Source organism: Boleophthalmus pectinirostris, unplaced genomic scaffold (genome assembly GCF_026225935.1).
Source record: "Boleophthalmus pectinirostris isolate CB_2022bp ecotype Guang Dong unplaced genomic scaffold, ASM2622593v1 HiC_scaffold_12, whole genome shotgun sequence".
NCBI lineage: Eukaryota > Metazoa > Chordata > Actinopteri > Gobiiformes > Gobiidae > Boleophthalmus > Boleophthalmus pectinirostris.
The window spans coordinates 3,517,879-3,587,028 of NW_026571018.1; the positions used below are offsets into that span (position 1 = coordinate 3,517,879).

Sequence of the window (69,150 nt, forward strand, 5' to 3'; positions counted from 1 at the left end):
GTTTAATAAATGTATATGAATAAAATTGAGAACCAAGTTAAATCACAGAAATGGCGCCATCTTGAGGCGACTTTCCACAATCACAAATCTACACGTCATCTTAACATTTTTATCATTTAATTTAACGATGCATTATTGTTGTGGATACTTGAAAATAAACCCACTAACAAACCTTTTAATTTCTAATATGTATTTTTGTTTCGTTCATTGAGAAGCGTTTCAAATGTGGAGATAAAGTTGGCCACGTTAGCCCAATGCTAAGTGTCAGCTACTTCTACGCCTCCGTTTCCGTTCAAAACAATGCTTAAATTATTGTAACGTTACGAACACATCGGATAGATCAGTGCCAATTAAAGTGGAGCAAAAAAAGCACTTACTACGCGTCGATAAAGAGACATTTCAGAAAAGAAACTCCAACAGCTAACGCCGTGAACCAGCCGTCCGCCGCCGCCATGACTGTGACGTAATGACGCACAACCCGGAATCACAACAAACGCTTAAAAGAAGGCGCGATCGCTCGGAGCAAAATGTGTCAACCTCCGGCGGATGAAAACTACGGATTTAAACTGTTTCTGCTGATAAATCGAGCTTTAACCGAGGCTGAGCATATAAGATTAACGATACGATATGTTAATCCGACCTTTTAAACGAAACAAGCAAGTTAAATAGATAGTTTGCGCTCCCGACGCTACTTTTTTGAGTGAATGCGGTGTTCAAACGGACCCAACTTTCTGCAAAATGCGACGGAGTTTGGCCCCGAGTCAAGTGGCCAAACGAATAAAGCGAGAGGAGGAAGATCCGGACTGGAGAGAGTCGAAACATACCGAGAAAGAAGTGACTTTGACGCATTTGAGCCCGTACAGAAAACCGCTGACACCTCTGAGCGCGCAGCCCAATGGGAGCTGTACGAGCGGGGAAAAACATGAGAGGTTCATCCAGAGCATCTTGTCCAGGCCGTTTAAGGTCAGTGTTGGGAAGGTTACTTTTAAAATGTATTCCATTACAGATTACATACTCCAAAATGTAGTTTGTAACGTAATCCATTAAATTACTTCAAGTGAGTTACGTAATCTGAATACTTTGGATTACTTGATTTGCTGTAGAGAAGCAAAAATGAGGAAATCTTCACATAAGATGTTTTATCTGCTAACAGACAATGAAAAGCCCAGACTTTACTTAACCGTATTAAAAATATTATTGACAGGTCCACGCAGCATGATTTAGTCCTGTTAAATCCTGGTTTAGTCCTGGTTTAGTCCTGGTTTAGACCAGGTTTAGATCTGGTTTTAGACCTGGTTTTTGTCCTTGTTTAGACCTGGATTTAGTCCTGGTTTATTCCTGGTTTAATCCCGGTTTAGTCCTGGTTTAGACCTAGTTTAGACCTGGTTTAACACCTGGATTTAGTCCTGGTTTAGTCCTGGTTTAGACCTAGTTTAGACCTGTTTTGGACCTGGGTTTAGACCTGGTTTGGACCTGGGATTAGACCTGGTTTTAGTCCTGGTTTAAACCTGGTTTAGTGTCCGGCAATGAGTGGAATTACCAAACAAAACAAAACAAAAAAAACGGAATAGCCGAAAATGTGAAAACAGGAAAATACCTCCATGTAATCCATTTATTTCAACCAAGTAACAGTAATCCAATTACCACTCATTGAAACAGTAACTGTAACCGAATACAGTTACTCGTAATTTGTACTCTGATTACGTAACTCCAGTACATGTAATCTGTTACTCCCCAACTCTGTTTAAGGTTCCCATCGCGAATTACACCGGTCCGCTGGGGCTCCGGGCGCTGGGTGTGAAGCGTGCGGGCGGGAGGAGGGCGCTGCACGACCCGTTTGGAGAGGGCGCGCTGGTGCTGTACGAGCCGCCCATCCTCTCCGCGCACGACCTGATCCGAGCCGACAAGGACAAGCTGGAGGTGCACGTGGTGGTGGACCCGCTGCTGTCCCGAGTCCTGCGCCCGCACCAGAGGGAGGGCGTCCGGTTCCTATGGGAGTGTGTCACGGGAAGGCGCATCCCCGGGTCCTTCGGGTGTATCATGGCGGACGAGATGGGACTGGGCAAGACGCTCCAGTGCATCGCGCTCGTGTGGACGCTGCTGAGACAAAGCCCCGACGCCAAGCCGGAGATCGAGAAGGCGATCGTGGTGTCGCCCTCGAGTCTGGTGCGTAACTGGTACAACGAGGTGGGCAAATGGCTGGGCACCAGGGTCACGCCGCTCGCCATAGACGGAGGCTCCAAGGACGAGATCGACAGGCAGCTGACGAACTTCATCTCCCAGCGCGGTCTGCGAGTGCCCACGCCCATCCTTATCATCTCCTACGAGACGTTCCGACTGCACGCGCACGTCCTGCACAAAGGCAAAGTCGGTCTGATCATCTGCGACGAGGGACATCGGCTGAAAAACTCAGAGAACCAGACGTACCACGCATTAAACTCTATGAGCGCGCAGAGACGAGTGCTCATCTCAGGTACGCCGATCCAGAACGACCTCCTGGAATACTTCAGTCTCGTGCATTTCGTTAACGCGGGGATTCTGGGTACGGCGCAAGAGTTCAAGAAGCGATTTGAGATGCCCATTCTCAAAGGAAGGGACGCGGATGCGAGCGAGAAGGACCGTCAGGCGGGTGAGGAGAAGCTAAAGGAGCTGATCGGGATCGTCAATAGATGTTTGATCAGGAGGACCTCAGATATTCTATCCAAGTATCTCCCAGAGAAGATAGAGCAGGTGGTGTGCTGTAGACTGACCCCTCTGCAAAGTAAACTGTATCAGCACTTCTTAAAGCAGGCCAACCCTATTGAGAAACTTCAGGACGGAAAGATGAACGTCTCCTCTCTTTCCTCCATCACTTCTCTCAAAAAACTGTGCAACCACCCTGCGCTGGTCTACGACAAGTGTGTGGAGGGAGAGAGCGGGTTTGAAGGAGCTCTAGATCTTTTTCCTCAAAACTACAACCCCAAAACTCTGGAACCGCATCTCTCCGGCAAAATGCTCGTCCTCGATTACATACTGGCCATCACGAAGAGCACCACCAACGACAAAGTGGTGCTCGTGTCCAACTACACGCAGACGCTGGACCTGTTTGAGAAGCTTTTCCGCAGCAGGAAGTATCTGTACGTGAGACTAGACGGAACCATGTCCATCAAAAAGAGGGCCAAGATCGTCGAGAGGTTCAACGATCCCACCAACCCGGAGTTCATCTTCATGCTGAGCAGCAAAGCCGGAGGGTGCGGACTCAACCTCATCGGGGCCAATCGTCTGGTAATGTTCGACCCCGACTGGAACCCCGCCAACGACGAGCAGGCGATGGCGCGAGTGTGGAGGGACGGGCAGAAGAAAAGCTGCTACATCTACCGTCTCCTCTCCACCGGGACAATCGAAGAGAAGATTCTGCAGCGACAGGCGCACAAGAAGGCCCTGAGCAGCTGCGTGGTGGACGAGGAGACGGACGTGGAGAGGCACTTTTCGCTCGGAGAACTTCGGGAGCTGTTCACGCTGAACGAGGACACGCTGAGCGACACCCACGATCGGTTCAAGTGCAGACGCTGTGTGAACGACAGAGAGGTGCGCCCCCCGGTGGACGCGGACTGTAACAGCGACCTCTCCCAGTGGCATCACACTTCACACAAAAAGGAGCTCCGAGACCAAGTGCTCAAACTGTCCTGGGATACGGCGGTCAGTTTTGTGTTTCACCAGTGCTCCCACATCAACCAGAAGACCGGAGAGGAGTAGACCAGGACTGGAACTGGACTAAATAAGGTCAAACCAGAACTAAACCTGTGTTCCCACGTCAACCAGAAAAAAAGAAGAGGACTAGACCAGGACTTAACTGGATTAGACTGAGGACTAAACTATTTGCTCTCAACCATAACACAGGAAAGGAATAGACTCAATTTTTTTTCTAAATTAGGACAGGACTTGGACAGGACTTGGATAAACAAGAACTCTAAACTGAAACTGGACTAAACTAGGATTCAGAAGGTGCTTTGTCTGCCAGATCCAAAGGGCAGAAATTTTTAAGTTCAAAGCAAACTGGAATAAAATGGACTAAATCAGGATTTATCAGGTCTAAAGTGAGACTAAGACTGGTTTAAGAGGGATAAAATCGGACTAAATGTTGGCAGTGAGGTTCAGATTTGACATATATTTTAATATTTGGTTTGACAACGTCTATTGTGAGCAATAAAGTTTATTTGTAACTGTTCTTACATTTTTATTTTTGGTCACTTAACATTTTTATTTAGTAAAGTTTTGGGATTTAATAGTTGATTTTCTAGTTCTTTTTAACCTGTGATAAATAAATAAATATCCTCTCAAGAATGAAAATAACTTTACACTGCATTCTGTTGATTCTCTGTGAATGTTTATCGTTAATAATCAAGTTTGTAGAACGTTTCTAGTCTCTAGTTTAACCAGAGCTGGAGGAAAGCTTATAATTCTCAGGTGGAATGTGTTAGCCAGGCTGGTGCCACCTAGTGTGTCCACTCAATTTAATTTCTCTCCAGCGACTAGGTCAGGAATCGGAATACACTAGATGGTTTGCAAAAACCTCAGAAGTGTGAGTTCAGGCACCAGCCAATCAGAGAAGATCCAAACATTCTGTGTTGTCTATGATTCCCAAGATCAAGGATTTAAAGCTGGAACAAAGAGAATGTTTGGTGAATTTCATCAAGAGGAAAGACATTATTGTTCTTCCTACGGAATTTGGGAAAAGCTTAATATACCAGTTAGCCCTGTTAACGGCGCATTACATACGTCATGACCAAATAGCAGCGATTGGTTAAATAAAAAAGCACCCGCCTACTGTCGAGCAAACAAATCCTAATGCTGCGAGGTCAGACAGTTTCCATGAAGTGAAACCGGCTGATGAATCAGGCTCGGAATTTGCTGTTTAACTGTCAGATTGAAGATGTGTTGACTTGGTTTATGTTTCACATCTCTGCAATTATTGGGCCTTTCCACATGAAACAAAAACTGGCACAAAGTTAAACGTCAGTATAAATTTTAAAAAGTGAAATAATGTTTTCACAATAGCCTTAGGAAGTGGTGCCGTTATTTAACCCCAAAGATGTGATGGTTGTCATTTGAAAAGACTTAAAGCCATAAGATTAATAATATGAAAAGTCTGAAAAGATTATTAAACAAATAATAAGGTACTACATTTATGGAACTGTGGAAATTTCTTTCAAAAACAGTGATTGTCCCACAGAGATATACAGCTACATCAGCGATTACAACATTAAAGTTACAGTTGAGTAGTATAGAGTGACTAGACGTCCCTATTTCCTCAGGACAGTCCCAGTTTTGAGCCCTGTGTCCTCTGTCCCCAGTGGATTTATCCAAAACAAATTATTTGTCCCCAGTTGTTTTATACAAGAAATGTCCCTGGTGTCCCTATTTTTAACCAATTTGATCCCTGCTAATAGTAAAGAGAGGCATACATTGTCATTTGTTCAGGTTTGTTTGTTTGTTTTTATTTAGATCCCTTTTAGCTACTGAAAAACAACTATTCTACCAGGGGTCGGTCTATAAAGGTCTAAAGCTCAATAAATGTTTTGGGGGGTTTTATCTACAGAAAACAGACAGGCTGTACATTCACCGCACTCACACCAACAATGAAAAATAACACAAATTACAAATAATCATGGTAATCAAAATAAAATAATGAATGAATGAATAATAATAATAATAATAATAATAATAATATGATGTGAATGGGCCGAGTGCAAAACAATATTCCTTAATTATGCACTTGATTAAGGTAATTAAGGTTGGTTATTTTATTATTAATTTATTATTACCAACCACCACAAACCGGGGGGTGTCCCAGTTTGTTTTTTTGTTTTTTTTTTGTAAATCTGGTCATCCGTAGTTTATTAATATTACCAAGTTTAGGCACATTTATTTTACTCCCCACAGATAGGGGGCGGTAGCAATGCCCATGTGCTGTGTTTAAAGCGGCGCAGAAGCTCGGTGGAGTTGTCGGTTTGAAAGTTTTGTAGTTTTTTTGTAGTTTTGTAGTTTCTGTAGTTTCATTTGACGTCTTCTTCACGCCTTTGTCCGTGTCCGTTCTGACCTCGCACTTGTCGGTGAGTCGTGATCAGATCCAGGACAAATCCAGGGCAGATCCGGAGACATGAACGCCCTTCTGAGGCGCTGGAGACTCGGCTGCTGTCTGCGCTCTGTGGCCGCCTCCGGAGGTGAGTGTCCCGGCTGTGAGACTGTCCCAGCCCCGGAGACAGACCGGTTCTGTCTCTGGTGCAACAGGGCAGCTCAAGTATTGGGTTAGTTTTATGCAGCACTGAGGTTTGTTAATGTGAATGAAATGGTTAAATCAGGGCGAAAACAAGACTAAACCGGGTCCAAAACTGGACTGAGGTGACCAGACGTTTCTATTTACCCTCACATTATTCTAACTTCAACAAAAAAGTGAGCATAAATTATATTTTTCCATTTATCCATTCAATCAATCAATCAAACTTTATTTCTAAAGCGCTTTTCATACAAAACTGTAACACAAAGTGCTTTACAGTGATTAAAAACAATCCCACATTTCCATCCACCCACCCAACCCAATACCCACACTTGCCTGACCCCACACAACCAGACAACCCAGACACGCACACACGCATTCACACACACACACACACACACACACACAAACACACACGAACACGGTAAAATACATAAAACAACACATTGTAAGATATGAGGCTGAATACAGGCGAACCAGTTGAGAAAACACCATCAGAGGAGCCGTCTACACTAGGAGCAGAGAGACGTCCACCACCACCAGGAGCCGCCACAGGAGCCAGGGGAGAGATGAGGCCCAAACACCAACTCTCCACCAGGAGCCCACGGGACAGACCCAGCGGTCACAGCCGACCTCCGCTCCTGATGCAGAGGCTCCTACAGAGGAAACACTGGAAATCCTAAAAATATGCCTAAAATAAATAAATATAATAAAATATATACACTAGAAACAAGTAAAAGTATAAGATTTCAATCAAAAGCTAAACTAAAAAGGTGGGTCATTTTTACTTGTCAATAATTAGTTTGGTCTACTTTTTTACCAAATCACTAAAGTCCTTTAAAAACTTGCCAAGTCATTGTAAATAGTGTCAAATATTACGCGTTACCAGAACTTGAGAATTAATTTGTGTTAAATATCATAAGGTCAGGGTTCTGACGGTCTTGGAATACCTGGAGGAGTCATGGAAATCAAACAATGTCATTTTCCAGGCCTAGAAAAGTCATGGAATTTTGTAAATTAAATGAAAGTTATGGAAAATGTTTGTATCTCTTTCACACAACTACAGCGTTCTTTTAAGTTCTCATTAGACTATTATGTCTGCGCCAAAGTCAGTGCCTTTTGTTTAAAAGAGATGACAATAAATGCACTGACAGTATTTTGAAGGTTAAAAAACTATAATCCCAAACCCTAAGGTGAGTGGAAAGAGTGAACATTTCAGATTTAGCCTTGAAAGTCTGATCAATTCCACACAAGTAGGTGCTGTAAAATCATGGAAAATTCACTTTAGGTCATGAAAAAGTCATGGAAAAGTTTTGAAATTTTGTGTGAAAAAAGTGGGAACCCTGTCAGGTTAAATGACAAATGACAAAGTAAAACCCATTTTGTGTAAATTGGCTAAAGCAAGTACACTATAGTTGTAGTTTAGCTGAGTACTTTAGTAAAGTACTCACTGGATTTACTTGAGTGTTGTGGATGTGCATTTTGTTTGCCTTACTTGTTAACTTGTTTACAGTGCAGGACAGTCCCAGTTTTGAGCCCTGTGTCCCCTGTCCCAGCAGATTTATCCAAAAACCAGTGATTTGTCCCAGTTTTATACAAGAAATGTCCCAGGTGTCACTATTTTTGACCAATCTGATCCCTGTCAACAGTAAAGAGACCCGTACATTGTCATTTGTTTAGATAAAATGCAGAAAAGTTGCTTAAAAATGACCAAAACACAAAGAAAATGTGACTATACTGACTCACATTAGTGACAAGTGCATAATAATTTTCCTTACTTACTCATTTGTTTCACATTTTTATTATTACCAACCACACAAACCGGGGATGTCACAGTTCTGTGTTTTGTTTTTTGTTTTTTTCTGGTCACTCTAAACTGGAGCCAGGACCAGGTTTAACCAGGTTTAAACCAGTAACTAGACTTAAACATAACTCAAATAATCACTTTCAAGTACTGTGGGTTTGTGGTTTACACAGTGACGGAAAAAACAAATCAATATCTATGACCAGAGCTCAGTTTACAGGATTTGTTTCCAGTTTTTAGACAAACAACAAGGATACATGTTTAAGGCCTACTCTAGGAACAAGACCATAGAACAAAAACAAAAGGTGGTAACGTTAATAATGCCAAATTAGACTAAGAAATGAGCAAACATAATATCAGCATAGTAACATGGCAAACTAATTGACAAACAAAAACATTAAACTCATTTTTAGAATAAACAAAATAAGCAAATAGCTCCTACAGCTGTTTATGATGAAGAAACCGGTTGTCTAAAATGTTAAAATTACACCGAAATCGACTATATTTAAAGCACCACTGTGTAACTTTTTTTTTAGACTAAATAAAAGCATGTTTTGTCATTATCAAACACTGAAAAACATAGAAGAATATGCCTCCTTACCTTACTGTGTGTCCTTTGAATTTGTCTGCCCTTTTCTGGAGCACTAAAGCAGCTAAACCAAACAAAGAATTTAAAAAGAAAGCAGCAATGATCAGTCTGGAGAGTCTGGAGAAGGAGAGTGAACTTTAAAAACTTAGAGGAGCTTCTGGATGGCGTCAGAAGGTTAAACAAAGTCTTGTGAGCTATGCAGAGGGAGACAGACTAATGTGCAGCTTTACTGAAACGGATGAATGAAACAAAATAAGGAATTTTCTGAGGAGGACACTGCATTAGGACGGGGTTAAAGCTCCACTACGAAGCATTTCATCACATTAGAACATGAGTAAAAGCTTCAGAGAGAGTTTCAGTTCCCCTCTCTTCCTGCAGGTGGCGCCGTGAGAGCTCGCTGCACGACCTTTGATGTGCGTCGGGTGGAGCTGGTGCCGCTGGAGCAGAGGAAGCTCACGTTTGACTCCCACGCTGTCGCCATGGAGCTGGAGAAACACGGTGACTAGACCCGGACCAACGGGGACTAGACCCGGACCAACAGGGACTAGACCTGGACCAACGGGGACAGGAGGTCTGAATGAGGCATGAGGTCCCAGGTTAGAGTCTAAATCAGGACTACGTCAGGTCCAACCATGGACTCGACCAAGATGAGATCAGGTCTAAACCAGGATGACACCCACCCTAAAAGTACATCAGGACTAAACCGGATCTAAACCAAGCCTAAACCAGGACTAAACCAGGCCTAAAGCTGGAATAAACCAGGACTAAATCAGACCTAAACCGGGCCTAAACCGGGTCTAAACCGGTTCTAAACCAGGACTAAATCAGACCTAAACCTGGACTAAACATGGGCTATATCAGGTCTAAACCAGGACTAAACTGGATCTAAACCAGGCATAAACCGGGCATAAACCAGAGCTAAACCAGAGCTAAACCAGGGCTAAACCAGGCTTAAACTGGGCCTAAACCAGGACCAAACCTGACCTAAACCAGGACTAAACCTGACCTAATCCAGACCTAGACCAGGCCGAAACTGGGCCTAAACCTGGACTAAACCGGACCCACACCAGGCTTAAACTGGGCCTAAACCAGGACCAAACCTGACCTAAACCAGGACTAAACCTGACCTAAACCGGACCCACACCAGGTTTAAACTGGGCCTAAACCAGAGCTAATCCAGGACTAAACCAGGCTTAAACCAGGACTAAACCAGGCTTAAACCAGGCTTAAACCAGGCTTAAACCAGGCTTAAACCAGGACTAAACCAGGACTAAACCAGGACTTAAACCAGGTCTAATGTGTTTCAGGTTTTGAGAAGTCTCAGGCGGAGCTGATCGTGGCGGCGTTGGTGACTCTGACCGTCACCAACATGGACATGGTTTACAAAGACATGGTCACCAAGTCCCACCAGGTCTGTGACAAGAGAGGAGCGTCCTGCTCAAAGGCACAAACGCAGAATCAAACCCTCAGCTGACCGTATTCATCATTTGAGCACGCCGCCATTGTGTCCCTGGGCAAGACACTTCTCTCTCTCTCTCTGACCCCGTGTGTGTGATGTTTGTGTTTCAGGAGATCGCGCTCCAGCAGATCATGGCGCATCTGGACTCGATCCGCAAAGACATGGTGATCCTCGAGAAGAGCGACTTCGCCAACCTGCGCTCCGAGAACACAGTGAGAACTCAAACACGCCCCCGCAGTTAGGTACTCCCGACCAGACGTGGTAGAGTAACTATAAATTATGTAAGAGTAACGTTACTTCAAAGTAATATTACTCAAGTAGAAGTACAACGCAGTGGTCCAAACAAATTACTATTAATAAGTACCGTATTTTTCTGACTATAAGGCACACTTAAAATCCTTTCATTTTCTCAAAAATGTTCATAATCCAGTGTGTTTTATGTAATCTGTTTGTGCTTAATGATCTCGAACTGATTTTTTGTGGTACACAGCGCTTAAAAATCTGTCAAGTTTTAGTACGACTTTGGTAAGATACAAACTAGAGGTCTGCGCGGGACAGAATTTTCATTCCCGCTCCCGCCCGCATCTGTGATATTTTGTCCCGCTCCCGAGGCAACACCGGGCGAGTTATACCACGATCTGCCAATGGATCGTGGACGCCTGGGCTAAAGATCAATCTCAAGTGTCGTCTTATGTATGAAAATAGACGAGAGAATTCAACTGTGACAAAGTGGGCATTTGTCATTTGTCATCCACATTAGTTTATGTTAAACATTTCGATTTTGAAAGGAGACATCCTTTGCTTTGAAAAGAGACATGGAACCAATACTCACCCGGGGGAGGTACTTCCTGCTGGATGGAGTATAAATGGCAAGCACGTGTCATTAAGTAAAGGAGAGACTTCTGTGCAGGTTGTGTGGTGTATTTTTGATTTGAGTTACTTATTTTCTGTTTATTTGTACTTTCATTGGGGTTAAATCCAGAAGTCTGTTTTAAAACAAATTTTGTCTGGGTTAAAGACACTTTTTTTTGTTGCGTCTGCCTTCTACTTTGACCACGTTGGCCAGCTTCCCCACATTAACATTACTGATATTGCGCCTTATAGTCTGAAAAATACAGCAATAGTAAAAAAAAGTATTTGTGAAAACTACTACTCAAGAGTAACTTGAAGATGTGACATTCAAGGGTGTGCAAGAATGATGAAATATCGTATCGTTTAATTTGATGATACAGTATCAACATCGTGGGCTGCTGTATCGATTTTTAGATATATTTTACAAAATTATTTTGTGTAAGAGCTACAATTGTTTTGACATTTTCACTGTTTTGATGAGTAAAATGGGTGTTTTTCATATTAACGTAGTCGACTTTTAGTATCACAACCATGATTTAGCCTTTGTTTTTCACTGAAACGTATCGAATCGATTTAAAATATATCGTATCGAATTGTATTGAATCAAAAGTGCACTGTATCGAAAAACATATCGTATCGTGGCCTGTGTATCAAGGTATGTATCGTATCGGCAGCTTTCCAATGATACCCAGCTCTAGTGATGTCTGATTTATAATTTGAAGTTAATGTAATTAGAAAGACAAAACTTAAAATAATGCACACAAAAAAATCTGGTATTTTCAACGGACAGACAGAAAAATGAGACAAACATGTCTGATGAAGCGGTGCAAGACGACCCACCTCTGCTCCTCACCTGTTTGTGGCTCAGTAATGACAGAACTTTTGCGTTTTGTTTTGGGGTTTTTTCAGAAAATGAAGCGAGAACTTGAGCAGCTCCAGCGCAGACTCACTGTGAGAGAAAAACACATTTATTCTTTTTTTATAGCGAGAAAATGTTTTAATACTGAGATAAACATTTGTGTGTTTAGGAAGAGAGTCAGAAAGTGCGCGCTGAGGCAAAACTCGACTTCAACCTGGAGAGCAGCCGCATGTCGGACATGGTGAGACACACGCAGGACACACACAGAGGACACACACGCAGGACACACACGCAGGACACACACACGCAGGACACACACACGCAGGACACACACACGCAGGACACACACGCAGGACACACACACGCAGGACACACGCAGGACACACACGCAGGACACACACACGCAGGACACACACACACACACGCAGGACACACACGCAGGACACACACGCAGGACACACACGCAGGACACACACGCAGGACACAGAGATGAGGACATGTCATTTTATATAAACATTTTTAATCCCATCAAACCAGGTCTCCATCTGGATTAAACTGGCCTCAAATCAGGACCATACCAGGACAAGACTAAACCGGAACTAAACCGGGACTAAACCGGGACTTAACTGGGACTAAACCATGACTAAATCAGGCATAAACCAAGAGTTAACTGGGAGTAAACCATAGAGACAGAAACCAGGACTAAACTAGGTCTAAACCAGGAATAAAACAAGGCCTAAACCTGGACTAAATCAGGACTAAACTAGGTGTAAACTAGGTCTAAATCAGGACTAAACCAAGACAAAACCAGGACAAACCGGGACTAAACCGGGACTTAACCACGACTAAATCAGGCATAAACCAGGACTTAACTGGGATTAAACCACAGAGACAGAAACCAGGACTAAACCAAGACAAAACCAGGACAAACCAGGTCTAAACCAGGACTAAATCAGGTCTAAACTAGGTCTAAACTTTAAACCAGGACTAAATCAGGTCTAAACTAGGTCTAAAGTTTAGACCTAGTTTAGACCTGATTTAGTCCTGGTTTAGACCTGGTTTGTCCTGGTTTGTCCTGGTTTTGTCTTGGTTTAGAGTCTAAACTAAGGACAAACCAGGATAAACCAGGACTAAATAAGGACTAAACCAGAATTAAATTAGGACTGAAACAGGACTAAACCAGAGGACTAAACCAGAACTAAATCAGGACTTACCTTGGACTAAATAAACCAGGTCTAAATCACAGCTTCTGAAAGGTGCCGTATGAACATGTTTGTTTGTTTCAGTTCACAGATCAGGAGAAGAAGCTGATGGAGGCCAGCACAGAGTTTCACACAAAGGTAAACAAACCCAGGCCTGAGTCTCCCCCTGCTGGCGCTCTCTGTCTCTGGGACAAAAACCAGACTGTTACCTTAATGTTAACGTTCAGCAAAGAGACTTGGAATGTGATATATTGTGATGGTCCACGATATTATTGTGAGCACTTTGACGATACGATGTCACGATATTTCGGTTATTGTTACATCCCTATAATTTAGGTGTTTATTTAAAGCAGGAGTCTCCAACCTGTAGCTCGGGAGTTACTGGGGCTCTCCACCCTCTTCCAAGTAGCTCACCAAGAGATTTCTGAATTGCACGTATTGTGCTGAATAAGTCTAATTTGATTAATTAAATGTCTATCACCATTATGCATATATCATTTTGATGCATAACTTTGTGCTCTGCTGTGCACAATGGTTTATATTTTATAGGCATCTATCTGTGCCTCATCTAAGGCCATGGCTCTTATATTTACTCAGTTTCTTGTGATCACTAAAACTAGTGTGTACAATCCTTCAGTCGTCCAGGTAGAATCCCTGACAAAAGAAGAAATTCAATTTGGCAACTAGACAAAAGTTTATTTTGGTTGAATACGTTTCACAGCTCATCCACCTGCTTCTTCAGAAGTTCTGAATGTAGTTCTCTGGCATGTTCATTATGTAAAAGTAGCTCATCAGAGTAAAAAGGCTGGAGACCCCTGATTTATAGTGGGTATTTTACTTCTATGGGGTATTAACTGCTAACACAAAATGTATTTACATCAACACGTTACCTTTTACTGTTTTAAAAATACTTTATTTCCCCAAAACACCCTTGTCCCGTCCTTTTCTGCCCGTGTTAAGTCACTTAAGGACCTTAAGGGTCAATATGTAAAATGAACAGAGGTTTCAACTTAGACAAACTGATCCAGAAAGGAACTTATTTGGACACAGGAGCTCACACATCACAATATAATATAATAACAAAGAGTAAAAAATTTAAATGGTAATAATAAATTCTAAATAAGTAGCAAAAAACTGTAAGGAGGGTTTGATCCCTAGATTACTCAAACATGCATGAACGGCATCTAAAACCTCTTTAAACATACTTTCAGTGAAAGAACATTACAACGTCAATCAACAAAAGTTGATTTTGTGTACTATCGCATCTTTGATGATGGCTCTGTGTCTCTGGTTCTGTAGAAGTCCGACCTGGACCACGATTACATGGAGATAAACAAGAAAATCGACCTGGAGGTGGCGTCGTTGAAAACTCTGCTGGAGTCGCTCAAACTGGAGACGGTGCGATACCTGGCAGGTAAACGCTCTAACCCGCAGAGGGCGCTAAACATTTTTTGGCAATTTTCATGCAAACTTGGTAGATTTGTAGCTTTGTTGTCAACCTTCCCCCTCCTCACTCTCCACTTTAGATCTCCAGGTTCTGCCTCATTTAGCAGCTTTTGAGTTTAGATGTTTACCCAGTTCAATCCACTTTATTTATTCAGCACATTTTATAAATATGACAGTTTCCAAAGAGCTGCACAGACAAATGAATGCAAAAAAAGACAGTACATCATAAATAAAAACAACAAATAAAGTATTACAATGCATAAAGCTAAAAATTATTGTAAAAATGTAGTGCCACTTTAAGTTTTCCGGGGAGACTTGCTCCTGAAATACATGGGAAAACACACTATTCTACAATATTTAGTGTATAAATCCTAATTATTGTCTAAACACATGGTCCAAAGACGTCTCATTCTCTGTTTTTTTTGTTTCCCACAGCCACACTCTTCTGCTGCCTCGCCGTCGTTTTGGGAGTTTACCGACTTTGGAAGTAACAAGCCCAAAGAAAATATTTTTATAATTAATTTACATGTAAATTATAAATGTCTTTTTATAAACTGCATGAGTTTTAATGACCTAATGAAATATATTTAAATATTTTTAAGACTGTGTTGTATTTATTGTTGAGGTTAAATACTGAACATACAAGTGCAAAAACTGCCTTAAAGAGTGAAGCAGTGTAAATGAGGTGAAAAACAATAGCTATTCATAGTTTTAAAGTTAGTTTCATGGGCAGCTGGTGTCACTATCTATTTCAATATTAAAAAATAAACTTGACACTGAACACTGATTCTTATTCCGATTACACAATGATCATAAATGACACAATAGAGAAGTGTTATTTATTATCGTCTCCGAACGTCAAATGTTGATCGTTTCTATTAATTAGAGCTCAGATTAGTTCTGTTACAAGAAAAATCTCATATAGAACCTTATGATGTAATGTGAAACCCGGGAATTTATGACAATTTGTTTAATTAATATTTAAATTGCTAGAATATAGTGTTCCATGTGTGCAAATTTTTACTAGAACATGCATTTTCCTTCTGTTAATGATTTTATTTACCACGGGTTTTATCAAATCAACTGTAATGATAAGAAAAAAAAAAGAAAACCTGCCAGATGAGTTAAATTATGAAAAAGGCAGATACAGTAGAGATTTCCAAAGTAGAATAGCAGAGGTAGAGATATGAGGCGCTGACAGTTTGGCCTGTTGTCGCTCATAAATATAGAACAGTAGATCTCGTTTAGTCTCTTGGCATGTGTTAATACCGTTGCCATTTTGGTACGGGGTTTCTATGGTCTAAACCAGGCATGTCCAAACTATGGCCTGGTTTCCAAATGTGGCCCTCAGACAAATTTTCTTGGCCCTCAGGCTTCCAGGTGAATTGGCCCGAATTAACTTGCATCAATTAAAAAATATTTCTTTACTGCAAGTTTTTTGAAAATCTACCTTGATGAAGCAAATGTTTAATATTTAGTGTGTGGTTTTAAGGATCTTATCATGAATAAAGTCTGATGGCTCATTCTAACGTGTTAAACATGCACATATTTCAATTATTCACTGTACTGAGCACCAGTCTATGGCCCTCGATCGGCCTCTGCTTCATCTGTGTTTAGATTTGTGGCCCTTGATGAAAAAAGTTTGGACACCCCTGTTCTAAAGTGTCACTGAACGTTAAGTCATTTGACCACACTTTTTCACAGTACCAACGAGCGAAGATGCTCCAAATAAGCAGTTAAAAAGATGTTATCCTTTACATTAATAATACATTTAATCATAATAATAATACATTTTATTTATATTACTTTACATAAAATAATCTTAAAGTGCTACAGGTAAAAACAGTGAATAAAAGTGCATCAGCAAACAGTGCATCAAGCTAAAACTATTGCAGGAACCAATAAGATAAAATAGAAATAAAATACAATTAACAAAAGGCTTTAGTAAAAAGATACATTTTAAGATTTCGTTTAAAAACAGAAGTAGACTGTGGGGCTCTCAAGTGGTTGGGGAGAGTATTCCAAAGCCTTGGAGCTGCAGCTGAAAAGGCCCGATCACCCATGGTGCAGAGTTTGGTTCTGGGGGGTTGGAGAGTGTTGATGGATGCAGAGCGGAGGGAAGGTGAGGGGGTCTGGGGAGTGAGGAGTTCCTTAAGGTACTGGGGGAATTGTCCGTGGATGCACTGGTGAGTGAGGAGGGAGACTTTGTACTCAATCCTGATTGTGATCGGGAGCCAGTGAAGGGATTTCAGGATGGGGGTGATATGGTCAAATTTTCGCACCCTCATCAGGATCCTGGCAGCGATGTTCTGGATGTATTGCAGTCTCTGGATGCTCCTACCAGGTATCCCAATGAGGAGTGCGTTACAGGAGTCCAGCCTGTGAAGATATATAGTGTTCCTTCCATGGAAAATGAATTGTGTAAACTGTAAATTGTCTGTAGTTATTACAAATACAAATGCCTGTGTGTATAGACCAGCTGTCTAGTCTAGTATGTTGTCCCTGAGATTAAGTGACTGGTGGTTGCAGGGGGTGCGTGCCTGTTCCCTGGTACTGCTGTTCTCTGGTGCCGTTGTTCCCCAGTTTTTATGGGTGGGGGAACAGCAGCACTGGTAAAACAGAGGTACGGGATACATCGGTACCTTACATAATTGGAGGAGGTTCCGGGGAACATTGGGCTCACCCCTTTGCAGTGTAAACTGATGTTCAGTGATCGCCATGTCAGCCAGGATCAGAGGCTTCCACTTTCTCTGGAACAGACTAATGTAGGAAATTAGTGGAAAAGGTTGTTTGCAACATTTTTTTAAAGCCTGACCAAGCTGACCTGAAATTTTAGGGCTTTGCGTGGTAACGCTGCGGGGGTTTATCATGACCAGTAGATTGTCAGGGTCTTTAAATTAACGTTGGCCTATATTGTGGTTTCTGTATTGTGTTATTGTTATTGCATTTACATTGTTCTGCATGTAGTAGGAGTAGTTTGTGTTTATTTCGATTGGAAGAATGTGAAAAATGTCATTATTATGTTGGAGTCAGCCCTATGTTCCCTCAGTCCCATGCTCCCGTATTTCTAAGATTTTTAAAAATCTAAATTAAACTCTAAGTCAAGTAATTTTTATACCACATTTAAAGGGAGGATTCAGAGTCATTTTAACCTAGGGTCCTTTACACTACGACCTCTACATTACATCTGTAGTCAACTGCTGCTGGAGAATAGGTGGGGTGTAATTGATGACCAAATTGGGAGAAATGGGGATAAATTCTGATCCAAATTGATGATAAAGGAAATGTGGGAACATAGTGCCTAATTTTGGAAAGAAAAAAAACTTAAAAATGAGGGAACATAGGCAAACTCCCATTATGTCCTTTACATTTTGAACGTAAAAGAAAGCTAAGTTGACAAAAATCTCTTCCCTATCACTTTATTTGCGGCTCAGTTATAAATACACTTCTGACATTTGTAACGAACCAAGCAAATAAAACTTGTCGATTTAAGGTAGGCTACTTTAATTCTGTAAATCGCCATGTCCCCGATTGATGTTCATTCATTTAAAGGTTGTATAGAGGATTTTTTAAGGGAAGAAATACAACCACAGTCCGTTTTCAAATGTTGTGCATCTGTGACACCACCTTCCTCCTCCACAGCTCCCTCAGTAGAAACATCTCCTCTCGCCTCTTTACTCTAGAAACCACGCTTGTTTACAGCCAGTGCATGTTCAAAATTACTGTTGAAGTGACCTGTCTAGAAATAATTTAGTGACCAACACGTCAGTTTTTAGACCCTTCGTGTGCTCCATTCGTGCAATCGCTGGACGAGATCTCCAAGAATCACCTCAGTTTGGCTTTGCTTCTTTTCCTGTTCTCTTCTTCTTTCAGCGACCTCAAAAACCGACTTTCTTTTGCGGCGAATCGGTCGTGGATTCTCGTCCGCCATTGCAACAAACTTTGATGCGAACTGCGAGGAAGCTGCAGTTTAAAAAAACCCTCCAAGAACTGCTGCACCACGTAATCCCCGCATGCCGGGGAGTCAGTTACACTAGGAACGTAGGGAGTTTGATTGACAACCTAACAGCCAATGGAAAATGAGGTGGCCTTGTTATCTATTGGCTGAGGTATATCTGGCCTCACTACATCCACAGTTGATCGATTTTCATTCTTTTTTTTTTTTGTGGTCAGTACTATGGCCCCCTTCTATGGAACTGCCTGCCGGAGGAGCTCAAGGCTGCAGAGAGCAAGAGCAGGCTCAAGACCCACCTTTTTAGCTTAGCTTTTGATTAAATTCTTATACTTTTACCTGTTTCTATTGTACACATTTTATTATATTTATTTATTTTAGGCATTTTTTTTTAGGATTTCCAGTGTTTCCTCTGTAGGAGCCTCTGCATCAGGAGCAGAGGTCCGCTGTGGCTGCCGGGTTCTGTTCCGTGGGCTCCTGGTGGAGGGTTGGTGTTTGGGCTTCATCTCTCCCCTGGCTCCTGTGGTGGTTCTTGGTGGTGGTGGACGTCTCTCTGCTCCTGATGTAGACGGCTCCTCTGATGGTGTTTTCTCATCTGGTTCGCCTGTATTCAGCCCCACATTTTACTATAGGTCATTTTATGTATTTTACCATCTTAGGGCATGTGTGTGTGCGTGTGTGTGTGTGTGCGTGTGGGTGTGCGTGTCTGGGTTGTTTGGTTGTGTGGGGTCGGGCAGGTGTGGGGGTTGGGTTGGGTTGGTGGGTGGGTGGAAATGTGGGATTGTTTTTAATCACTGTAAACAGTGTTGGGAAGGTTACTTTTAAAATGTATTCCCCTACAGATTACAGATTACACACCCCAAAATGTAGTTTGTAACAGAATCCATTAAATTACTTAAAATGAGTAACGTAATCTGATTACTTTGGATTACTTGATATTGTCATGTTTTTTTTAAACGACATGAATGTAGCAACCACATCCTGAAAATTCTTGTTTGTTGTCTTCAAATTGTCTGAGCCCAAGTCTCCATGAATAAGCAACTGTTTACTGTAGAGAAACAAAGACCAGGAGATCTTAATATAAGAGGTTTTCTGTTAAAAGACAATAACAAGATAAGACTTTCCTTCACCAGATTAAAAAATATTACTGATAGAGAAACTATTTTTTATATGACATCACCTTTAATTATTTCAACCTACTGTTAGGTGTCATGTTGTTTAGACCTGGTTTTAGTCCTGGTTTAGTCCTGATTTTAGACCTGGTTTAGACCTGGTTTAGACCAGGTCTAGACCAGGTCTTTAGTTCTGGTTTAGTTCTGGTTTAGTCGTGGTTTAGTCCTGGTTTTAGACCTGGTTCAGTCCTGCTTTAGTCCTGGTTTAGTCCTGGTTTAGTTCTGGTTTAGAGGCGCACAGGAGGAAGTGCGGTTTACGCGAGAAAACACAGTCCACACGCGGCGCACGAGACGGCAGTGTCCGCGCTGTAACTACGGAAGGAGACGTGGTCCGCGGGTTCTCAGGTTGATGACGACGATGAATGTGTGTGTTTGTGTGTGTGTGTGTGTGTGTTTGTGTGTGTTTGCAGTGTTGTGCATGAACGAGTTCAAAAGAACGCGTTCATTGAACACGTTCATTTTTCAGTGAACTTTGAACTGAACGCAACACTTTTGTAAATCAAGAACTTGAACGTGAATTTGTTCAAATTATATGTGATGAACGACGTACGTCACTGTTGGGGTTCAGTTAAACGTCGGAATTTGACGAGTGACGATCTGCTCGCACTTCACCTCCCGAAACCACAGCTGCGTGTCAACGTGAAGGCGACTCCCACCGGCAGCTTTTACCGGAACGTACGGGCTCTTGTGTCTCTCAATGGGAAGTCAATGAAACTTGACTGGGCGCGTTTAGCTGCTTGTATTTACCTTCTGTACAGGCTGACCACGGCAAACGCAAGGATTTCAAAAGTAAATTTCAAAGCACTAATTAACAGTGTATGTGGATCTGGGCTCTTTCACATGATACACAACTGCCCAGGGAGCACAATGCGCTGATGGTAAATGCACAAATACAACAATAGATACATGCTCTCTGTGTATGTTGACGGGGACGCTCGCGTAGAGCGTCAAAAAATAGGATGGATCCTATTTTCTGAAATCTACACGCACAGGACGTGCTGCTCCGCGCGTATTATTTTACTTGGTACAAATGTCAGTAACGCGCGTCACAAAGCTTTTTTAACCTGGATTGAAATGGTGGGTTTTTTTCTTCATACAAATTTGCTAAAATCACCGCGATATCAGCAGCGGTGAAACGCCGGAGGTGCGCCACGCAGAAGTCCGCGCTCCACCGAACTAAACGCAGCTGACGCCCGATCGCACTCGGGGTTCACTCAGGGGCGCTCCTAGATTCCAAGTTCTAGTCCAGGATTAGTCCTGGTTTGGTCCTGGTTTAGTCTTGGTTTATTCCTGGTTTAGACCTGGTTCAGTCCTGATTTAGACCTAGTTCAGTTCTGGTTTAGTCCTGGTTCAGTTCTGGTATAGACCTGGTTTAGACCTGGTTTAGACCTGGTTCAGTTCTGGTTTAGTCCTGGTTTAGACCTGGTTTAGTCCTGGTTTGGACCTGGTTCAGTTCTGGTTCAGAACTGGTTTAGACCTGGTTCAGTTCTGGTTTAGTCCTGGTTTAGACCTGGTTTAGTCCTGGTTTAGTCTGGTTCAGTCTGGTTCAGTCCTGGTTCAGTCCATATACGGCGCAAAAGTTCAGCATCTTAACAGTTCTTTTGGTGAGAGTAAATTAAAAGTGCTGCAATAGTCGTGTAATGTTTACATTTTAAATACAGTAATATTGTAATGTAACAAATGACTTTGAAATGACAGTAACAAGTCATAAATAACACATTACAGTTTTAAAGTCACTTGTCCAACAGTGTATCTTGTAAAGTTGTTGTAAACTAGAAGTCAGTTTGAAAAATAAAAGCAGCCTTTCATTTACAGATCTCATCTAAATATAAAATGAACTGAACTTTGAACTAGTTCATGAAAAGTGTGAACTTGCACAACACTGTGTGTTTGTGTGTGTGTGTGTGTGCGTCCCCTCATGTCGCAGGTCACTATAGGACAGTAGTGCAGATATTATGAGTCTATGCAGGTTGTTTTCACCAGTGCCAGTAGCTCCTGTTTGTTTGTTCTGTAAGTTGTAGGTGATTTATATATATATATATATATATATATATATATATATATATATATATATATATATATATATATATATAGATATATATATATATATATATATATATAGATATATATATATATAGATATATATATATAGATAGATATATATAGATATATGTATATATATCACATCGGGAGAAGAATTTCCAAGACACAAATGCGTTTTTACCAATGCACTGCTGTTTCCATTGTGTGACTGACACCACCAACGTTAACATGATGTTTACATCGCTCTTACTGTCGCGTTCTGTTTGGGTTTCCGGCAATGAGTGGAATTACAGAAATAAAAAAATAAATAAATGGGAGGTAGCACAAAATATGAAAACAGGAAAATACCGCCTTGTAATCCACTTATTTCAGCAAAGTAACTGTAATCCAATTACCACTCATTAAAACAGTAACTGTAACGGAATACAGTTACTCATAATTTGTACTCTGATTACGTAACGCCGGTACATGTAATCCGTTACTCCCCAACACTGACTGTAAAGCACTTTGTGTTACGTTTTTGAATGAAAAGTGCTTTATAAATAAAATTTGATTGATTGATTGATTGATAATTACAAAGTTGCTGCATCTCTGTAATGACATTTTAAACTTTCATTGACAATTGAATCAAAATGAAAATTCCTCCTTACAACCTTTAAAAGCAGCGTTACACTGTACCAAGATGGCGGCTTTGTTGACGCGTTCGTTCCAAACAACAGAGGTAGCCAATGCGAGATCTACCGTTCTGTATCTATGGTGGTTGCTAAGGCCGTGTTTACCTATGGTCCTGTTATGTAACGTTCAAACCGACGCCTGCTTCGCTCCGATTGGCCCTTTTACCTGTCCGTCATCCTATCCGACCAATCAGCGCCTCGACAGCGCTCCTCAACAGCCCGGTTATAAAAGCCCCGCGGTGACGTATGCGGCACAGTTCGCTCCGGCATCTCCGCCATCTTGTTGTCGAGAAACGAGGGGCGACGCAGACGGACCCGCGAGCGAAACACTTCCACAGATTTACCCGCGTCATTTTTTTTAAATACCGAAAACGCGTACGAACCGATAGCCCCGATGTGTTGATGGACTGTGCGGTGCTCCATGGTTTCGGTGCGGGCACGGCACGCGTAGGGTTTCGCAGCTCAAAGATGGAGGACGAGGCGGCGAGGGAAGATGCGTGCCGAGAGTACGAGTCGTCCCTGGAAGACCTGACATTCAACAGCAAACCGCACATCAACATGCTCACCATCCTGGCCGAGGAGAACATCGCCTTCGCCAAGGATATCGTCGGAATAATTGAAGCTCAAATAAGCAAGGTTTTTATACATAGAATACTTCACATTTGAGTCGCTTTGTGTCGATGTAACCGCATTTAGTTAACGTTAAGGCCTAGAGTAACATGGCGACTTAGCGCAGCCGGGCTCCCTCATGTCTTTCCCAGTCTGCACATGTTTGCTGCTTAGTTTTGCCTGAATTTAACACTGATTTTTTTATATCTAATCTTGTGTATTAAAGTTTCAAATCCCTTTACACTTATTCTGCGGTCAGTTCTTTACGGTTCTGAGTGGTTTTGGTCGGAAACGGATGCAGTTTTTAAGCCACATTTTGGGCCCGATGAAGTCAAAATCCACCGTTTGGGGCTCTGATGTAATAGTTTCCAAGCGCAAACCCGTGACAGGAAATGACAGCCGTGAGAATTTAACTTTAAAAAATGTTAAAATGACGCACTTTGTTGTAAAATAGTTTCATCTTTAGCACTAAAAACGTAAATTGTAACAGTAAAACAATTTCACGTATGTTTTAAGGTAACAAAAGTATACAAAACAGTGATGTGGTTTAACTTTAGTCATCATTTTGGTTTAAAATATAACATATGTGAGGGCTAGATAGTTTAAAGTGTTCATATTACTTTTCAAATGTATGTTACAATTTTATTTCTTCATCAAAATACACTTAAAGTTGTGTTTTTTTCATTCACACATGTTGAACACACAAAGAAAACAGCATATGGTAACACAGGAAGTGCTGTTTTTGTTTTTTGTTTTTCACCTTACACCTTCCTTCAGCCCTGGAGTTGCTTATCTCTACTGAACAAAAGCTAAAAGATAGCTGGTAACTTAAAGTACTGCCGCTGCATGACATCACAAGCTGGAACAGAACATTCTGAGCTTTGGAGATGTAGACCGACTAATAATAAAGGGTTACTCCAACTTGTGAATGATACAAAACACAACTCCAGATATATTTTTGCTGAGGTAACTACAGTATAACTCAGTTTAAAGCTCACAAGAGTCAGTTTGCGTATTGTATGACCTCTAATAATTGCTTAAGAGTTGTTTGACTTTTCACAAAAACAAAAAAAATTGCCATAACATACAGACTCAAATAAAGATCCAGCTCACGTTTACAGCCTTGGAGCTTCAGAAGTACATTCAAATCTACCAACGTGTTTTCATGAGTTAGACTGAACACACAACACTGCTTCCTGTTCACATCTTTAACTAAAACTGAAACTAAAACTTGGAGTTTCCAAATGAGTCACGAATGTCTGTTTGAAACCCGGAGGCAGGGTAAACAAGAACATGGATGAAAATGAGATTTAAGACTCAGCTTGAGCAGTAGTATAGTTAAAAGTTTAGAAAAATAAAGATTAGATGAATAACCAATGTCCCAGAGTCAAAACTGTATCACCAAAGTGGAACAAATCCTTTTACATCTCTTTTGAATAACATTATAATTTGAGTGTCTTTTTTTCAAATACATTTAAATGTTTGAGGCATGTTGGCTTTTTTTGGAAATTATAGTAGGTTTAATGTTAATAAAATGCTTAAAATAAGGAAATGTGGAGCAATATAGGAGCTGTTATGCACACATCTACAAAATAAAACGTTAAAGTCTCATTAAACCTTCTTTTGTTTAATTATTGAGAGGGAAACTGTTGGTGGATTTTGACTCTCGGGCCTTTGTTACACCTGCAGCATTCAGCTCTGCTCTTTCTCCATTTAATTGCGCTTTTTTAGTTTTGAAATCTGCAAATGTCATTTTTATTGAATGATTTTTAAAAAGTTGTAATAAAACATATGAAATGTGCTTTTTGTCATTTTTATTATTTTAGTGATTTAAACTGGTTTCTGATGGAACATTAAGAGAGTTAAAGTGATCTAGCTAATGTAAACAAACATGAGTAAAGTCTGAGTCTGAACTAAAACTCAAAACTTTGAACATGTGAAAACTCAAACTGAAGCTGTGAGCGTCAACGCGGTAATGTACAAAGAGCGGCGCTGCCCTCTTTGGAGGTAACCTGCTCCAGACCCGACTCACCGTGACTCCAGGGCATCTGGACTTTTCCCAAGACGAAGATTGGACTTTTTTTTGCTTCCTGTTTTTCCATTTTTGTTTTAATTTTCTCAAGTTTACATTTTGTTGGACATGCAACTGACAGCGTTTTTTTTCCCTGTTTAGTAAATTATAGTTTTTGGACTCTGGGTTTAAAATCTGCAGAAGATCAAGATTTTTATTTTTAATTTTTTTTTAATCAAGACAGAAGATTTTTGCTTTTCCTTGTTTTCACTGCTGGGCCGCACCAACAACATCGACTGACGCTGAACTCTGGCCGGTCAAACTTATCAAAACCACTTAAACCTCAAACTAGGTTCAAGTCATTTCAAAGTTTGACCGACCCGAGTTCAGGGTTCAGTTCGCGGTGATGTTGGTGCAGCTCAGCCACTGCGGTCTTTTTGCATTTTTCTGGGTTTCTGGTGGTATCTTGTGTTTTGTCTGATATATGAACGGTGTATTTCTGCTCTGTTGTGTTCTAAACTTGTGAGTTTTCTTATTGCTCCAGGCGCCCCCTCACGAGAAGCTTCCCGTTTTGTACTTGGTGGATTCCATCGTGAAGAACGTGGGCCGAGACTACCTCCCGGTTTTTGCTAAAAACCTAATCACATCGTTTATATGTGTGTTTGAGAAGGTACGCTCCAGTCTGCATCCGCTCTGACCTATTGTCCCTCTGTGTCTGCGTTCAGAACGGCTTTAGACCCGTTTCAGTGTTGGCCTGTCACGATAATCTCCATTTGCGCTTGGCGTTTAATACCTGAAACTGTATTTTTTTTGAGCTTCGATCCAGAGAGGTCAAAGAATTATCATCTACGACTCACAAATGACATCGACTAACAACTTATAGAGGGGGTATTATGCACGTTTTGGGTTTGTTTTTGTACCGTGTAACGTTCTTTCAACAATGCCTGAAGAGGTTTTATGTCATCGTTGTGTGTTTGCGTAATCTAGCGATCTGTCCCGGGCCTTTTTCAAACCCTCCTTAAGGTTGGCTTTAAGATTCTGTACAATTCTTCGCCCACAATTGTTCCCAGCTTGATAAATAAACAAAAGCGTGACACAAAACTCTTCACAGCAGCTTGACAAATCCGATACGATGTGCAAAAATTAAAGCGAATCTTATGAAACATGTCAATACTTTCAGCGATTATTGCATTTTTAAAATGATAAATGGCAACACTGGGATCTTTCTGGTAAAAACTCCTAACAAATAACACATTTAGTCGCAAAATACCCCCTCTTTAAGAATTCATTCAGCTATTTACTGACGCGTATGTTTTGGTTTTAATCTCTCTGCTTCTGCGTTCTTGTGTTAGTGGTATAAAGTAGTTTAAGTATTATAATTTGACATTTTCTGTACTTATATTTCGCACTCCAAAACGTTACCGTGATAGGCCTCTTTTAGTGGTTGTGTTTCTGGTGAATTTTCATACACAAAATTAATAATACTTGAAGTTACCGTAAGTTTTTTGTACTAGTTCTGACTCAAAACTGTTCATTTTGTCCTGTAAATGTGACCGTTTTAGTATCGACACCGGCTCAAATGAGTATCTAGTATCGGTTGGTGTCTGATTTTCGATACTTTTTAAAACCTTACAATGACTTTTGAATAGTCTGGGTTGTTCTGTATTTGGAAAAACATCACTTTTTTTCTTCACATTTACTATACCGACAAGGAGTTTAGTTGATTAAACGGTTCGTCAAGTCTTAGTTGACCAACATTTTTATTATTTTATGTAGATTTTAACTAGATTATAATGAGATAACAGCAGAAAGGAGTGACTTAGCTGAAGATTTGGTAATTTTTGGCATTAAAAAAAAGTGAGCGTCAGAAATAGATTTGTAATAACTTTGAGAGCATTTGCCAAGTCCCGTTTGTAGTACAGTACGAGAAAAGTTGCGTTGCCCACCTTAAAAAGAAACACCACTACTGAAATCTGAAATGCTTGCTTCACTCTAATGTTTGAGTCTTGGTTGTATTTTTATTTTGAAACACAATTTAACCCCTCATCAATTTAACTCTATGACCTCTGTTTAATAAGATACAAATGTTAAAATAAGGCGCAGTGTGTAATTTTTCTGGTGGACGGTTTATCAAACGCTTTTCTCCGTGGAGATGTTATAAATGTTTCACAGTATGGTATTAAACCTTTTTATCTTCATTGCGACAAAACCAGACCAAGTTAGAAGTCAGATCTGTGCAGAGGCGACCCCACTCAGAGTCAGAACACCTGTTTTTCTAGGTGTTTTTGAGCTATAAAACCACTTGTAATTGATTTAAATGTAAGGCAGAGCTGTTTAATGTCACACTGTGGAACATTCTAGACAGAGCAATGACATATTATCCATAGAAACAAGCATGTGACGGAACCTCCACTAAAAAGTTACACAGTGCAGCATTTATGTGTAGATATTAGAGTTTTTCCATGTCGTTAACTATTTTCAGACTCTTGATGTTTCTCTTGTACATCTAGAGCAGGGGAGTCTCAAAAACTCATTCACAGAGGCCAAAATTTAAAACTGGGACTACGTCGTGGGCCAAACTAAATATTTATTGAAAATTCCAACAACATCTGCATGTTTTCTCTTCTTTCGAGATATGCAATGTCTTTTCTTGTTAAAATAAATGTTTAATAATAGTTTTGGTTAAACATCGAATCCAGAACAAACAAAATATAAAATAACATTTTAAATAAATGTGTCTATAGTCTATCTGAAGCCCCCGGGCAGCTCCAATACATATGTTATGACCTCACAGGCCAAATATAATTATATCATGGGTCAGATGTGCCCCCGGGCCTGAGTCTGATATGTCTGATCTAGAGATTTAAATGTTTGCAAACAGCCAAGTAAAAGCTTTCAAAATAGATGCTTGATTTATGAAAAATCTAAAATGTAAATAAAAAAAAAAAAAAGATTTTAGATTGTTTTAATAATAGGATTCTCTTCAGAGTTCACATTTTAAACACATTCAGAAGAACTGACAAAAATGTTAAAAGATTACCTGACAAACTAATTCAAGAAATCAAAATTACAGGGTTAGCAGTTTTTATGCAGAATTAAACTGGAGATTTTCTTGTTTGTAGAGGAAATTATGGCATTTTAAAAACCTGCAGTGACCCACCTTCCCTCCACTTTATAAGAACTATTTCATTTTACACGACCTGATTAACTTGGGGCCTTTTTATCCCATGTGGTTCTAGTGGTTCTGGTTTTGTTGAGTTGTGTGAGCTGCTTTCAGGACCAAGCTCATGTCCTCATGTCCGCAGGTGGACGAGAACACGAGGAAGAGCCTGTTTAAGCTGCGCTCCACCTGGGACGAGGTTTTCCCACCTAAAAAACTCTACGCTCTGGACGTCCGGGTCAACTCACTGGACCCGGCCTGGCCCATCAAACCACTGCCCCCCACCGCCAACAGCATCCACGTCAACCCCAAGTTCCTCAAGCAGGTAACCACCAGGAGCGAGGACTGAGGGATCAAACATCTGTCCTCACGTGTGCTCAGTCTTGTGGCGGTTTTGTTTGGTGAGATCTTCCACCCACATCGTAACTCGTGTCCCTTCTATCCTCAGCCGGATGAGTCGTCTCCCGCCCGGCCTGCTGCTGCTGCTGCTGCTGCTGCTCCTGCGGCTCCGGCTCCTGTGGCTCCCGTGGCTCCGGTGGCTCCTCCTCCTGTGGTGGCCCCGGCGGCAGCTCCTCCGGCTGTGCCCCCCGTGGTCCCCGTGTCGAGCCTCACTCAGGAGCAGCTCATCAGGCAGCAGCTTCTGGCCAAACAGAAGCAGCTCCTGGAACTTCAGCAGAAGAAGATCGAGCTGGAGCTGGAGCAGACCAAGGCCCAGCTGGTAAACACACACTGAAAACTCTAAACATTTGGAGTGTAACCATATCCAAGTCTTACGATACAATATTGTCACCGTATGAATCTCACAGTACGATTTTTATTGTCAGATGTTTAGATGAATATTGAGATTTAAAATGTGTAAATTCTAACAATGATCCACAGTATGACAGATTATAACTACAGAACAGACACAAGCACTATACGTGAGCAATGAAGTGACATTTTATAGACATTTAAAGTGACATTTATCTGCTCCCTCCCTCGAAGCAAACTGAATATGCTACTTTTTCCTCTTAACCCTCTCAGGCTCAAATTACATTTCAGTAACAGGAAAATCTGATATTTGGGGAAAGTGATCATATGGGGTAGTAATATACAATCCTGACTTTTTTTTTTTTGAGAGAGAGACCTTCACATGCAATGTGTTCTGGGATGTTTCAGATTTGCAGCATTGGCACGGTGTGGTAAATTAACACTGAAAACTGAAAATGATATGAGCGCTAACTTTATGTGCATACCACTTTTCATAACAATGAAAACATAAAGCACAGTGTAACAGCTTTACAGTGGCAGAACAACATCACTTTTTCGTGTGGTGCTCCAAGAAACAATTTTTATCCTTTGTAAACAACAAAAGTACTTTGCACTTCTGACAGGCCATTTGCGTGTAGCCGTTCTTGCACAGTCTGCATCGTCCACGTTTATCAGCATGGATGGGAGAAAAGGCTCCTGAGTAAAAAAAAGTTCATAAAATATGGATTTGGAGTAAGTAGGTAATTGGCGTTTAGCTGTTGCAAATCTACAACGCCTGCCTGGAGAGGGTTAAAATGCCTTGACAAGACTTAATCCAAAGAAATAAGACTGTTATTTCTCTTGTCGTCTGCACTGAAATGGAGCAAAGGATCATGGTCTATGTAGTTCCCTCTGTGTTTGTTTTTTAGCTACTGCTACACCATAACTCTTAATTTAAAGGTTGTATGGAGGATTTTTTATTTTTGTTTCAAATTGTTAATGAAAGTTCAAAGAGATATATATCGTGAAAATATCATAAGGATTGATTTGGATATCGTTGCATCCCTAGAATTTACAAAACTAAATGTCTTATACAAGAAATCTTGAGATAATTTCATTTGTCAGTTGTAAAAATCGTTTATTAAATTGATCATTTGTGTTTGTTCTGTGTTTCAGGCCGGAGGGTTCGTGCTTCCTCAGTCTTCACTTTCATCTCTGACCCCAAAAGCCATCGTCCCTCCAGCCACTGTGATCCGCCCCTGGATTCCCCCACAGGTCACCACTACTGAGGCCAAAACCCCTGCTCCTGTCACTGCTACTGTCGCACCTGCCCTGGCACCTGCCCTGGCACCTGTTCAGGCACCTGCACCCCCTGCCATCAGGGATCCACGACTGAACCGACCTACCTCCAAAGAGCTGAAGGACAGCTCCCCCGCGGCGGACAGGAAACACGCCGAAAAGCCCGTCAAACTAGAGCGACCCAAACCTCAGCGCGTGGACGAAGCAAAGCCGACGTCCAAGTCCCCCTCGCCCCTGACGAAAAGTGTCCCACGAAACAGTAAAACTGTAGAGGAAAAGAAAGACCCGCGATTAAAGAAGAGAGTCCAAGAGAAACCCGAGAATGATGAAGTGAGGGACAAAAAGAGGAAGGAGGATGACGCTAAAGACTCAGAGGACCTGAAAAAGAAACGCGAGGACCTGTCGAAAAAAGGCAAACTGGTGAACGGGTCTGTGGTGCCCAAGGAGGAGTTTAAAATGGGAGGCAACGCTCGGACGCACGCTCGGAAACGCTCACGATCCCGGTCTCCGGACAGCGCCTCCCCCAAACGCAGCACCAGTCGCCCCGGCAGCCATGAGAAGGAACGCCGCTCCCCCAAGAGCAGCAGCCGAGGCCGGAGCAGCTCGCCCTCCCCGCACAAGGGCCCCAAGAACAAGCATGCGCGAAGCAGAGAGGACCGGGGACCGCCACCGGGGGCCAAAAAGAGCCTCTCGGACAGACGCAAACGGCCCGACGACAGGGACTCCCCCAGAGGTCATGATCCCGGGAGTAAAGACGCAAAAGACTCAGCGCACCGGTGGAGGAGCGGCTGGGAGGACAACAAACAGTGAGTCCAGACCAAACTGCAGGTGGCTGATGTCTCTAGTATCGGTATCGACTGATGCAAATCCTTCAAAATCAGTATCAGTCAATATTCGATACTGATCCCGTATTTTCGGAACTATAGGGCGCTCTGAATCATAAAGCGCCCTGTCATTAAATGGTCTATTTTCGAACTATTTTTCACAAATAAACCGCACCGGACTATATTAACGCATTAAACAAAACACAACAGTTAAATAAGTCAGACAAACTTTATTTAACGCGTTCACAATAACTCAACTTTGTTCAATTGTAACGTGTAAAAAAAATACTGTCTTAGACGCTAAATTGTTAGAATATTCACAGTAAGTCATAATAGTTGAAACAGTTGGGTGATTCCGGCGGCCAGCTCGCCCACATCCCTCTCGTCATTATCCGAGTCAGTGTGGTTACTGTTCCCTGGAGTTCAGTTCAGTGATGATTCTGGACTTGGTGAAAGCTCGGACCACAGTTGATACTGATCCTTAGCCCGGGCGTCCACGATCGGCGCTGTCTCTCTGTCTTGGTGAATGTGTGTTCTCCTTCTCTCATCTACTGCTCCCACGCAGCTCGCACTTTCACTTTATAATAGTCTTGAGTTTAAAGTGGGTGTTGTGAGCGTGTCTCTTGTAGGGGTGTGCAAAAATATTGAAATATCAATATATCGTATCACTTAATTTGATGATACAGCATCGATATCGTGGACTGCTGTATTGAGATATTGCTGAGAGTACTTTTAGGTATATTTTACTAAATTATTTTGTGTAAGAGCTACAATTGTGTTGATATTTTCGCTGTTTTGAGTAAAATTGGTATTTTTCATATTAACTTTGCACAAATTTAGTTGACTTATTGGACTTTTACTTTCACATCCATGATTTGGCCTTTAACCTTATCGAATCAATTTGAAATATATTGTACTGAATCGAAAGTACTCTGTATCGAAAAGCGTATCGTATGGTGGCCTATGTATCAAGATATGTATCGTATCAACAACTTCTTAACGATACCCAGCCCTAGTCTCTTGACAGGTGCATTTTGATATTAAAAGGAATCAGAGTATGTATTACTCCTGATGCTCCTGACTGCAGGAGCCGTAATGCTGCAAGTGGAGTGGCTTTGTAGTTCACTAAAGTCGTACTAACACACCCCAATAAATTCATATATAAAGCGCTCTGGATTATAAGGCACACAGTCGTTTTTTGATGAATTAAAGGCTTTAAGTGCGCCCTATAGTGTGGAAAATATGGTATTTTTTGTCCCTTCTGTTTGCCCTTTTTGAACAGAATAATGCGTGAAAATGGAAATAGTTTAATGACTGTATGTTACACAACCAGTTTTATATCCCAGTAAAATACAATTATTTTTGCAGCGAAAGGTGAATTTGTGATTTGTTGACCTCAGTAAGGATTTTAAAAGCCTAAAGATCAGTATCGGTTAGACCAGACCACAGCCTCACCTCCAGTCTGAGAGATTGTCCGGCATAATTTTAACGTGAATATTAACTCTGTGTGTTTGTGTTTGTGTCGCAGTGGGAAAGAGGAGATGCACAAATCCACACCTCTGAGGCATAAGCAGTACCCCTCACCTCGGACGCCCAAACACCGCCTCAGCGTGGACGCAAACCTGCAGATCCCCGAAGCTCTCACCTCTGCCTCCAAGAAAGACCTGCTCCGAAGGGTGAGGAGAGGAAGAGGGAGTAGATGAATGTCACTTTAAATGTCTATGAAATGCCACTTTATTGCTCACGTATAGTGCTTGTGTCTGTTCTGTAGTTATAATCTGTCACACCGTGGATCATTGTTAGAATTTTACACATTTTAAATCTCAATATTGATCTAAACATCTGACACCCGCGTTAGAAAATAACATAAACATCACAACAGAGAGTATCGCCAAAGAGTAAAGAGCAGTGGGTGTGTTCTGGTGAAAACTGGTCAGAGCAATGACGTCTTTTAATACACGAAAATAGAAAAAAATTAAAATAGAGAAGATTCATTCTAAATACAACCGAGGTAGGAAAGTTGATTTGGATTACTTTGTGTACGAACTGTGCCATACAAAGTGCTTTACCGAATAAGAAATACATTAAAATTACAATACAAACAAATCAAAACGTAAATAATCATCATAAAATTAAAAAGAGAAAGAGAGACGTTAAATGAGAGAGAAGTAAATGACTATAAACGTATATTTTATTAACCAGAGCGATTGTGCAAAATATACTGTAACAGGGCTCCCGCGGTGTTTTAAAAATTCTTAAAACCATTGCATTTATGAATTTAAATTTAATAATAGCTTTAAAAAGACTTGGAAAAAGTCTTGAAATTTTATATCTGGGTCATCATTTGGTTAAATAACGTCGCCTAAATAAAGCGCGGCGGAACTAATAATTGAGAACGCAGCGCAACCTCGGGTCAAAATCCACTGAAGATCACGCGCCACAGAAAATCGCAGCAGAACGAAGTGTGATTAATGCCATTTTGATGTTTTTTAATGTTGGTTTTGCGTTCCCGAGTGACACATTTCATGCTGGAGTCACGGGGAAGTGTCTCTTTACTCCCCTGGTTTCTTTGTTTGAGAAATTAATGGACACAGATTCAAGAATTTAGTTTTTAGACCGTGAAATCGGTATTAAGTTCTTCTATAGGCGAGTTTCAGCTGACGTCATTGTTATTAAAAGCCTGCGTTGCATGCTGGGAAATATGTTGGTCGGAGGCAAGAAACACTGTAGTGGTCAAACACAGTGTGAAACCTCGCGTATTTATCCCCGATAATGGTAAATTCCTGCTGCATTATCAGATGCACAAATAGAAGCACAGAAGAAGGAAAATGTCTTTTTCGTATTCTGAGTGAAAAGAACCACTAATGGTGAATTAAATAGATTTCAAACATCCGCAGAGCAAAAGTAGAAGATCCTAGCAAACCGTGGACTCCAACAAGTTCAACAACACATCGAGACTCTTGGAGGTTTTCATCTTTTCTGCTGTGAATGGCCCAGGAGTTTCCACCAAGTCTTTGTGGATATCGCTGAAGTGAATATTTGTCCAGGTAGTTGGTGATTCTGACCAGAAATTTGGTTTGGTCCACCTTTTTGTAGGGGTTGAAAAGGGTGATTTGGCTCCATCGATGCTTATGACCAATGTCTAGTCAAATGGTCTTGGGTCCTCTGCCGTTAGAGTGGATAAATAACCAGGATCAATACCCTTTACGTGCTTTCTCGCTCCGTCCATCATGTTGAATTAGTGTTTCTTGCCGCCGACCAAAATAATTCCCAGCATGAAACTCGCCTATAAATGGTCTTAAAAAGGTGTTGAATTTAATCTGTCACTCAAACACAATCCCCTGACGTGAGTTTTGTGTGTCCAGGCGAGCCGGCGTCTGGAGAGCGGGGAGATCACCGAGGAGGAGTTCCTGAACTTGGCCCATAAGATCAAAAACCTGTTCCAGTACCAGGAGGAGAAGCAGCAGAGGGGCGAGTCCTGGGACCAGTCCCCCAAAACGAGCCCCTCCTCTGTGCTGCCGACGCAGAGGGGTCCCCCCGAGAGCCTGGAGGCAGCGCAGGTCTCCTACTACGAACACAAGTCCAAACTCAGGAAGACCCAAATGCCCAACAGAGAGCCCGGAGAAGAGTGGCCCGAGGAGGAGGGCTACAGGGCACAGAGGACAGGTGAGGTTGGACATTGAAGGACAGGTCAGATCTTGGTCTCTAGTCTTGGTCAGGACTAAATTAACTGGAGGATTTGACCTGTTTTGAAAGTTTTGGGTTGATGCCAGGGTAAGAGGAGAGGAGGAGGAGCTATTCTGTTCTTCTCTCTGACCCCGTGTCCCTCTGTTGTCTAGGCGAGCGCCGCAGTAAAGAGCGAGAGGAGCCGGCGAGACCCATGATCGAGGACTACAACCACGGCAAAGAGTTCCCCCCGCTTAAGTCTCTACCCGGGCTCAGGTTTAAGAGACGCGCAGACTCCAGGGACCCCCGGGAAACAGGTACACACAGGTCTGGGTTTGGTCTGGGGTTTAGTCATTTGTGTGTCCTTCAGTTTCTGAGCTAGTTCTACGTGAAATCTTTCTTTAAAAGATTATTTAAGACAAACTAAACCAACATTAGTCCTGCTTTTAGTCCTGCTTTAGTTCTGCTTTAAATCCTTATTTTAGTCTTTCTTTAGTCCTGCTTTTTAGTCCTGCTTTTTGTCTGCTTTAGTTCAGCTTTTAGTCCTGCTTCAGTCCTGCTTCAGTCCTGCTTTAGTTCAGCTTTTAGTCCTGCTTCAGTCCTGCTTCAGTCCTGCTTTAGTTCAGCTTTTAGTCCTGCTTTAGTCCTAATTTTAGTCCCGCTTTAGTCCTGGTTTGAGTCTCAGTCCAAACCCTTTGCTCTCTCTGCAGCAGACCGGACAGAGTGGATTTCTCCTCTGTCGGAGCGCCAGCGTCTGGATGATGAGGTGAAGAGCGGCTACGACCGTCGCTTCCCAGAGCGCCGACTGGAGCCGCCCTCAGTGCCCCCCCAGGAGCCCCCCAGGTCAGAGCACTGCCACACAGCACATCAATAAATGACTAAATCATTTGGAACTGTCCTAGAGTTGTTGTTATTATTTTTGTTGTAATCTCTCCCTGGCTCTTCCAGATTCGAGCGGGAGCGCCTGTCCCCTCTGCCGCCGCCTCACCCTGTGGCCCGAGACCCCCCCAGGGATCAGCCAGACTCCAGCCCAGTGCCGCGGTTTGAGAGCCCCAACTCAGAGCACTCAGAGGAGGGACCACTGGAGCCGATGCCTCCCCAGAACCTCCAGAACACCCAGCCCAAATCCATCCTCAAACCCAGACACGACGGACCAGAGCGAGGCTACAATGACCAGCCTCCCGTCAACAGGCAACAGGTCAGTCTGCTCCTCTGTCTCTGCTCCTCTGTCTCTGCTCCTCCTCCTCTTCTGGCTCCTCCTCTTCTGGCTCCTGTCTATAATGGTTGTGTTTGTTCTTTAGGGCTGGGTTGAGAGCGGTCCCAGGTTTGACTCGTACCCAGAGCCGCACTTCGATGGCCCTCCCTCTCGCTTCAACGCCCCTGACCACTTTGATCACATGCCGCACGGTGGACCAATGAGAGGCTTCGATGGCCCCCGGCCTCAGGGGCCAGGTCGGTTTGAGCCTCCGATGCAGAGGTTTGATGGGCCACAGCGCTTCAATAACAACATGGGGCCCATGGGGTTCCCTCCGAGGTCGGCACGTTTCGACGGGCCTTTCGACGGCCCGGGGCCCAGGTGAGACACGGTTAAACAGAACAGGACTAAAGATCTGAGCTCGACTTTATACAGACTGAATCTTTCTCTCCTCAGACCCAGACCTGGTTTTGACGGTCCTCGCTTTGAGCCTCGTTTCCCTCCTCAGCAGCAGCCCCCCATGAGGCCCATGGGCCCCCCCATGTTCGACGGCCCCATTGCCCCCCAGCAGGGCTTTAATATGGGCCCCCAGCACTTCACCGAGCCCATGAACGCCCCCTTCCCCCCCTCAGGGCCCATGTTCCAGGGGCACAACTTCATCCAGCCCGGGCCCTTCTCCCAGCCTCAGGGAGGCTTCTACCCCCAGGCCCCTGGCCCCGGGATGGGCCCCGGACCAGGCATGGGCCCCGGGATGGGCCTGCAGCAGCCGGTAAGACCCCCTCACACACACAGACATGGACATATCAGACACACACACACAGACACGGACATATCAGACACACACAGACACAGACACGGACATATCAGACACACACACACACACAGACAAGGACATATCAGACACACACACACACACACAGACACGGACATATCAGACACACAGTTTATGTATTTGTGATGTTTATGTGACGCTCGTCTCTGTTTCAGATAAACATGATGGGCAATGTGAACCAGCCGTTTATGCCTCAGAACAACGTGCCTTTCCCCCAAGGTGAGAGCGCTACACAACACCCACTACACCCACCCTTCACATCCACTGACCTCCACCCAACTGTATCCACTACCTCCACTCAGGCCTGGTCCTCTGTCTCGTGTGACAGGAACATGTTGGTTCTGGTTTTGTGTCTGACCTTGGTCTGACTTTTGCAGCTCCTCCAGCTCCAGAGAACCACTTTGGGCAGGTTGATGTGAACGACCTTCTGTCCAAACTCATCTCCACTGGAATCATCAAACCATCTCAACCCGAGGGAGCCACCACCTCAGCCCCAGGTAACTCCTCTGACCCACTGTTACTTTTTTAGGACTGACAGTAGATTTATGAATCCTGTGTGAATAGTATTTTGTTTGTTTTCTCCCAGGAGCCCCCCCTCAGGCGCCTCCCTCTGCCCCTGTGGTGGAGGATGAGGACGATGAAGAGGAGCCAACAGAGGATGACTTGCCTGACCTCACCAGCTTCAGCCTGGACAGCATGAAACAGTAGGTCCCTGACTGTAAATCAAGACATGAGCCAAACCAGGACTCGGTTAAACTTGAGTGGACACGTCTCTGACCCTGTCCCTCTGTCCTCTAGCCGTTATGAGAGCGTGGTAACTCGTCTGTACACGGGGAACCAGTGCTGTCTGTGCAGTATGCGCTTCACCGCGGCTCAGACCGACCTCTACGCCGACCACCTGGACTGGCACTTCAGGCAGAACCACGCAGGCAAGATGGCCGCCAAGAAGGTCACGCACAGACGCTGGTACTACAGCCTCACGGTGAGTACATCTTCCTCCTCTGCTCCTCCTCTGCTCCTCCTCTGCTCTGCTTCTGACACTGTGATTTCTTTCAGGACTGGATTGAGTTTGAGGAGATCGCTGACCTGGAGGAAAGGGCTAAAAGTCAGTTCTTTGAGAAGGAGAACGAGGAGGAGGTTCAGAAAACCCAAGCTGCAGCCAAAGAGAAGGAGTTCCAGAGCGTCAGGGCCACCAAGGACCAGGTTGCAGAGGCAAGTACCTTTGGCTGGGGTGTAGGTCTCATGGAGGTCTGGGTCTTCAGGAGGTCTGGTCTAAGCTGGTTCTTGTATTACAGTTGTGTGAGATCTGTCAGGAGCCTTTTGAGACGTACTGGGTCGAGGAGGAGGAGGATTGGTTCCTGAAGAACGCCATCCGTGTAGATGATAAGGTACATCGAAAATACTCCAGCTGAAACTGTGATTGTAAAAGTTCTACCATTGCAGATTCTCACTTTAACTTCTGTTTCCACAGAACTTCCACCCGGCGTGTTTCGAGGACTATCAGAACGTAAGTACACAGTCCTGCCCCAGACCCCGATCCAGACAAAACATGAAACACTCACAGAAATTCTGAAGTCGTTTAGTCCTGGTTTAGTCCTGGTTTAGTCCTGGTTTAGTCCTGGTTTAGTCCTGGTTTAGTCCTGGTTTAGTCCTGGTTTAGTCCTGGCCCTGATGTTTCTTTTCTCTCTTCTAGTCTTCGTACGTTGACGCCACTCCTTCTCCAAACAAACTCCTGACGGAGCACCCGCTGAGTGCCGTCGTTGCGGAGGACAAACCGAGCGCGCTCAGTTTGGATGATGTCAAAATCAAAACTGAAGACGCGGACGAAGCCTCATGTTCTGTCAAACAGGAAGTGGACTCTGAACCAAAACAGGAAGTGACTGTGAAAGAAGAGGAGTCTGCTAGCAGCTAACGGCAGCTAATGATTGAAGTGTGCCATAATAACGGGTGGCGGTCACCATGGTTACGGCGCGTGGCGGGGCCTCGCAGTGAACACTTTTGTATTTGCACCAGGTCTGACTATGTACAGCGGTTAATTTATACATGAGATTAAAGTATTTTTGGTACTTCCTGGTCTTTCTGTTGTGAATATTTGCTCTGAGCCCATTGGCCGCGGCGTTTCCTGAAGGTAAGCATTTTGAGCCGAGTGGGCGGCGCCGTATTGGAGGCGGAACCTTTGAGTTTTAATTTGAGTTCAAATAAAATCTTTTGGCGTTTGTTTCACAGCTTCAATAAAATTCAAAATGAGTTCATTCAAACATTGTGTCTTCATTTTTACCTGTTTGCTCGTGTTGCTTTAAATAAAAGTGATTTATGAAATTATCGTTTGTTGTTATTTCTGCTTCAATCAAACACGAGTTTTATAAATATGACTTTAATCACTGAATACAAAGGTTACAGTACAGGGCATTATTATATTATTATAACATGAATATATTATGATTTGAACAAATCTGTCATATAAAAGTGGAGGCTCCCTTTGTCAGACGTAAACATGGACGTTAGTGTCGAGTACAAACACGGAACATGCAGCAGTGTCAAGTCCTCGGACTCAACCAGGACTAAACCAGGACTCAACCGTTGTCTGAGTCATTTCTGTTGGTCACATTTAAGGCCAGTGTTGGGGAGTAACAGATTACATGTACAAGAGTTACGTAATCAGAGTACAAATTATGAGTAACTGTATTCAGATACAGTTACTGTTTCAGTGAGTGGTAATTGGATTACAGTTACTTTGTTGAAATAAATGGATTACACGGCGGGATTTTCCTGTTTTCACATTTTGGACTATATCCCCCTTTTCTTTTTTCTCGGTAATTCCACTCATTGTTGGAAACTAAACTAGATCTAAACCAGGTCTAAACCAGGATTAAATCCTGCTGTGTGGACGTGTCTCTTCATCTTCTATCAATAATATTTTTAATTTGGTTCAGTAAAGTCTGGGCTTTTTATTTTCTTTTATCAGACAAAACATTTTATGTTACGATATCCTGGTCTTTGCTTCTCTACAGCAAATCAAAATAATCCAAAGTATTCAGATTACTCACTTTAAGTAATTAAATGGATTAAGTTACAAACTACATTTTGGGATATGTAATCTGTAATCTGTAGGGGAATACATTTTAAAAGTAAACTTTCCAACACTGTTTAAGACCCATGTGACTTTACAAAAGGAGTAAAAGCTCATTGTAAAAAGTTAAAACTGTATTCATTAAACAGTCCTGGTTTTGTGCTGGTTTGTCTCGGGTCCGTTCCTGGTTTAGTCCTGAGTCAGTCCTCGTTTTAGACTTGACATTAGTCATTCACACACAAGTGGCTCGGTCTGTTTTAGTCATGGGGAGTTTCTCAATTCCCAGGATCCTTCCTCCAAACACGACTCTGTAACACTCGTCTGGACTCGGCTCGTCTGAAGCAGAGCCACGTGTCCGGCTCACAGATCCCGGGAGAAAATTTGGAACAGGATCCGGAGGAAGTTTTACTGAACATCAAAGCTTCTACAAATGAAAAGTATTCGGAAGTGTCTTAATTATTCACATGTTTTAACGACTAAGTGAATCATCTGTTAGCAGTGTTGGGAAGTTTACTTTTAAAATGTATTCCCGTACAGATTACAGATTACATATCCTAAAATGTAGTTTGTAACATTATCCATTAAATTACTTAAAGTGAGTAACGTAATCAGATTACTTTGGATTACTTGATATTGTCATGTTTTTTAAAACTACATGAATGTAACAACCACATCCTGAAAATTCTCGTTTGTTCTCTTCAAATTGGCCCTGGTTTAGACTTGGTTTAGACTTGGTTTAGACTTGGTTTAGACCTGGTTTAGACCTGGTTTAGACCTGGTTTAGACCTGGTTTAGACTAGGTTTAGACTAGGTTTAGACTAGGTTTAGACTAGGTTTAGACCCCGTTTTAGTCCTGGTTTAGACTTGGTTTAGACTTGGTTTAGACTTGGTTTAGACCTGGTTTAGACCTGGTTTAGTCCTGGTTTAGTCCTGGTTTAGTCCTGGTTTAGTCCAAAATGTGAAAACAGGAAAAGCCCGCCATGTAATCCATTTATTTCAACAAAGTAACTGTAATCCAATTACCACTCACTGAAACAGTAACTGTAACTGAATACAGTTACTCATAATTTGTACTCTGATTATGTAACTCCAATACATGTAATCTGTTACTCCCCAACACTGTCTGTTAGTGATTTAAATGTGCAGCTGTAAATATTTTCAGATGATCGTTTCCAAGTCCTCTTCTTAAAAACATTTTGCTCAATATTTTGTCCTAATTTCAGCTCATTTGATCTGATAATAAAGTTTTTAAAAGATCTAAAATAGCAACTGCTTTAAAAAAAGTTAGTAAAAAATGAAGTTGCGGTGGATTGTGGGCAATTTGCAGCACTGTGAGGCGTTTAAAGATCCACAGGTGCATCCTGGGTAAATGAGCCAAACAGAGTCGAGCGCTGAGGAGGACGTGAGGGATCTGGGAGAAACACAAACATCAGTGAACACGTAAATCTCTCCAGAGTGTTTCAGACGATCCTGGAAATGAGGAAACATTCACCGTTTAGTCCTGGTTCAGTCCTTGTTTAGATTCACTTCAGTCCTGGTTTGGTCCTGGTTCAGTCCTGGTTTAGTCCTGGTTCAGTCCTGGTTTGGTCCTGGTTCAGTCCTGGTTCTGTCCTAGTTTAGACCTGGTTTAGTCTTGGTTTAGTCCGGATTCAGAACTGGTTCAGTCCTGGTTTAGTCCTGGTTCAGTCCTGGTTTAGACCTGGTTCAGTCCTGGTTCAGTCCTGGTTCAGTCCTGGTTTAGACCTGGTTTAGACCTGGTTTAGTCCTGGTTTAGACCTGGTTTAGACCTGGTTTAAGACCTGCTTCAGTCCTGCTTCAGTCCTGCTTCAGTCAGTCCTGCTTTAGTCTTGCTTCAGTCCTGCTTTAGTCCTGGTTCAGTCCTGGTTCAGTCCTGGTCCAGTCCTGGTTCAGTCCTGGTCCAGTCCTGGTCCAGTCCTGGTCCAGTCCTGGTTCATGTGAGGTCCAGCAGGTCCAGTAGCAGAGCCTCTTGTTCGGTTCTGAGTTGGTCCCGAATCAGGAGGACGGAAACGAGTCCAGCGCTCAGATCTGCACAGGAACAAAAACAAAAACAACAAAAGCACTATTTTATTTAAACTGAAAGAATGAAATCAGAAAATCATCAAAACCGTCTGGATGTCAGAACATTTATCCAGGAAAAAAATTAAAGGTGCATCAAAAGTATTTTCATGAAGAACTAAACCAGGACTAAAACCAGGACTGAAACCAGGACTGAAACCAGGACTGAAACCAGGACTAAACCAGGACTAAACCAGGACTAAACCAGGACTGAAACCAGGACTAAACTAGGACTAAACCAGGACTAAACTAGGACTTTAAACTGACCGTGAGTGTCTTTCTGCAGAGACGTCCTCAGTTCCTGTAGTTCTTGAAGTGTCCTCTGCTCCAGTTCAGACCGAACCAGAGGAGCCCAACACGCCTGGGACTAGAACCAGCGACCGCGTCCACACAGGGCACGACAATTATCAAAAACATTTAAATAAATCAAAAATGACTAAACACAGTCGGTGTATCATTCGTTCATTAGTTTTTCAAAATAAAACCAAAAATAAGAAAATGAAAAAAAAAACTATTTTCTTCATTATTTTTCTCCAAAACCAAAATGAAAAAAACATTGTGTTTAAATGAAAAATGAAACTCGGATAACGGCCGTTTCCCGTTGACGTGACTTCCGTGACTGCGATGTCAGACTGAACCAGGTCCAGGACCGGAGCGGGACCAAAGCGGGACTGAGACCAAGACCAGACCAGGACCAGACCGAGACTGAGACCGAGACCAGGCCGGGACCAGACCGGGACCAAACCGAGACTGAGACCGGGACCAAACCGAGACTGAGACCGGGACCAGACCAGGACCAGACTGGAGGCTCAGAGCCCACAGCAGGGCCGGAGCACGAAGCTGAGGCTCAGACCCCACGGAGGCTCAGAGTCAAAGCTCTGGTCCCGCTCTGGTCCCGGACCTGTATCAGTCCTGGTTCAGTCCAGCATCGCAGTCACAAAAGTCACGTAAACGGTCGTTATCAGTTTTTTCCATTTTTCATTTAAACACAAAATCGAAAACTGAAAAAACTAATCATTATCAGTTTTTTCATTTTGGTTTTGGAGACAAATAATGAAGAAAATAGTTGTTTTTTTTGTTTTCTTATTTTTGATTTTATATTGAAAAATGAATGAATGAACAACACACGGATTAAACACCTTGTGGTCAGTTTCCCGCCGGAGCTCGTCCAGTCGTTTGTCCCGAAGCGCCCTCAGCGTCACAACCACCTCCTGTTTGAGACCACAGCCAACCGGGACCTGAAACACAAGGACCAGGGTTAGTCTCGGTTTAGACCTGGTTCAGATCTGGTTTAGACACTGCTCTGTGATTGGCTCACCTTTCCTTTGGCCCCGCCCTCGTCCTCACTGTCTTCATCATTATAGAAACACAACTGAAGATTCTTCTGTAACCTGAAAACACGGACATAGAAACACAGTCTGAACCAGGACTAAACCAGGACTACAACAGGACTACAACAGGACTACAACAGGACTACAACAGGAATAAACCAGGACTAAACCAGGACTAAAACAGGACTAAAACAGGACTAAAACAGGACTAAAACAGGACTAAACCACACAGACACAGGCTCATCTTTAGTGGCGCCAACAAAGACTCAGTGGAGTTGGACTTTGTAAGAAACTTTTATGCAAGTTTCAGTTTGTGTTTGGAGAGAAAAAAAAACAACAAATTATTCAAATATGTATTTATTTGGTTCTATGTTATAGTTTTGGCTACAGGGCAATTTTCAAGTATCTTGATCTCCTCTAAATATTAATCAATTTGCATAGAATTTGGACCCAAATATTTTGGCCAGATATGGAACCAAATGCAGGATTCTAAACTAACTTTTATGGACCACCCTACTGCTACAGCCTGTGTGTGCCCCAGGGCAGCTGTGGCCACAATATTAGTTTTTCTAAGTGAATAAAGCACTGGACTAAATCAGGACTAAACCAGTTTTGTTTTTTTTTACCGGGAGCTGAGCCTTTTCTTCTTGCGGTCTTCCTCTTGGTCTTCGTACCAAACTCGCCTCAGTGCCGCCCCCTGTGGGAGGACACAGGGACAAGTCAGAGAGTTTACCCGAGAGGCTCGACAGGAAAAGAGAAGCTCCACACGACACCGAGTCCACCGAGTCCACCGAGTCCACCGAGTCCACCGAGTCCACCGAGTCCACCGAGTCCACCGAGACCACCGAGACCACCGAGACCACCGAGTCCACCGAGTCCACCGAGACCACCGAGTAAACTGAGTCAACCAATCAACCAAGTCAACCAAGTCCACTGAGTCCACAGAGTCTGGACTAAACCAGGATTAAACCAGGACTGAACCAAGATTAAACCAGGACTAAACCAGGACTAAATCTGAATCAAACCTGGCCTCACCTGTGTGGTCTGCTCCTGTCTCTCCAGCTCTTCGATGCGAGCGTTCAGTTCCTCCCAGTGCATTATGGGCAAACTCTCCTCCGCGGCACCATCTTCGTCCTCCCTCTCCCCAGACACCTCCATCCTCTACAGAAATGAAGCACAACAACAAGACCCATCAGAACCAGGACCAGGGACCGGGTCTGGACAACCACTAAACCAGGACTAAACTAAGACTAAACCAGGTCCAAACAAGGACTAAACCAAAACTAAACTAGGACTACAGTAAACCAGGACTAAAACAAGACTAAACCAGGTCCAAACAAGGACTAAACCAAGACTAAACTAGGAATAAACCAGGACTATACAAGGTCCAAACAAGAACTAAACCAGGACTACAACAAGACTAAACCAAGTCCAAACATGGACTAAACCAGGACTAAAACAAGACTAAACCAGGTCCAAACAATGACTAAAACAGGACTAAACCAGAACTAAAAAAGGATTAAAACAAGACTAAACCAGGTCCAAACAAGGACTAAACCAAAACTAAACTAGGACTAAAATAGGTGTAAACCAGGAAAAAAAACTTAAACACTAAACCAGGTATAAACCAGACCAAATCTGGACTGCCAAAAGTCCATAAATCTAAAACAAATTACTCAACTGTTTTATCGGCAAATGCCTTATCTCTCTGTAACCCTGTTCTAATGTGATGAAATGTTCCGCAGTGAGGCTTTAAACCCTGTTCTACTGTGATTAAATGTCCCAGAGAGCGGCTTTAACCCTGTTCTCCTGTGGTGCTTCCTGAGAAACAGCCCTGGAGTTGCGTTTTGTTTCCTTCACACATGTTTCTGGAATCCTGCGTGTTTTGTTTGGATGACATCTGGAGTCCTCGGGTCATGATCCAGAAAAGCTCCTCTGGGTTTTTAAAGTCCACTCATGTTCACCACTCTTGATCAGTTCTTACTCTTCACTTCTGTTATTTCGACATGTCCTCCCTCTCCCCAGACACCTCCATCCTCTACAGAAATGAAGTACCACGGCAAGACCCATCAGAACCAGGACCAGGACCAGGGACCGGGTCTGGACAATGACAAAACCAGGACTAAACCAGGACTAAACCAGAAATAACCAGGACTAAAACAAGACTAAACCAGGTCCAAACAAGGACTAAATCAGGACTAAAACAAGACTAAACCAGGTCCAAACAAGGACTAAACCAGGACTAAAACAAAACTAAACCAGAACTAAACCAGGACTAAACCAGGTCCAAACAAGGACTAAATCAGGACTAAACTAAGACTAAACCAGGCCTAAAACAAAACTAAACCAGAACTAAACCAGGACTCAACCAGGACTAAACCAAGACTAAACCAGAACTAATCCAGGACTAAACAAGAACTAAACCAGGACTAAAACAAAACTAAACCAGGCCCGGACTGTTATTTCGCCTTGTTTATCTTCTGCACAGACAAATTTTCTGCACAAAAAAAGAAAAAATCTGCACCAAAGCAAAACAAATTTCCAAGTTCCAAACGTGCCAACGACGTCATGTGGTCTAAACCCGGACTAAACCAGGTCTAAACAGCGTCTTTAAGTCTGTTTCTTAACCAGGTTTAGACCCAGACTTCCTGACAGTTCCCCGGGGCTCCAGAGTCTCCCCCGGGGCTGCGCTCGCAGTGTCGCGGGGCTCGAGTGCGCGTTCCCCGGCCACACGGTCACTCACCTCCCGCTCACCTCCTCCGCTGGCCCCGGGCTCTCTCCGACATGTTTACCCGACAGGGGCGCCCCTTTTCCCGGCCTCAGTCCCGAGCGTCACCGCGGAACAAAGCGGAGGAGCGGAGGCAAAGTTTGGGCTGAAGTTTGTGTCGGAGCGGCCCGTTCTCCCTCCGCCCGCTTCCGCCGCTCCACCGCCGCTCCACCGCCGCCACCGCCGCTCCACCGCGTCTTAAAGGGACCAGATTTATACACTATTATTATTATTATTACTACATATTTATTACTCTATATTATTATTATTATTATTACTATTATTATTATTATTATTAATATTAGTAGTAGTAGTAGTAGTAGTATTAGTAGTATTATTAGTATTATTAGTATTATTATTATTATTACCAGAGCTGAACCCGGACTAAAACAGGATTCAACCAGGATTCAACCAGGACTAAACCAGAGCTGAACTAAGACAAAACAAGGACAAAACCTGAAATAAAACAGAACTAAACCAGGACTAAACCAGGCCTAAACCAGGATTAAAACAGGATTAAAACAGGACTAAACCAGAACTAAAACAGGAATAAACCAGAACTAAACCAGGATTAAACCAGGACTAAAACACGACTAAACCAGGATTAAACCAGGATTAAAACAGGAATAAACCAGGACTGAACTAAAGACTAAACCAGGACTAAACTACGTATAAACCAGGATTAAACCAGGAATAACACAGAACTAAAACAGAACTAAAACAGGAATAAACCAGGACTAAACCAGGTCTAAACCAGGACTAAACCAAGTCTACACCAGGACTAAATTAGAACTAATCTTGGACTAAAACTTGGAATCTAGTTTTAGAATCTAGTCTCTAGAATCTAGAGAACCCTGAGTGTCTGCACCCAGGCGCGATCAGGCGTCGGTTGTTCTTCGCCCTGTGGAGTTCGGAGTTCTGCATCGGTCCTTTCACCCGTGGTCACCCAACGGTCTACACGGGCGCGTCTCTGGCGTTTCACCGCTGCTGATACCGCCGTGATTTTAGCAAATTTGTATGAAGACAAAACGAAAAGCCCACCACTTCAATCCAGGTTAAAAAGCTTTGTGACCCACGTTACTCACATTTGTACCGAGTAAAACATTATATTTTTTAAAAAGTGATTCGACTGGTTTGAGTTTTGTGTCCAGCAGCAAGTGACCATGTGGTTCTGCAATCCTTTATATGAGACAGAATCATGGAATCTAAAAACATTTGTGCCGCGTATAGAGTCATAAAAGATCTTACTTGCCTTTAATTCAGTAAGTTAAAATGAACAGTTTTTGTGAAGAGCTTAATGTGTTTCTTAAATGTCAATGTCGGGTCCAACGTCAGTCCCAGGTATTTAAACCCTTTAACGAGGCTGAGTCCCACCCCGTCCACAAAGACACTGGACGCTGTAGCTCAGTTGTTTTGTTTTTTTCTCCAATATTTTTTTTATAAATTTTCAGACAAAAAATGTTCACATAAACAATTGACCACGTTAACACAGGGCAACATATAACCGAAAAAGAATAACAGGCCAATTCACACACTCACACACACACACACTCACACACACACACATATACACACACACACATACACATTCACATATTCACTAAACAATACTTGCATAATACAATTTAAAAGTCACAGGTAAGTCAAATATTCATATTCCGTGACCATTTGAATTTTAAAAAGGGAAAATGGGTAGAGAAAAATAAGTAAATAAATAAATAGATAAATAAAAATAAAACATAAATGTATTAATTAAAAAGTAAAGTAAAATAGGTAAATAAATAAAAATAAATAAATAATAATAACAACAACCGTAACAACAATAATGAAAATAAATAAAAATTAAGTATTATTGTTATCATCACTACCACCAATGCCGAACAGTAACAATAACATCGACACTATTAAGCTCAGTTGTTTTTACTGAACATCATGCAGACAGTTTTCTTTATATTGAGTTGCAAGCACGAGGTCTTGACTCATTTTTGGACATGAGTCATGGCTGAGGTTAACTTTTCTGAAGCTTCTTATACAGTTTTGGCCTCTGTAAAAATCACAGCATCATCGGAATACAGCTGGACATTGCATCTGGACACATTTTAGCAAGGTCATTGATATATAAACTGAATAAAATAGGTCCTAAAATACTACCTTGGGGGCCTCCTGTTGGACAGCGAAGGTTAGGGCGATTTCCTAAAAAACATACCTGAATTTCTTTACAGTGTCACTACACAGAGAGGGACAGATCGTTTGACCAGGTCGGTGTGTCCTGCTTAATTGTGTAAAATTTATGTAATGAAGAAAACTCAAACACGTGCTCAGACTGCCCTTGTTTTGGGTGGTGATAAAATGTTGAAAATTTAATAAAATACGTTTAAAAGAATGCTGTTACCTCTTATAAAAAACATACCCGGAGTTGTGGTTTTTTTTTTTTGAGAAAAGAACTCGACGTAAATATGCAAACAACAAAAACACAACTCCAGGTATGTTTGTGATGATGAAACAATATTATGGCATTGCAGCGAGTTATTCTTCTTCCTAATTATTCAGCAAGATGAGTTTTTAAGTTTTGCTGTGATAGTATAGTAGTATATACAGAATGCTTTATAATTAAAAGCAGACTTATTTGGACTTCAAGAGCTTCTAATATCTGCTGAGGCAAATGCATGAGGGGGAAAAAAATCAGGTACATCCTCTTTAAACAGTTTTTGTTGTTTTTAAACTCCACACACCTTCACTAGAATCATTTGGATCATTTCAGTGGTTAACATGAAACCTACGGCAAGGTGGAACACAGTATTTTGAGCTTTGGGGATGAAGACAGACTAATAATAGAGAGTTACTCAAACATGAATGAAACAAAACACAACTCCAGGTCTGTTTTTTAACGAGGAAACAGCATTTTAACATGGCTGAAAGAGTCAATTTTGCATAACGTAGGACCTTTGGCTATGTAATAGATAATACTCCCTACAACTGTACAACACCCTGATGAAACAGATAACCCTGTGTCTTGTCAATCATCATATCATTGTTGCACTGTCTTCCTGTGACCTCTTGTATAAAGCTGAGATTTTATATTTTACTACTTATCTGTTTTATTTTGACGTGTACATTTACATTTATATTTATATAATTCTGTCTTATTTGACACCTATCTCTTGCTCTTTTTTGCTACTTGTTAATTTTTTAAACTTAATTTATGATTACCATTTATATATTGTTTTCTCTTTGTTATTATATTATATTGTGATGTGTGAGCTACTGTGTCCAAATAATTTCCCTTGTGGATCAATAAAATGTGTCTAAGTTTAAGTTTAACTTTTAGATCCATGAATTAACATTACTCTCTGTTCCATCTGAATCTCCACAGCACTTTTTATTATATTTTATTTACTTGGAGTAATAATTTAAACTCTAGACCAGACCAGACCTAAATATGCAAAGTCTTGTTTCCAAAGGGACAAATAAAAGTCTGTTCTCTTTTACTCCAGGTCAGACCTGCGTCTAAAACTCTATTTACTTTGATGCACAGTTTACGCAGTTCTCCCTGAGGCCGCAGCGTGGCGCTGTTTCCTCGGCTGCAGTTCTCATACTCTTTGCGTGAGACTATGTTGGAAAAAGCTCCTAAACTCCGCGGTTTCACGGTTTTTGGAGCTCTTTTGGAGCGGATCGCGCTGTGAGTGCGGCCCGGAGCAGGACCCGCACTCGCTGGGCTCTGTGGCCGCCTCGGAGCGACGCTCTCGGTGCTTCTGCGGAGCGGGTTACCGATCTGTGACTGGAGCTTTAGCTTTAGCACCATTAGCTCCGGAGCTAATCCGAACGTCACGTCAGCGGCGCAGGCCCGGGTGAGTCAAGGCCCGGGGTCTGTGCCCGCGGGAGAAGCTCCGGGCTCCGCGCTCTCTCCCGGAGGTTAAACGGTGTGTTCTCTGGTGTCTCTCGGTGCGTTTCAGGGGGACATTTCGGGGGACATGCGGTAAACTGCGGCTCCCGTGGGTGAGGCCTGCGGGTCGGGCTTTCAGCGGCCTCGCGTGAGACCCGCGGCCGTGGTGCGGAGCTCGGAGCGCGGCCTCATGGAGCGGATGGAGGTGGAGCCGTGCGCAGGCGCAGCGGGGGGCGGGGCTCTGCGGAGGTCCAACAGCGCCCCCATGATCACGAGCGTCAGGTGAGACCGGAAACTACAGGTGTACGTATAACGTTTATACAGGCTGTGCGCTGTGAGATGAGCAGATGTGACAATATGATCTATACATGTTAAAGTCTGATTATAATTAAATTAGACCAGATAAAACCCCTGTCCCACACCAGAGACATTTCAGCGTTGCAACATAAAGTTCAGTAACAGCAGAAGTATAGGCTCTGTTCACACTTACGTCACAAACCATAAAGACGTTTGGAAACACGCGATGACAACTTCCGGCGGATTGTATTCATGGTAGAAAGTCTGACAAAATCTAGGAAAATGTTTTAAATGTCCCAGTTTTCTTCATCTACATGTCATTGTAGTGTTCCGTTATGTTCGGTTCCAACCATACTTCAGTTTTCATCATTTCCCCACTGACGCACAACTCTGAGCGCACTGGGTACATGCGATTAGACTTTTCATGTGGTCAGGCTCAGTAATTACAGAGATATTAACCATAATCCAGGTCAACACATCTGCAGTCTGAGATAGTGATGGGCAGAAGAAGCTTCGTGAAGCATTGAAGCCTTTCATCCAATTGGTTCCACCCAGCGCAAAGCTTCTTGAAGCTTCATTTGCTCTGGCAGGACATCTACTGGATACAAAAATATCAGTTGACATGAATTTGAAGTGTGTAGCTACCCCGGTTTTCTTCGCAAGAAAGGACTTAACGCTTCGTACTGATGATCATGTGTGTCAGTATTTTGTTCTCAGTAATCTTCAATTCCATCAACACATTGAAACACCGTGAAAACTAAAATAAAGACAGACAGAAAATGTCTTAGCTTTACATAAATACCTTTAAATAAATACACAATTGAAACTATATTTACGGTGTTTGCCTATATATCACCAGCGGTAGTTTTCTCTCTTTGTTTACTTCTGGGGGCAAGGCAAAAGGTCACGTAACTCAAAAGGTAAATATATTCACAAATAAAGTATAAAATTATTAACTGTAGTATTCTGACACATCTTAAATATCTGAACAAATAAAACAATAATTTTCTCACTTATTACCACGAAAACAAATATACTGACATTATCATCAGCTACAAAGTGTGTGGCATTTTGGAGAAAGCCTGTGAATAAAACTGTCAGCAAAATAAAGAAGTTTGCAAATCATGTTTATTGTAGTGATGGCAGTGTACTGTGTATCTATGTACTGGCAGTATGGAAAATGATTATTTGGAAATGATGAAAATGGAAATCGCAGTAAAATCCAAACCACTTCCTGAATCAGTCACGTGGTACAGCCGGGCAGCGAGGCTTCGGACGTTATAATTTTTAGCTCCTAACCTAAATGAAGCAAGCCTCGATACTCTCATCGCGGAAACACCCCCTCCCTACTCAGCACACGCTTCAAAGCCTTGATATGGAACGTCACATCTGCAGTCTGACAGTCAAACATCAGCAGAGCGTCACCATGTTAAGTTAGTTTTCTGCTTTTTTCCCTTAGCGACGGCTCCACTGTCTTCGGCCCCTCGTCTTCGGCGCGATTCAGACGCAGCAGTGTCTCAGTGAACCCCAGCGGCCCGTCTCTGGTCAGTTCTAATTCAAGACTTTTCGGTTACAGATGGATTGATATATTGGGCCGATTTTTGCACTTTTTAACATGTCAGATATCGGCCTTAACTCTCCAGCTGAGATCGATATTCTGTGTTTATTGTGTTTATTTTTTATATTAGTTGTATTTTATTTTTTAATTTGTTTATTTGGCCCAACCAGCGTCTTAAATCTGCATACGGTTTATTTTTGAACACTTAGGCCGAGAGAGGTGCTGCAAAACTGTGATTACTCTGCTCTCTTATCCAGTAGGCGGTAGAAGAGTTTGGACTGAATTCACATGAGATAAATTTGTGGAAAATTATCAAAGTTAGCCTAAAATATCTGCAAAATGTGGTTTTTATTTCATGGAACCCAGAAAAAACATGACAAGCCATATTCTGGACTAATTTTGGCATTTCTTGCTCAAGTCTAAATTAAATTTAATTGAAATTCTTGTGTGGTTTTTGTTTCTGCAGCAGCTTCCTCTGTCTTCATTTCCCCTGAACACAGACCGGACTGAAACCAAGAGACACGTGAGTTCAAGACCTGGTTTAGTACTGTTTTAGTTCAGGTTTAGTCCTGGTTCAGTTCTGGTTCATTTGTTTGTTTTACAGGAGGACCTCGGTTTGGCTCTGAGGGGGAGTCTGCAGCGGCTCAGGTCAGAATAAAATATAAAAATCACATTCACATTTTAAAGATACATGTTTTGTAAATGTCCACATATATTTCTCTTTTTTTTCAGTGCATCGAGTCTGGTCCCGGCTCCAGCAGCGAGTCACTGGAGCCACTCAAACACGGTCAGTTTCAAAATAAGAATTTAAAATGCACAAAACACAAAGAAATTTAAAGTAAAAAAATCATGTTTTGTTTCAGTGGAGCCCTCCTCAGGATTCTGGTGTCACTCCCAACTCCTCCCCCTCCCCCACACGCAGATTCAGGTACTGGTCTAGTCCTGGTTTAGTCCTGATTTAGTCCTGGTCTAGTCCTGGTCTAGACCTGGTTTAGTCCTGGTCTAGTCCTGGTTTAGTTCTGGATTAATCCTGTCTTAAATCCAGTTCAGTTTTACTGGTTCTGTTTTGAGCTCAGTTTAATTCTAATGTCCTAGTCCTGGTTAGGAGTGTGCAGAAATATCAAAATATCAATGTATTGTATTGTTTAATGTGAGGATACAGTATCGATATCGTGGGCTGCTGTATCAGTGTATATCGTATTTTTTTGTATATTTTACAAAATTATTTTGTTACAGCTACAGTTTTGATGTTTGTTTAGAGGAAGGACATTCGTTTATGCGACACATTTGACATTTTCACTGTTTTGATGATTAAAATATTTGTATTTATATGAACTTTTCACAAGAAGTGGTTTAACAAAGACTTTTAGAATCACAGACATGATTTTACCTTTAACTGTTTTTATTGCAGAGTAGCTGCGAGGCCTTAAAAGTTTTAAAAAGGTCTTAAATTTCATGTACCTAAATTAAGGCCTTAAAAAGTTTTAAATTATGTTGCCAAAGTCTTATTTTTTTTCCACAAAGGTCTTAAATTTCATTAGCCTATTTTTTTGTTTACTTACTAAATGGATTGAGGGTAAAAAACAACAACATGAAATAACGTAACATGAATGAATATCTAATTTGGAGTATGCGCAAACAATAATTTAGTTTTTGGGGCCGGCGGCAAAGAGTAAACAGTCAGTTTCATCTACACTGCCCAAGACACAAAACTCTAGTCAGATCTGCTCCCGTCACGTATGTGTTTACGTCACGTACATCACCACCGAGCGTCATCGCCGAGCCGCCTGACATGCATACACAATCCAATTCCACACACTTTTGCATCACTGTATGGACACAGATTTCCTCCCAAAATGCTTGTCTAAACACATAATAAAAAGTGAAGACGCGACGCCACTTGTGTGTCTTTTGTTTGGACCGTCATCATATAAACGTAGCCTTAGATTCTTATAGATATAGTACAGTAGTTGGTTGGTCATTATTAGAATTGGATCTGGTGTTTTTCGTTCGCATAATGGGTGCGATGTTGGTCTTAATTTTCATTTAAGTGGTCTTAAAAAAGTCTTATATCTGGGGTAGTCAAACCCGGGGATACCCTGTATGGTATCGATTTGAAATATATCGTATCAGATTGTATTGAATGGAAAGTGAACGCTATCGAGACATGTATATATATATATTTAACCCTAGTTTAAACTTCTTTCTTCTCGTTTCAGACCGGCAGTAAGGTGGCCGCCTGTAGCTCCTCTCAAACGAAAAGGTAACTGCAGAAAGTCTACAAAGACCATGATACTTTGCTGGTTTGGTCCTGGTTCAGACCTGGTTCAGACCTGGTTTAAATATTTCTTGTTTGTTTCTTCAGGGGGAGTGGAGTCGGACGGTCCACCCAAAAAACTGTTTGTTGCTGGAGTCTCAGAGCCGCACAGAACCTTCTCTGTCAGGTCTGAACCAGGACTAAACCAGGACTAAACCAGAACTAAACCAGAACTAAACCAGGGACTAAACCGGGGACTGAGCCAGGACTAAACCAAGAACTAACCCAACTCTGAACCAACACTAAACCAGAACTCAACCAGGACGAAACCAGGACGAAACCAAGACTGAACCAGAACAAAACCAGGACCAAATCAGGACTAAATCAGGACTAAACGAACTCTGAACCAACATTAAACCAGAACTCAACCAGGATTAAACCAGGACTAAACCAGGACTAATAAACAAAATACTGAACCAGAGATTAAAGCAGGACTAAACCAGGATGAAACCAAAACTGAACCAGGACAAAACCAGGACCAAATCAGGACTAAATCAGGACCAAACCAGAACTGAATCAAGACTACACCAGGACTACACCAGGACTACACCAGGACTACACCAGGACTGAACCAGGACTGAACCAGGACTGAACCAGGACTGAACCAGGACTGAACCAGGACTGAATCAGGACTAAATCAGGACTAAATCAAGACTAAATCAAGACTAAGCCAAGACTAAACCAGGGACTAAGCCAGGACTAAACCAGGTCCATGTCCAGGTCCAGGTCCATGCCTAACTCTCGTTGTGTTTACAGTGTGTCGGAGGGGTCGGACTCGCCTCCTCTCAGCGCGCCGCCGTCGTTCTCTTCCTTCTCTCCGCACCAGCACTAGCCCCGTCCTTACCCGCCCAACCTGGCTCCTCATTGGACGGTGAGACGACAAGAGAGCAGGGGATTGTGGGAAACGCGGTCCCAAATGAAGCACTTAAAAACACTCACCAAAAATATGAAGGTTTTGTGTCGAAAGAAATCGTCTCCAGGACTTTTAAACCAACTGTTTGTAAAATACAATTGTGTCGTTTTTTTTTTGTTTTTTTTTTTTTTTATCCAAAATCAGAACTCAAACTAGAAACGGGTGGCAGAGTGGTTAGCCTTTCCTGATCATCTTTTTCTGGTTTGAGCACGATGGGACTATATTTTTATCAGCTTTTATTTTTTGTTGACATCTGCAGTTCTGAGCAACATTCGCCTTATTCGCACGGGATTAGTTTTACCTGTGGACCTTTTGCGATTTTTTTTTTTTTTTTTTTTTTTTTTTTTTGGTGACAATTGCGGAGGATGCCTGAGATCTTAATCCCGTGCGAATTCGCCACGTCTAATTTGTAAAGTAAAAAGTCCGCGGTAAATGACCTACTATATTTTGCCAAAAACGCAGACGTCTGGCGATAATACGAGTCCCGCAGTCTGAACGGTAACATTAGAGTAATTTACGGATTTCGCTTATGCCTTGCGAATGTGCTGCAAGTGACACTGAGGTGGAGCGGTAATTTGCGAAATACAGGGTTCCCACGGTCATGGAAATCCTGGAAAAGTTATGAAATTGAAGACCTGGAAAAGTCAATTTTAGCATCTCTTTCACGCAACTACAGCGTTCTGTTAAGTTATCGTTAGGCTATTATGATGATTTCCATACGTATGCACCTTTTGTTTAAAACAGATTACTGTATTTTTCAGACTATAAGGCGCAATATCAATAATGTTGAATTCTCTCGTCTATTTTCATACATAAAATGCACTGGATTATAAGGCGCATTAAAAGAAACAAATGGACGACTTGAGACTGATCCATCGGCAGATCGTGGTGTAATTCGCCCGGCCTTGCCTCCCTGTCTAGGTGAATGTTTTTTGAAAGTGAATGTGGGGAGATAATTTAAGTTAGTTTTTTATTTCCTCAACTCAAATATACATGGAGTAATAATGTGTTTAATTCAGTTTTGTGCGCACTTATTTACGTTTTACAGAAACAAAACTTTAAACCGCATAGCTAATTTGCATAAACTATAAGCGCTGAAAACACAGCTCTCTCCTTGTGCGCTGATGTGGTCAGATTCTGTCGGACTAAAAGACACGACTCACTTATTCCGTGAGGCTTCTGACTACAGTCGCTGTAATGCTCCGACAATCCATCAACCAAAGTTGTACTTAAACATTTTGACAGATTTCTGAGCGCCGTGTACCACATAAAATTTGAAAATCAGTAACCACAACCAGAATTAATACATAAAGCACAGTGTCAATTTTTGAGAAAATTAAAGGATTTTAATTGCACCTTACAGTCTGAAAAATACGGTATAATAAATGCACTGACTTTTTTGAATGTTAAAAAACTATAATACCAATTCATAAAGTGAGTGGAAAGAGTTAACATTTCATATTTAGCCCTAAAAGTCTGATCAGTTCTACACATGTAGGTGCTGTAAAATGATGGAAAATTCACTTTAGGTCATGAAAAAGTCATGGAAAAGTGAGAACCTTGTAAATATCAGACATCCGCAGGTTGTTCTTATCCTGTATGAATTGGGCTAATGACAGCGATGACCATTTCAAAAACTATTTTGAATTTCAAGTGCAATTTTCATAAAATAAGAACCAAAAGTGGGTAGTACTCGGTTACATTTACTTAAGTAACTTTGTATAAAATTGTTTTTTCATAGGACTTTTCTAGCAGTGTACATGACTTGAGTCATGTTTTTATTGAAGTGACAGTGTTCTTCTTACCCGAGTAAAGGTTGTAGACATACTCACAGTGGGAAGAGTGACCACAAGTGACAGAAACGCTGTGGTGGACCATTTGACCTTGTTCTCTAACCTGATTGGACGAGGCGCAGTAGCAGGGCAGCAGCTCTACAGGCTCTGTTCACGCTTACGTCACAAACCAGGAAGACGTTTGGAAAGATGAGATGACAACTTCCGGCGAGCTCTGTTCAGGAAAATGAAAAAAATGTCCCAGTTTTCTTCATCTCCACGTCATTGTAGCGTTTTGTTATGTTCGGATAATCAGCAATTCCAACCATACTTCAGTTTTCATCATTTCCCCACCGACACACGACTCTGAGCAACTCTGACTCTGATAAAAACCAATAGGTCAATAAAGACCTCTAGTCAGTTTGCAATAGGAGGCGCAAAAGACATGTCTATCAAAGACTGGCGAACTGGAACTGAAATCCAGCCGCGCGGAGGAACAGGCGAACACTTTTATGGGATGAGACGATGCATGTGCAGGAAGGGGTTTAGCGGGACGTCGATCCTCTAACCACGGCACGACGGACATCGGAGCCAGCCCAGGAGCGACGGGACCGTGCGGCACTTGCAAATATGGAAGGCACAAGCGGTGAAACAAACGGGGCACCAAATTCCAGATGATTCCAAACAGCACATACATATGCAGTCTTCAGTTTACCGCTGATCACATTTACTTCAGTGGGTTTGATCACGGTCCAGTGTCGGGAACTACACCGGAAGTTGTCATCGCATGTTTCAAACGTCTTCCTGGTTTTTGATGTAAGCGTGAATAGAGCCGATTCTCCCGCAGAGACATGACATCAGTGTAGAGACGCTCCAGCTCGTACTCACTATCGCCCCCTTCAGACTGCAGGGTTCATATAAAAGTGATTAAAAACACACTGTAAACATGGACAAAATACGATGTAACAATCTATGGCACTTATGTCTCAAATGTCAGAGGTGGACAGTACCGTAGTTTTCAGAGTATAAGTCTCACCAGCCAAAAAATGAGTAATAAATTAGAAAAAAACATATAAGTCGCACTTTTTGGGGGAAATGTATTTTATAAAATCAAAGACCAGGAACCGACATTCCCTGTGTAAAGTCAAGTTGTAGTAAAAACAATAGAAGAGAGAACAACAGACTGTTAACGTCACACATGAACAGTTCTTCAGATAAACTATAACATAAACAACAGAACAGAACAAGTTTAACCAAACTCTCCATCTCACTCCAAATCACTAAATCCATTCAATTCTTCATCCTCGGTGTCACTTCTGAACAACTCCACGACCTCCGGAGGTAAACAGAGCGCCACTTCCTCTTCTGTGTCGCTGTCGTCAGACTCGGCATCAGTTAGAATTATTCGTGTCTTTCTGAATCCCGACAGGATGGTTTCTGTGTCACTGAAGTCCAGACTTTGTCCATCCATCCAGTGACTTCAGGAAAGTTTCATGGTGCATCCTCCCGATGTCACAAGTTTCTCTCTCACTCCAAACTTTCTTTCTGCTTCTCGATTTCCATTTTCAGCTGTAGATTTCACGAATTGCAATTTGTAATCTGCAAAATCTGATTTCGTTTTTGGGGCGTTTGTGTTCAGTCTTCTCAGTCGTCTTTATGAGTTTGTTTAAATTTTAGATCTTTAGTAATGGTGCGATCGACTGACATGATACAGACAGGACAGAGGCTCTTTCTGCAGGAGACATGTGCAGTAGAGTGAAGTGACGAAGGAGTGAAGGAGGAACAGGAGCAGCAGATACTCACACACAAGACTAGAGCGCCCTCTTCAGGCTTCAGTGTGAAAATTTTAACATATAAATCGAGGGAAACACCCAAACCAGGAAAAAAAGTGCGTTTTATAGTCCGAAAAACACGGTACTCAAGCAGCTTTTTAAAGAAATTGCAGTTTTCTATCCGTGTATTTTTGACTCCTCCTTGTTTTTATTGACGTTATTCTTACTTAAGTCAAATTGTGGTCACTCTTCCTACCCTCCCGAGCTTTATTATGTGAACAATTTGAAATTATTTTGAACATTTGCGTTTCTTGCACCTCTTTTTTCACACGATTTAAGTTTGTCTCGTTTTTGTGTCTTCTTTTTTGTGTGTGCGTTATTCAAGTTTATTCACGGTCTACTTGAGTAATATCTCGGACGACTACTTTGTACTTCTACTTAAAGCTGTATTGTGTAACTTTTCTAGTGGAGGCTCCGTCAAAGGCTTTTCGTCCATGGTGATGTTATTCCTTTGTCTGGAATGTTTCACAGTGTGGCTTTAAACCTTTCTATCTTCATGGAGACCAAACCAGAAGGAGTCAGAATGTTATTTTTCTAGTTAATTTTGAGCGATAAAACCACTTGTAATTGAATAAATGTAAAGTAACACTGTGGAACATTCCAGACAGAGCAATTTTATCTCCATAGAAACAAGCAGGTGATGGAGACTCCACCAGAAAAGCTGCATCTTTAAGAAATATTTTGGCTTCTCTATCCCCACCTCTGCAAAAAAAAAAAAAAAAAAAATTCGTTTTTTTGACTTTAACTTTTTAAACTTTTTGGCAGTGCCTTATCAGATTTTGAAATCGGTTCTTTTTTTTTTTTTTTTTTTTTCCCTCAGATTCTTGCACAGAACTGCAGATTTAAAATTTTACTCAAATGTGTAAATACTGTTTGTAACATTGTGAAAATTGTAAATAGTTTGTACAGATTTAGGCTTCTCATTTTAAAATGTGAGATTGTGTTTTGGAAAACGGACACAGGGACAAGAGCGCGGGCAGGAAAACGAATTCTGTCTTTGAAAAACGGAAAAAGGAAATGTTTTGTTTTTGTTTAGACCTGGTTTAGAACTGGTTTAAAAATGGTTTAAAAATGGTTTAGTCCTGGTTTAGACCTGGTGTAGTCCTGGTTTAGTCTTGGTTTAGACCTGGTTTAGTCTTGGTTTAGACCTGGTTTTGAACTGGTTTAGACCTGGTTCAGACCTGGTTTAGTCCCTGTGTCCCTTTTCTTCAGTTGAATCCAAACAGACTTCCAAATGGACTTGTATTTCTGGCGTCTTTTGCACATTTTGAGTCGGTCGTAAACGGCTTCGCTTCAGCTTTATCTTCGCCAAATTCTATTTTTATTTGTGTAAAAATTCTAATTATTCAAAGTATTTCCTTCTCAGACGGATGCCACATTTCACTCAAATAGCCCTGGAATCTGGAGATTCTGGTCTGATCCTCTTAGACCCAGTTTAGTCCTGGTTTAGTCCCAGTTAAGAATCAGTTTAGTGCTGTTTTAGACCTGCTTTAGACCTGGGTTACTCCTGGTTTAGACCTGGTTTAGTCCTGGTTTAGTCCTCGCTTAGACTTGGTTTAGTCCTTCTTTAGTCCTGGTTTAGACATGGTTTAGACATGGTTCAGTCCTTCTTTAGTCCCAGTTTAGACCAGTTTAGTCCTGGTTTAGTCCTTTAGTCCCAGTTTAGACCAGTTTAGTCCTTCTTTAGTCCCAGTTTAGACCAGTTTAGTCCTGGTTGAGTTCTGGTTTAGTCCTTCTTTAGTCCCAGTTTAGTCCTGGTTGAGTTCTGGTGATCTGTGGGTGAGGTGTGGCTCAGAATTAAAGGGAAAAAGCACATCATAAACAGTATTTTTCTGTAAATATTTCTATTTTCTGATATTAAAAAAAAAACAAAAAACACACATTGTATTTTTCTGAAGCGTTTGTGTCTCGTTCCTCATAAAAATAAAGTCTCAATAAACGCTGTAGATACCACTGAACCCAGTCTCACTTAGTCCTGCTTTAGACCTGCTACAACCATGTGTTAGTCCTGCTTTAGACCGATTTCAGTCCAGACTTAGTTTCAGTTCAGACCTGCTTTAGACCTGGTTCAGTCCTAAGCCGACGTTATTGCTTTGGAATGTTCTGTATTAGGGCATTAAACTCATCTCCATGGAGACGAGCGGCTCACAGTCAAAATTGGTTTTCCTGTGTATTTGAGCAACAAAAACACCTCAAACTGAATAAATACAGACGCACAAATTTATACTAAGGACGTAACGATGCCCAGATCATATTTATTGTGCTATAAAATAATTGTAGACAAGACACTTTTTTTGCTTTTAAAACCGACAAACCCCCGACCAGAAAGTTACACAGTGCACCTTTAATGTTGAAAATAATGTTCTTTTTGTTGTTTTTTATTATCATCGTGGTATCGGAAGCTGTATCGTGACAACACTATTAGAATATCGCCGAAAATCGATCGATATTGGGCGATACGATACGGGCATCGGGGTAGAAGAAAATAAGACACATAAAACACAAACTAAAAGATAAATAAAATACTAAAAAATAAAACTAGTCTTGAGTCCAGGGCGGGAGGGTGTGAGACTGCAGCCGATCCTGGACGAGCTGAGGAGCTAGAGCTGATGTAAAAGGAATCGTTTTGGATTTGGCCCTGGAGAGCAGAGGTCAAAGGTCAGAGGTCAGCGAGAGAGCAGCGGGAGGTCACTGGAGTTCATGATGAGACTGGAGTCCAAGTTCAGAGATTCTGGAACGAAACAGAAGCAACAGTTTGAAAATTAAAAACTGCAGGAGTTTCCCTAGACACTGTGATGACGAAGGGAGACGTTTTTTAAAAAAAATTATTATTAACCCTTCCAGACCTAAAGGCAATTTTAGTAAATTTTTCCTTGCCTGGATTTTTTTTTTCTTAATTTTGTTATTAAAACTCCCTCTTTTACCCCCTAATGAAGTGTTATACCTCCTTTTTTTCAGTACAACCTGTTATTTCACAATCTGAAAGCTGTAGTTGTGTCACTGGATGTAATAAAAAGCGACAGGACCAGAAATACAAAGGAAAAAAACAAAACAAAACAAATGGAAAATAAAATTCACACTTTTTTATACAAAACACACAGCAAACATGTATAAATAACTATATGGACATAAAAAATAATAATAATAATTAAGGGCCTTAGCTACAAAAGTGTAAAATATCAAGTGTGTAAGTAAATTAAAAATATACTTAAAAAAGGTCCAGGATACAGAGCCACATAACTTCCTTGCATTTCCATGGAGTTTATTACATTTGGATTTGGACATTCGGACTGAAATAAACCTTTGAAATAAAAACAGTAAGAGATGCACATTTATGTAGACCAAGATGCGTAATTTGCCATTTATTTGAGAAATAACTGCACTTAGAGCTTTTTCAATTGATACGAACTGCTCAACTTTTCAAGGGAAAAAAAGTAAATTTTTATCTTTTATGGTTGCGTGCTATCATATACGATAGTTGCGTGCATCACCACAGAGTTGAAAAATGTAAAGTGCATATCACAGGTTAGAGCCAGGTCGTTGTTTTGCAAATCTCAAGTAAGTCTCAAGTCTGAGTTGAAGAGAAGAAGCAAATCACAGCCAAAATCTGGGAAATTCTCCTGTAGTTTATGGTGGCCTTGAGTCTATTTCTTTACAAAGTCTAGTGTAGTACACCTGACGGTGGCGCTGCACCTGCACACTGTATGTTTGAGGTGGAGTTCACAGTATGTCCTGTTGGTGGAGCCGTACCTTGGTCAAAGTCGAGTTTTTTGGCGTCGAGCCCTTCGATGTCGACGAGGTCAGAGTTGACGTCGGCGTCGTTGAGCGCGCTCAGGGTCACGTCTGAAACACAAACACCTTTAACTCACACTGACGTTTAACACTCACTTTAACATCTTTATCTAGAGTGACCATATTTCAGTTTGTGAAAACCCGGACACTTTACGGGGGGTGGAGGCCTTGACATTGAGCTACTCTCACCTCGCCAACTGTGCACATGACCCCCCACCCGACTGGGACAGAAAACGGGGAATTTCTTGTCCAAGTCCTTGTTAAATACACATTTGCTCTTCTGCATGTTGCAGACTGACTGACTGTTTGTGTCTCGCTCCTTCTGAGTCACAGACGCTACGAGAGACGCTCAGTTTAATGACCCAATGAAAGATCATGAAAACCATTTACATCACTTTATGAAAAAACCCCGGACGCCCAGGACAGGACGTAAAAAACGGACATGTCCGGGGAAAAAATGAACGTTTGATAATTATTGATGCTTTGCAGGGACATCACGTTGGGGTTGTACATGTGTGTCTATTGTGGAATGTTCAGCAGTTTGCATATATGTTTTTTCTGCTGATTTTTGCGCTGATTCAGAGTTAGTCAAATTGAAAAAACTGATACAATACAATTACGCTACGTTTAGACTGCAGCCTGAAGTGACCCAAATCTGATTTTTTCTGAACGACACATATGAGATTTTTTTCAAATGTGACCCAGGACACTTGGATATGTGCTCCTAAAACCGATTCATATCTGATCTTTGGACATGCGACTTCAGTCTGAACGGTCAGGTCACATTCATCTCACCTACACGTCAGATTTGGAGTCTCGTCAATGGAGGGAAAACAAGGTTAGTGAGTTTATTAATATTCGTTGTATTCAGGCAAAATTGGAGGAGTCTTATCTTTGAAATGATTGTCATAGAAATGTCCGAGCGCAGCTACAGACAGTCCTGGCTCCAATGTCAACGAAAAATAAAGATCCTGTGAGAAAAATACAAGGATAAAGACTCAAACAAACGAAGCGGCCTGTCCGTTTTACCAAGAACTGGACCAGATTTTGGGAGACGAGCCCAGAGTTTAGGCGACTTCTGTAAACTAAACTAAACGTGCTTTCTGTTAAGATGACGTCGTCGTGTCGTCCAATGCACATGTGGGACACTTTTGGGGAGTTTAAAGTTCACACTGGAGATCACAAACAAGTCGCATTTAATTGGAAATGTGAATGACTAGGGCAGGGTATCATTAAGAAGTTGCCGATACGATACATATCTCGATACAGTGCACTTTCGATTTGATACGATATATTTCAAATTGATTTGATACAGTTCAATTAAAAACAAAGGCTAAATCATGTCTGTGATACTAAAAGTCTTTGTTAATCAACTTCTTGTGCAAAGTTCATATGAAACACAAACATTTTAATCAACAAAACTGTGAAAATGTCAAATGTGTCGCATAAACGAGTTTCCTTCCTCTAAACAAACAACAAAACTGTAGCTGTAACAAAATACTTAAGTAAAATATACCTAAAAATCCTCTTGGTGATATATCGATGCAGCAGCCCACGATATCGATACTGTATCAGAACATTAAACAATACGATATATCGATATTTCAATGTTTTTGCACACAAAAAAAAAGTCCGGATTGAGCATTAAGCCCTGCAGTCTGAACGTAGCCATAGACAAAAAAAAAAAAAAAAAAAGGATTTGGTTCTTTAAAAAAACATCTCAGACTCTGGACTCCACAATGACTGTCTGAATCTGTGTTTCATTCGTTCATTTGTTTTAAGAAAATGAAAAAACAACTGTTTTCTTCGTTATTTGTCTCTAAAACCAAAATGAAAAAAACGATAACTATTCGTTTTTTCAGTTTTCAATTTTGTGTTTAAACGAAGAATGGAAAAAACAGATAACAACTGTTCCCCGGTTACGAGACTGAGATGCCGGACTTTTGCACCGCGTACGGACTGAACCAGGACTGATCCAGGTCCGAGACCAGAGTGGGACCAGGGTGGACTCCAAGCTTTGACTCTGAGCCTCTGCGGGGTCTGAGCCTCAGCTTCGAGCTCCGGCCCTGCTGTGGGCTCTGAGCCTGCGGTCTGGTCCCGGTCTGGTCCCAGTCTAAGTAGCGCTCTGGTCCTGTTCTGGTCCCGGTCTCAGTCCCGGTCTGGTCTTGGACCTGGATCAGTCCTGGTTCAGTCCGTATGAGGTGCAAAAGTCCGGCATCGCAGTTATGAAAGTCATGTAAACGAGAAACGGCCGTTATCCGTTTTTTCCATTCTTCATTTAAACACAAAATCGAAAACTGAAAAAAGGAATCGTTATCTGTTTTTTCACTTTGGTTTTGGAGACAAATAATGAAGAAAACAGTTGTTATTCCGTTTTCTTATTTTTGGTTTTATACTGAAAAACGAATGAATGAATGATACACGGATTTGTCTGCTTTGTACGTTTGCCACATTATTTTGGTGTTTTTGGTGTTTTTTGAAACTAAAGAAAAATTAAACCAAACTGCTCCAGATTGTACCACCACATGACAATTACACCAGCGTTAAAGACAACTCCCAGTGTTTCTCACCCGCCGTCTTCTGCTTCTTGATGGGCGGCGGGGCGAGGGAGGGGGCGGGCTGTGTGACCTGCGGGGGGGCTGGAGGAGTCGGGGCGACAGGCGCAGCCATGGCTCCGGCGGGCGCGGCGGGCGGCAAGGCGGGTGCTTTCTTCACAGGTTTCTTATGAGCGTCGGAGAGCGGCACGCGGCTGTCCTCGTACAGTTTCCTCTTCACCGTCGACTTGATCTGAGCGCTGAGAGGAGAGACAGTTACACGCAGCAGCCACAGGGGGCGCTCTGAGCACTCTTCGATGACGCACTGCAGAAAAGCTTGGCCAAAATTTAAGTTATAAACATTTAAATTTAACAGAAAATGAATTAAAAGTAGTGAAATTATCTGTCCATGCAGCAAGATCATTTTACTTGCCCAATTATTTTAAATCTTAGAACAAGTAAGTAAATGATAAATCTGAAAAGAAGATGGATAATTTGATATAAGTTTTAAAATCTTGGCCAGATCAGAGACATTTGCGGTGTGTCAGTGTGTACGTGTGTTTGACATGTTTGGTTTTTAGTTCAGTTTATTGAGGTGGAACTCTCCTTAAAAGGTTTTATATTATGCAAACTGCCTCTTGTGAACTTTAAGTCATGTTATAAATTTGCTACACATGTTTAAATCATCATTTATTATTAGTGTGTCTACATCTCCAAAGCTAAAAACGCTGTCTAAACCATCTAAAACAGAAGTAGACCAGGACTAAACCAGGATTAAACCAGGATTAAACCAGGACTAAAACCAGAACTAAGACCAGGACAAAACCAGAACTAAAACAGGATTTAACCAGGACTAAACCAGGTCTAAACCAGGACTAAAACAGAACTAAAATCAGGACTAAAACCAAGATTAAACCAGGTCTAAACCAGGTCTAAATTAGGACTAAAGCCAGGACTAAGACCAGGACAAAACCAGAACTAAAACCAGGACTAAAACAGAACTAAACCAGAACTAAACCAAGACTAAAACAGGATTTAATCAGGACACAAATTTAATCTGCCTTTTTTAGGTCCTCTCTTTGATGACAGTGTTGTATTTTGTTTCTGTTTCTGTTTGTATTTTAGAGTTTGGGCTGTAGAGACTCACACGGTCCTCTCTTTGATGACAGTGTTGTATTTTGTTTCTGTTTGTATTTTAGAGTTTGGGCTGTAGAGACTCACACGGTCCTCTCTTTGATGACAGTGTTGTATTTTGTTTCTGTTTGTATTTTAGAGTTTGGGCTGTAGAGACTCACACGGTCCTCTCTTTGATGACGCTGCTGATGTTGTTCAGATCGTCTCCAAATCGTCTCACGGCCAAACGCAGCATCTCGATCTCCGTTTCCGTCCATTTGGCCCTGAGACAAACGACAGAAAACTACTGATACTCTGCAACTGATATTATTAAACACCCCTCGGGGTGTGATGCTAACTGGAGGCACTGCTCAGTCTGAAGCTCTATTAGACTTTAATCCAGGCTTTATTTTAACACAATCTGACCAGGAAGAACTGACTCTGTTGGAACAAAACAAGTCTCTGGCACTTAAATTACAATAACAGGCTCCTGAAATTGCATTGCTTAAATCCATTTTGTATATTTTGAGTTTGACAGAGACTGGATGACTGAGGGATTACACAGATATAAGATACTAACCGATACCCCAGAGCAGAGTAAGAACGAGACCTGTCCTGTTGTGTTCATTTGGATCCCCCTGGAAGCTGCTGTGACGCTGCAGGACACAGGAGGAACACTTTTGTCCTGAGGGTTTCTCCTCTCCTCAAACTGCCCTGACACAGATCTGCTGACCCTCCCTGACCAGTCCTCCTGTTAAACTGCACTCTGACCTTTGACTGAGACACAAAGGCGACGCAACTGCAACAGTTTACTGCAGCAGAACTTGAGCAGTTTTATGATATGAACGGCGGCGTAGACGGCAGACGTAGTGGCCTCTCGCTCTTCCAATCGTTGTCTACACATGGGATTAGGGCTGGGTATCGTTCATAAGTCGCCAATATGATACATACCTCGATACATTGAGGTTACGATTCGATACGATTCAATACGATATATTTCAAATTAGGGGTGTAATGATATCCAAGTCTCACGACACAATATCGTCAGAGTATGAACCTCATGATACAATATTTATTGGGATATCGTGGGAAAGCTCACGATATGGTGGGGAGGCTCATGATTAGGGATGTAACAATATCCAAATCTCTCTGTACAATATTTTCACGATATACATCTCAAGGTACGATATTTATTGTGATATTTTGTGGAGGATAAACAGCTAAAACTGTTAATATGCAACTTTTTCCTCTTAAAATGCCTTGACAAAACTTAATCCAAAGAACTAATATTTAAAAGTGTTAGAACTGTTATTTCTTCTTGTAGTCCGCACTGAAATGGAGCAAAGGATCATGGTCTATGTAGTTCTCTGTTGCTGCATCATTACTCTTCATTTAAGCAAAGAGACTTGTAATTTGATATACTGTGACGCTCCATGATATTATTGTGAGAACTTGGATGACATGATATCATGATATTTCGGTTATTGTTACATCCCTATTTCAAAAAGATTCAATACGGTTCAATAAAAAAATAAAGTCTAAATCATGCTTGTGATATTAAAAGTCTTTGTTAAACCAACTTCTTGTGCAAAGTCAGTATGAATGATGCAAATTTTAATCATCAAAACAGTGAAAATGTCAAATGTGTCGCATAAACGAGTTTCCTTCCTCTAAACAAACAACAAAACTGTAGCTGTAACAAAATTATTTAGTAAAATAAACCAAAAAAAATACTCTTGGCGATATATCGATACAGCAGCCCACGATATCGATACTGTATCATCACATTAAACAACACAATATATCGATATTTCAATATTTTTGCACACCCCTACATGGGATAGAGAAAAACATAACTTTGATTCCTTTATATGTCTAGTACATGTGAAGAACTAGACAATAAAGCTAAATTTGAACTTTGAATATAAGACCACGTGGTAATGTGAAAGAAAGTACTGATTTAATGCTGAAAATCTAATTCTATTGTCTAAAGAAAGAAAGAATCAGTACTGAGCATTGAGTCCGAGCCTTAGTATTCATCCCATCGGCCTTAATCATCGTGACAACACTGGTGCACTTGGACTCACCCTGCGGGGCTGGAGTCAGACACTGGGTGCAGTTGCATGGTCAGCTCTCCGAGTTTAGAAAAGGCTGCTCCGGCTGCAGAGAAGATCTCCCCCACCTGCATCAGAGAAATTACATATTGTAAAATTGGTCAAAAAATAGGGACACCTGGGACATGTCTTGTATAAAACTGGGACAAATAAATAAATCTGCTGGGACATTGGACACAGGACTCAAAACTGGGACTGTCCCGGGTAAATAGGGACATCTGGTCACACTACTTCAGGTAAAAACTATATCTGAATATTTAAACAAGTACAGGAGCATTCACATCTAAGAGAGACTGAAATCTGAACTTTAATGCCATGCGTTTTAGAACATGTTTGTAGTGGTCTAGATTTTCAGAATTAAAAACTGGAACACATGTTTGGTATAACTAAAAATTTTTTAAAAAGCGAGTAACATTGTCCATTCTCTTCACTTGTGGGTCAGTATAACATTTCTTTTTTCGCTATATGGTCGTTATCAAGATGAAGTTTTCTGTATTTTACCTAAACAAATGACAATATATCCTCTCCTGTTGGTGGGGATCAAATTGGTCAAAAAATAAGGACAACTGAGTCATATCTTGTATAAAACTGGGACAAATCACTGGTTTTGGATAAATCTGCTGGGACAAGGGGACACAGGACTCAAAACTGGGACTGTCCCGGGTAAATAGGGACGTCTGGTCACCCTAAATGTGCAGCTTTTACACAGAATCGAACCCATACAATACAGGGAGGGCATCTGACAGGCAGGGAGATTTCAGAACATGTTTGTAGAGCTCTAAACTACAGGGTGAGCAGCTTTTACACAAAATAGAGAAATAAGCGCTAATTAATCTCCATGCACATCACTTTATTCATAGTTAATTACACAGGACTCCTCCATTAGTCCATTCAACACGTGTTCATTACAGTTATTCATTCAAAAACAATCTGTAATCTGTGAGTTTTGTGCACTTTGCCTTTGTTGTGTTTCCGGTTCAAATCGTGCAGCTCAACTCTCTCACAGATCACTCAATATTTACTTTATTTCTGAACAAAAGCGCTGAAATGAAAGTTTAATATCTGTGTGAAACGTACCTTTGCAGATGCAGACGTCATAGTATCCAGGAATCACAGTTTAAACGCAGTAAAAGAGTAAAACTTTAGCA

At 41.8% G+C, this 69,150-nt stretch overlaps 7 protein-coding genes and 1 long non-coding RNA gene across 11 annotated transcripts in view; 4 read left to right on the forward strand and 4 right to left on the reverse strand.

The window, feature by feature from the left end:
• alg8 (ALG8 alpha-1,3-glucosyltransferase) overlaps positions 1 to 457 on the reverse strand; it is a 13,569-nt gene extending 13,112 nt beyond the window's left edge. The window contains exon 1 of the mRNA XM_055148840.1: positions 378 to 457. Coding sequence (XP_055004815.1) covers positions 378 to 454 — 77 coding nt within the window. The 5' untranslated portion in view covers positions 455 to 457. The remainder of the gene's footprint in view (positions 1 to 377) is intronic.
• Positions 458 to 523: 66 nt separating this feature from the next.
• Positions 524 to 4,344, forward strand: rad54l (RAD54 like). The gene is made up of 2 exons (XM_020924445.2): positions 524 to 963; positions 1,750 to 4,344. The coding sequence occupies exons 1-2, from the start codon at positions 739 to 741 to the stop codon at positions 3,733 to 3,735; spliced, it is 2,211 nt and encodes a 736-aa protein (XP_020780104.1). The 5' UTR covers positions 524 to 738; the 3' UTR covers positions 3,736 to 4,344.
• A 1,602-nt stretch (positions 4,345 to 5,946) lies between these two features.
• On the forward strand, positions 5,947 to 15,063 carry ccdc90b (coiled-coil domain containing 90B). The gene is made up of 9 exons (XM_020924477.2): positions 5,947 to 6,203; positions 9,028 to 9,147; positions 9,957 to 10,060; positions 10,219 to 10,320; positions 11,870 to 11,911; positions 11,989 to 12,060; positions 13,106 to 13,159; positions 14,321 to 14,435; positions 14,903 to 15,063. The coding sequence occupies exons 1-9, from the start codon at positions 6,140 to 6,142 to the stop codon at positions 14,956 to 14,958; spliced, it is 729 nt and encodes a 242-aa protein (XP_020780136.1). The 5' UTR covers positions 5,947 to 6,139; the 3' UTR covers positions 14,959 to 15,063.
• A 7,512-nt stretch (positions 15,064 to 22,575) lies between these two features.
• On the forward strand, positions 22,576 to 38,699 carry pcf11 (PCF11 cleavage and polyadenylation factor subunit). 2 transcript variants are annotated; one of them, XM_020924485.2, is made up of 20 exons: positions 22,576 to 22,944; positions 25,473 to 25,598; positions 28,234 to 28,413; positions 28,537 to 28,806; positions 29,994 to 30,922; positions 32,469 to 32,616; positions 34,306 to 34,606; positions 34,780 to 34,923; positions 35,317 to 35,449; positions 35,555 to 35,804; positions 35,908 to 36,182; positions 36,258 to 36,570; positions 36,789 to 36,852; positions 37,011 to 37,130; positions 37,220 to 37,337; positions 37,432 to 37,615; positions 37,690 to 37,845; positions 37,929 to 38,021; positions 38,105 to 38,140; positions 38,327 to 38,699. In XM_020924485.2, the coding sequence occupies exons 1-20, from the start codon at positions 22,711 to 22,713 to the stop codon at positions 38,543 to 38,545; spliced, it is 4,293 nt and encodes a 1,430-aa protein (XP_020780144.2). In that variant the 5' UTR covers positions 22,576 to 22,710; the 3' UTR covers positions 38,546 to 38,699. The 2 variants fall into 2 exon arrangements, with proteins under 2 accessions (XP_020780144.2, XP_020780146.2); XM_020924487.2 differs by having other exon boundaries at positions 35,320 to 35,449.
• Positions 38,700 to 38,991: 292 nt separating this feature from the next.
• Positions 38,992 to 41,466, reverse strand: LOC129407413 (uncharacterized). Its single transcript, XR_008631519.1, has 2 exons — positions 41,196 to 41,466; positions 38,992 to 41,114 (listed from the first exon to the last, which is right to left on the reverse strand). It is a non-coding gene; the product is annotated as an uncharacterized LOC129407413 (long non-coding RNA).
• Positions 41,467 to 41,554: 88 nt separating this feature from the next.
• Positions 41,555 to 46,028, reverse strand: LOC110159881 (schwannomin-interacting protein 1-like). The gene is made up of 7 exons (XM_020924488.2): positions 45,854 to 46,028; positions 44,146 to 44,271; positions 43,737 to 43,807; positions 43,098 to 43,170; positions 42,919 to 43,017; positions 42,047 to 42,146; positions 41,555 to 41,749 (listed from the first exon to the last, which is right to left on the reverse strand). Exons 2-7 carry the CDS (start codon positions 44,266 to 44,268, stop codon positions 41,655 to 41,657), a joined length of 561 nt encoding a protein of 186 aa, XP_020780147.1. The 5' UTR covers positions 44,269 to 44,271; positions 45,854 to 46,028; the 3' UTR covers positions 41,555 to 41,654.
• A 3,291-nt stretch (positions 46,029 to 49,319) lies between these two features.
• Positions 49,320 to 56,843, forward strand: LOC110159878 (P2R1A-PPP2R2A-interacting phosphatase regulator 1). Of its 3 annotated transcripts, XM_055148560.1 has the most exons (10): positions 49,337 to 49,725; positions 49,831 to 50,042; positions 51,517 to 51,601; positions 52,082 to 52,138; positions 52,220 to 52,263; positions 52,348 to 52,402; positions 52,479 to 52,543; positions 53,835 to 53,878; positions 53,981 to 54,059; positions 54,689 to 56,843. In XM_055148560.1, the coding sequence occupies exons 2-10, from the start codon at positions 49,951 to 49,953 to the stop codon at positions 54,762 to 54,764; spliced, it is 597 nt and encodes a 198-aa protein (XP_055004535.1). In that variant the 5' UTR covers positions 49,337 to 49,725; positions 49,831 to 49,950; the 3' UTR covers positions 54,765 to 56,843. The 3 variants fall into 3 exon arrangements, with proteins under 3 accessions (XP_055004536.1, XP_055004535.1, XP_055004534.1); XM_055148559.1 differs by having other exon boundaries at positions 49,337 to 50,042; XM_055148561.1 differs by lacking the exon at positions 53,981 to 54,059 and having other exon boundaries at positions 49,320 to 50,042.
• A 2,647-nt stretch (positions 56,844 to 59,490) lies between these two features.
• cunh17orf49 (chromosome unknown C17orf49 homolog) overlaps positions 59,491 to 69,150 on the reverse strand; it is a 9,904-nt gene continuing 244 nt past the window's right edge. The window contains exons 1-6 of the mRNA XM_055148558.1: positions 69,080 to 69,150; positions 67,976 to 68,070; positions 66,071 to 66,172; positions 64,812 to 65,035; positions 62,200 to 62,292; positions 59,491 to 61,180 (exon numbers count right to left, since the gene is read on the reverse strand). The exon at positions 69,080 to 69,150 is cut by the window's right edge and continues 244 nt beyond it. Coding sequence (XP_055004533.1) covers positions 61,116 to 61,180; positions 62,200 to 62,292; positions 64,812 to 65,035; positions 66,071 to 66,172; positions 67,976 to 68,070; positions 69,080 to 69,100 — 600 coding nt within the window. The 5' untranslated portion in view covers positions 69,101 to 69,150 and the 3' untranslated portion in view covers positions 59,491 to 61,115. The remainder of the gene's footprint in view (positions 61,181 to 62,199; positions 62,293 to 64,811; positions 65,036 to 66,070; positions 66,173 to 67,975; positions 68,071 to 69,079) is intronic.

Coding starts and splice junctions, on each gene's coding strand:
- rad54l (XM_020924445.2), top strand. CDS start 739: ATGCGACGGAGTTTGGCCCCGAGTCAAGTGGCCAAACGAATAAAGCGA. Junction 964..1,749: donor TCTTGTCCAGGCCGTTTAAG/GTCAGTGTTGGG, acceptor ACTCTGTTTAAG/GTTCCCATCGCGAATTACAC.
- ccdc90b (XM_020924477.2), top strand. CDS start 6,140: ATGAACGCCCTTCTGAGGCGCTGGAGACTCGGCTGCTGTCTGCGCTCT. Junction 11,912..11,988: donor AGCTCCAGCGCAGACTCACT/GTGAGAGAAAAA, acceptor TTGTGTGTTTAG/GAAGAGAGTCAGAAAGTGCG. Junction 14,436..14,902: donor GACGGTGCGATACCTGGCAG/GTAAACGCTCTA, acceptor TGTTTCCCACAG/CCACACTCTTCTGCTGCCTC.
- pcf11 (XM_020924485.2), top strand. CDS start 22,711: ATGGACTGTGCGGTGCTCCATGGTTTCGGTGCGGGCACGGCACGCGTA. Junction 35,805..35,907: donor CTCCCGTCAACAGGCAACAG/GTCAGTCTGCTC, acceptor TTTGTTCTTTAG/GGCTGGGTTGAGAGCGGTCC. Junction 36,853..37,010: donor CAACGTGCCTTTCCCCCAAG/GTGAGAGCGCTA, acceptor TGACTTTTGCAG/CTCCTCCAGCTCCAGAGAAC.
- LOC110159881 (XM_020924488.2), bottom strand. CDS start 44,268: ATGGAGGTGTCTGGGGAGAGGGAGGACGAAGATGGTGCCGCGGAGGAG. Junction 43,171..43,736: donor AAGAAAAGGCTCAGCTCCCG/GTAAAAAAAAAC, acceptor CCGTGTTTTCAG/GTTACAGAAGAATCTTCAGT. Junction 42,147..42,918: donor GGCGGGAAACTGACCACAAG/GTGTTTAATCCG, acceptor CGCTGGTTCTAG/TCCCAGGCGTGTTGGGCTCC.
- LOC110159878 (XM_055148559.1), top strand. CDS start 49,951: ATGGAGCGGATGGAGGTGGAGCCGTGCGCAGGCGCAGCGGGGGGCGGG. Junction 52,403..52,478: donor ACTGGAGCCACTCAAACACG/GTCAGTTTCAAA, acceptor GTTTTGTTTCAG/TGGAGCCCTCCTCAGGATTC. Junction 53,879..53,980: donor AGCTCCTCTCAAACGAAAAG/GTAACTGCAGAA, acceptor TTGTTTCTTCAG/GGGGAGTGGAGTCGGACGGT.